Here is a 71686-nt window from a genome sequence, read left to right on the forward strand (position 1 = left end):
GGCACTTTAAACAGCTGTTGTGAATCTTAAGTATAAACTTCCACCCTTTGGCACTGCACCAGGAAATTATGCATAGGAATATACCTGCTTTCCCGTGCAGCAGACAAAAATCACGATGTTTAATATCTTGAGAGTGGACGGGAGAGAAAAGCTTTTTTCCTGGGGGACACCCACGCTTTGCCTGGCCCTTTCTGCTACGTTGGACGAGCGGGAGCGAGCGGGGCTCTGGGCTGCGCCGAGACAGGCAAAGGGCTTTGCAGGGGGTATTTACAGCTACACCGACATACACGCGCCTCCCCCTCCTCCACCGGCAGATACCTGCGTTGTAGAGTAATTCAGTGCCCTAAAAAAGAACAACCCCCACTCCACACACACACTTTTTCACATATTACAACCTGATTTTTCAAAGGTAGGTACGGTAACATAGCATGCTCTTAGAGCCAAAGTCACTTCTGTTTTCTGTTACCCAACCTATCCCACCTAGCGCCGACTCCGTTTGCTCAGAGTCAGATCTCCCTTGGTGGACAAACTCTCCTAGACAAGACAAACTGCTAGACCGTCTTCTCCAGCTGGAGGCTGAGGTCCTGGCTGAAATCTCATTCCACGGCTTTTGTGACAGTACGGAGACACCAAAACGATCAGTGAATCCGGGAAAGCTGATGGGACATCCACGGGGCAAAACGCTGCCCGTAGCACAACACGTGCCTGTCAAGCCTTGCTCCGAGGGCTGGTGTAGGCTGGGCGTTTGCTTAAACCAGACCTAACTTCCGTGTTTCCGCGCGCCAAGGTAAATAAGCTATTGCAAAGACCAAGACGATTCGAGGCGGTGCAGCCGGCAGGGGAGAGCCGAGCTCAGGCCCCGCGGTGCTTTCCAGGATCCTCCCCAAGCTCTGCTCCGCTCCCACGTGCGTCTCCCTCCAGACACACCGGGTTCACAGGCACTGGAACATCCAGCTCATTTAGGCTATGGCCTGAACTCCAGAAGTCATGGACACAAAAACTTGGTCTTATCTTCTCATCACTGAGCATTAGGGCAGCATCCCTTCCCCAGAGTTCATTATTTTTGTCCCGATTGCTTCTTTCTCACCTTGCCTCACCTTGTGACATTTATTGGAGGGATGTATCAGCTATGCTCCCAAAAGCTAATATTAATTGTGCAGATATGATACACGCTGGCGTGTAAGAGGTGATGTAGCTGAAGGGATCGATCTCTCTGCAGAGGTAGGCTGCACCTTTGGCAGGTGCAATAATCCCTCACTTGCAGAAGGGCACAGCTAAAACCGTGAGCGTGCTCCTGGAAGAGGATTCCCCAGTGCTTCACATCTGCAAAAAGCTCATCTCTAACTGTGAGCCTGTGAAGCAGCGCTACGGAGATGATCCTGAGCTAAACAAGACTGCAAGGACAGCCCAAGAACATGAGCACCAAGTTTCACATGCTCGTGCTCCTGAAAGACGTTGCCAAAAGCCGGCTGTTGGCAAGAGGGGCAGATCAGGCTCAATCGGGGCAGACCAGGTGAGCAACCGCCCGTCTTTGCGGTGCGGAGCCTGCGATGGCACCTGCATTTGCATCAACAAGGCAGAGGCAGAACAAAACTACCGGCTGTTGAGTAGGAAAGACCACCCCAGCTTCGGGGCTCCAGCTGCAGGGATGTCAACTTGGTCAACCGCTCCCACTCGCTGACAGCTCCGTGGTCCAGGAAAGGTCCCTGGTGAGCTGGAAGACACCTTGCACAGGGAGCAGGACACTCTTTGTCTTCTCAGCCAGCGGTGAGCCCCACGCAGGTCATGACAACGCCATGATGAAAGGTCTATCCTACCTGGACCAGACGCAGAGCCCAGCTGAACCTTGACTGCCAACCTTTCACCATCACAGGAACAGCACGGGAGACCCAAAGGTCTCACCAAACGGCAGTCTGGTTTGTGCAACACACTCAAAAGTATTGACAAGAAACATCCCTGGACCTACAAAGCTTCCCTCCTGGGATGGACTCACATTTCGGCGTGCCCGGCAGCACCTGCGCCCCAGCTTCATGACAAAGCCAACCACAGCGTTATCAGAGCATGCCACTATCTGATCGCAGCTATGAAAACATTGCTACAAATCTAGCAGTATTTCTGAAACAGTACCTCCAATATGCTTTTATTAAATCCAATTAAGCACCGTATTTGTTTAAAGTGTGCCCACCCAGAGCTCCACACACATTAATGCCATCCGTTGCTTCAAGCAATTGCCTAGTGCTACGCCCCTCGCTGTTGAGGTTATTTCCACAATAGTAATTAAATCCTCATTAACAATTTTCAATTATAAAGTAAATCAAATGTAATAGCCTACACGGGGAATCTCAGCTCATATTCAGGGAGCCTGAAGACTTTCTGAAAGGAAATGTTAAACACCGCAGAGAAGCTTCTTCTTTAGTCTGGAGGTCAGCAGAGGAACTTGTCCAACAGGGATGTTGACAACCACTTGCAACCTCTGGCCTAACCGCCAAGCACAACCTAGGTGCAGAAACACCACATGCCTGGTGGCCACAAGCGCAAGGCTGTCCATCACTGGGCACGTGATGGATTTCCCCCATTTCTCTTCATTTCTTGAACGTCTCCTCCCCAGAGCACCCTTTTGACCAACGTGAAGGTGCTTTGAACGGAACCTGGTGTGAATTCTTCTCGTCTTTGCCCCTGCTTTTGTTGTTGTTAATAAAGCCTAAAGAGCAGATGTTCAAACACAAATACTCAACGCACATTCTCAGCCAACAAACCTCTCCGATGGCACCTAACCCAGCTGAGCACTGTATCTCCTCACCACACTGACTTTTCACAGTCCAAGGAACCCGTCTCGCTGCTGTCCAGTAAATATTCTTGTAAACCAATGACACAAGTGCCAGAGGCTTCTACTGACAATTGCATGGCCCCTAGTTCCCACGTGCCAGTCTCCAAACCCAGCGGGCATTGCAGGATCCTCCCTGGTTGCTCTCGGTCTCACAGGAGATCCCTTCTGCCCAGCCTTCTCCAGCATTTACCATCTCCACCTCTTTGAATTTCCCCGATGGCAAACCAACCCTGTCATTCTGACAGTGAAACCATCAGTGCCATGGGCCATGGTGATATTTCAAGGAGAAAAAAGGCACCCATAAATCCTTTCTCACTCTGGAAATCAACTGGGTTTCTCCTCTTGGAGGCACTAACACAGCAAATCTCCAGCCGCTCCCAAACCCCCACCCCCAGCGTTCCTCTGAACTTTCCCCAAATCTCTCCCACATGAATCAATCTGAAGGCAAAGCTGGCAAAGCCTTCCAGCCCCCACCAACCAATTCCACCACCGTGCCATCAGGTCCCGCTTCCGTGCTGGTCTCCAGGTGCACCAGGAGGGCAGCTCCCAGTATATCCACTGGGAGAGGGGCTGCTCGAGTGACCGCCCGTGCTTAGCTGGGGCGAAGGCATCACCTGTCAGGCTGCCCAGCTTTTTGTGGAGCAGCACGAAGTGACCCTGTTTAGCACTGTTCTTTTTTCTCTAGGCTTGCGAGGTTTGGAGATTGGTTCAGATAAGCATCCTCAAGCTTGCATGCTTATCTGCACCATCTCCCAAACGGCTTTGATCTGCAGGATTTGGCTGCAGCTCTCAAAGTTATCTTGAGAAAGCTTGTTCTGGGGAGAGTCGTTCTTCTGATTAACAAGAAAAAGCTTTCTTAGTGACTTTGAGCATTTTCATCCCTGGCTGGAATCAGGGAGTGTAGCAATGTCTGCACACAGCGAGAAGGAAAAAGTCAAGCGAGCTTCTCCCTAAAGGTTCATTTGGGCTCAGTTGTCATTTCAGCTAAAATTTGAGATGGGTTATTTCATCATCCTTCTTTTTTCCCCACTCTCTGTTTAATGCTGCCTCACCCAACCCACCGCGCGGGTCAGTCTGTACATACAGATTCACACCTTGTGGCTTTACATCGTCCAAGTCCTATGCAGAACGTCTGGGAGGAAAGCCGGCTGGACTGACAAGGAGAGCCAGTCACCGACGGGCTGGGAGAGCTACGCGGGGCGAGGGAGAGAGATTTGGTCGGTCTAGGGCAAGCTTTACAAGATACAATATTGAATTAAATAGCTGAAACAAACAGCCCCTCTCAAAACCTCCAGTGAAGGAAACACAAGCCACACGTCAGTACGTGTTAATTGAGTTAGATGCTAATTTTCCAGTTTACCTTCTGCTTGGCAAAAGCTTTAGGAAATACTCGTTGGACTGAAAAGTATCACATTTAACTCCTGCTCTTGAAAAACGCCAGCGTGGATTCCCCCACTCTCAGCCCATCATCACCCCACGCAAGATCTCTTCCTTGTGGGAACAACGAGGGAGGAGGAAGACGACGGTATTAAGGAAAAGGAGGAATTACAGAATTAGCAGTGAAGCTTATAGTGGGGAAACTACCCCGAACATACCCTGCTGCCCTCACATAAAAGATAAATATGCATTAAAAAAACCACTACTCAGGGAGGGGAAAGAAGTGTGAACAGCAAAAATATGTACATGTGTTTTAAATAATTTTTTTAATTGTTGAGGCAGTAATACTTGGTTCATGGAACTGCAATATACAGAGAGGTGAAATAAATAGCTTATATATATATAATATATATAATATAGCTGGTTTTAAAATATTCCCTTATCATTGGTGTACTAGGTCATCTTGTAGTCACTTGAATGTATTTAGCAGCATTCTCCAGAACTGAGCATAATGCAGGATCACGGAGCCGTGACACCTTATGTCGTCAGAAAGGTTACAGAAGATCGATGCGTCGAGAACTCCACGGAAACTCAATCACTGCGGCACACACCATCTTGTCTTGGGCCGGCGTGCAGCAGACAATAAATAGATTACTGCAAAACCGGCACTTTTCGGGGCAGGGTCTCAGTAACTTTGGGAAAGAACTTTGGTTTTCTTTGGTTTTATTTATTTATTTTTAATAATTACTTTTTTTTTTCCTCTGGGGATATGCTTGAAAAGTTGTCCTTTCCAAAAAAGCGAAATAAGCACCTGTGTGTCATCAACAACAAGAAGTCAATTTAAATAGAGCAGTTCATTTTGTTTTTCAAGTCACAATAAATCCCTAACAGCTTTTCCCCAGCGTTTGCCATCTAGTCTTTTATTAATTTTTTTTATTTTTATTTTTTTTTTAAACACAATGTACAAAAATAGAGCTTCTTCCTTATTTTTAATGTAAAAATATTCCTCTGGTGCAGTTTTTTTTTTTTGTGGTTTATTATTGTGACACTGTTTTTGTCTATTTTTAACTGGGGTTGGTGGGTCGTATTCTCTTAGTCCTCTTGGTGACTGTTGTGTACTTGAAAGGTTTCTGTATCTCCACTTGCCCCTTTGGGTACCTCTTCATAAAATGTACATCTTGCTGGTTTTCCCGGGTCTTGGGCCCTTTCCGTGGCCTCCCTTTTTTGGTGAATCCAACATACCAGCCCGAATATTTTGCTGACATCAGTGCCGTATAGTTGTTTTCTAGGACTTTTTCAATGAAGACACACTCCTTGCTGGTGCCATCAGGCTGAAAAAGGAAAAAAAAAAAAGAAAAAATTCATTATCCAAATGCAAGCTCAGTGACCAAAACCCAATTTGGCATAAATAAAATCATCACATCTGGACCTTGTTTTTGGTTCAAACATTGTTAATAGGAGCCGTAACAAACATCAGCTGAAATAGAAATGAATTAAAAAAAAAACCACGAAAGCATGAGGTCATCATTTCATTTTTTTTAAACACTCCTATCCAGGGAGAGAAACATTTTTCAAAGACAACAGTTAAGTTTATCCCGTCCAGCTCCTTCAGTTGCAAGCAAAGCAAGACATTTAGCTTTGCTTTTTCCATTAGGAAAGGAGGAGGAATTGAACTCATGCCAGGGAAACATCATACTTTTAATCAGAAAAAATAAAAAAATCAGAATCTCATATGGGCCAAACAACAGCGTTGCCACTTCTACCGCTCACTTTCAATATGTTTTCCAAAATACCTTATGGGCTTGCATCCATAACTACCCAAATCCCACTAAAATCATTACAAGCCTTAGTCTAAGCCTTCCCAGTGCTTTGAAAACTCTCCCCTGCAGCATCCCGGGCGCGACACCTGGCAAATAAACCGCGCCGGGAGCTGCGGGGATGAGCCGGAGGGGTCCCCTGAATCCAACCGGTTATTTCGGAGCCGCATTGCACACCCCAGGCTTGGCTCCAACTCGCATCCCTGAGCAACACCAGCAGCAGAAAGGGCCGATCCCAGCCGGGGCAGCTCCCCGGACGGCCGGCATCCCACCGGCATCCCGCTGCGACTGCAGCTGGAGGAGGATGAGGCAGCAGCGTCCTCAGCCGTCAGACCCGGCTCCTCTGCCAGAGGGGGTGACGCAGGTGCCCGATTTTACACCTCTGCTCCCTCGGGGTTGGTTTTTGTTTGGAAGAGGGTTTTGTTTCTGGTGGCAGAGGGGACGTGGTCCTTTCCCACCTTTCAATCTCAGCCTAAAAGCAGCCACCCAGAGCTCAAGTACCCGGCTTAGGAAACCGTGTCCCTAAACGACATTCCTCGCAGAGAGAACCAGGATTAGATGCAGAACTGGAGGTCAGAAGCTCCTGAGCATGAGTGCTGCTCCCCAACCGCCCTGCAGCAAAACGCCCGCCCTGCTGGGACTCCCCCGCCGATGCAGCCTAATGCAAACCCACTGCCCCGTCACTGCCACGGGCTGCCCGTGCCCCACCGCTCGCTGGTTCGAGAGTTTGGCAAACGGCGTGTGTTGGGTTTGCGTGGCAAGGGTTTGGTAGCAGGGGGGCTACAGGGGCTTCTGTGAGAAGCTGTTAAAGCTTCCCCCATGTCCGATAGAGCCAATGCCACCTGGCTCCAAGACGGACCCGCCACTGGTCACAGCCGAGCCCATCAGCGACGGTGGTGGTGCCTCTGGGATAACCTAGTTAAGAAGGGGGGAAAAACCTGCACAACAGCAGTCAGAAGAGAGGAGTGAGACTATGTGAGAGAAAGAACCCTGCAGACACCCAGGGTGGGGAAGCAGGAGGGGGAGGAGGTGCTCCAGGCGCCGGAGCAGAGATTCCCCTGCAGCCCGTGGTGAAGACCATGGTGAGGCAGGCTGTGCCCCTGCAGCCCAGGGAGGTCCACGGCAGAGCAGATATCCACCTGCAGCCCAGGGAGGTCCACGCTAGAGCACATATCCACCTGCAGCCCATGGAGGTCCACAATGGAGCAGATATCCACCTGCAGCCCAGGGAGGTCCATGGTGGAGCAGATATCCATCTGCAGCCCAGGGAGGTCCACGGTGGAGCAGATATCCACCTGGAGCCTGTGCAGGACCCGGAGCAAGGGGATGCCCGAAGGAGGCTGTGACCCCGTGGGAAGCCCGTGCTGGAGCCAGCTCCTGGCAGGACCTGTGGCCCTGTGGAGAGAGGGGCCCAGGCTGGAGCAGGTTTGCTGGCAGGACTTGTGACCCCGTGGGGGACCCCCGCTGGAGCAGTCTGTTCCTGAAGGACTGCACCCCGTGGAAGGGACCCAGGCTGAAGCAGTTCGTGAAGAACTGCAGCTGTGGGAAGGACTCAGGTTGGAGAAGTTCGTGGAGGACTGTCCCCCGTGGGAGGGACCCCATGCTGGAGCAGGGGAGGAGTGTGAGGAGTCCTCCCCGTGAGGAGGAAGGAGCGGCAGAGATGACGTGCGATGAACTGACTGCAACCCCCGTTCCCCTGTGCCAGTCAGGGGGAAGAGGTAGAGAATTCGGGAGTGAAGTTGAGCCCGGGAAGAAGGGAGGGGTGGGGGGAAGGTGTTTTAAGATTCAGTTTTTATTTCTCATTATCCTACTCTGATTTGATTGGTAATGAATTAAACCAATTTCCCCAAGCCGAGGCTGTTTTGCCCGTGATGGTAATTGGTGAGTGATCTCCCTGTCCTCACCTCGACCCACGAGCCTTTCGTTATATTTTCCCTCCCTGCCCAGCCAAGGAGGGCAGTGATGGAGCGGCGTGGTGGGCACCGGGCGCCCAGCCAGGGACAACCCACCACACAGGGTTCGGCTCAGCCTGGAGATCTAGACTAAGGGACCCAGAGCTGGACTTCGAACGCGGCAGCATGTGGATCTCGGGCTGGATTCGGGACTCTAATTTACACAGCACACGCAGCACCGGAGGGAGCTGCAGCATGACACAATAGCATCTTTAAGGGGTTCGGCACAGAGGAAATTCTTCTCGCTTATAATCTTCTGCCAGAAAATATGTTTTGTCTAACTGCTGAGTTACTAGTGCTGTACCTAGAACGTCATGCATCGTTGTGTGCACCGGCACTTGTTTTATGCGTCAAAAGATACTGGTGAGTAGGTACAGGCTCGCTTCAGCCCTGGATGTTGTCTCAGCGCTGGGTGTTTTATGGATTCCGGACAGGGACAAGCGCAGTATGGAGCATCATACGGGACTTAATCTCAGCACAGCCAAAGGAAGCACCTGCAGTGACGGTCGGTCCCAGGCTGCAGCCGCTCTGCTCAGGGGCTCTGCTGGGCACGACGGCTGGGGCGCGGAGCATCCCTTCCCCAAGGCCAGGTCAGCCTGCTCTTTCCTATAAACCTTCCTAAAAAGTCCTGCACAATCACAGCGGAGTTTGGTGCAGTTTGTGGGAAGGGCAGGGATCGCGGGACAGGAGGGAAGCCCCCCGGGCCGAGCTGGCTCAGGCTTCCCTGCCCCTCTGATCCCCAAATAACCACGTACGAGCTAGAAACGGAGCTGCGAGATGGGAACCATCAGGCACGACAACCCAAGCTGGAGTCACGCAGGCAACAGCAGGGGAAAAGCTTCATCATCACCAGCCTCCAGGACCAGCCATCCCTCCCTGGCTTAATACCTTTAGCAGAGCTTCAATTCAATCGGTGCAACAATATGGGATGTTTACCCTAAAATCATGGTTGCACCATCCTGCCTAAAGGGTTTCCTTCCCACAGGTAGGTCTCATTAAGAGGGCAGGGAGATCAGGGCAACTTCTGCATCAAACATGCTAATCCAGGGTCTGCGTTCCCTATACGTGCCCCCTGTATTGCCATAGGACCGGCAATCTCCACGCCGGGCTAGGCACAAAGGTCCTAATTTTATCATCTACGGTTGGAAGCTCGCAAACGCTTTAATGAACGACAGAACTGGGCAAAGCTCAGTGGTTCCAGTTCCTGGGGGGGTCATTCTCCAAGCCCTGGGTTTGATCAAAGCCACATGAGTGGGGAAGGGGGAAAGCAGTCGACACCACGGGGTTCCACCAGGTTTCAATGGGAAGCCATAAAACCAGCCCCAGGTTTCTCAGGGCTCAGCCCACTACAAACCCTTCCCCAATGAATGGAGAATTTTTAAACAATACCATGGCTGAGTTTCAAATCCACCCAAACCCAGGTGCTGATGAACCGACCGGATCCGTACCGCAGGGGGAGCAGGTAATTGGAAGGGCCGTTTCCCCCACGCTCGTGGAAAGGTCCTGGATTTGAGCCCTGACCTTGTTGCTAGGAGAATTAAGGCATTTTCATGCAATTTGGGAGGTTTCCGCTTGCACTGCAATGTCAGTTTCTCATGGAAAACGAAGACTGGAATGAAAAGAAATCATGTGTGTAGGAGGGGGAAGTTATTCTATTAATAACAAAAAAGTATTTACTTATACCTTCAAATTTGCCGACAGAGCCTAAGACGGAGACAGGAGGTGGAGGAATAACAAGGTGCAACTTCAGGCCAACCTCAGGGCTAATTTGAAGTAAACAAGGTGCATGAGATAAAATAACTTCGTTCTGGAAGAGGAAGAGCTAAATGATTTGATAACATGAAATTACAGCAACATTTACAAGTACCTCGAGATAAATCAGGATAAGAACCTCACTTCCCCAAACAGAGCATTCCTGTACGTGCTAAGACACGTCAGAGACAGACAAATGATTTTCAAATACTTACAAGATGATTTTACAGCATCTGTTATAATCTCCAATAGAATAAATCACTTGCACACGTTACCTACACCATGGAAAGCCGGACCCGTGGTAATTTATTAGAGCAAAAAGCAATTTATAAGAGTTTTCAATAATTGTTAAGTGTCACCCTGTTTTCACCAGGTGCCCATCACTTAGGGTCTAATCATGTCTCTATTTAAAGGACTGCAAACCACTCAGTGGGTCTGTCACCCATCCCCTCGCTCCTCCAAAGGGAGGAGGATGGAAGGAAAAGCGAGACGGCTTTGGCCGAGCATCACTCCCTGCTCCGGCCGCCTGCGTGCCCTTCCCCAGGAGCTCCTACTGCAAAGGCTTGCTGCCGATACGGGGCTGCACCCTCTGCCGCCAACGTCAGCCGGGAGATGCTGCCAAGCTGCATTTCATACATACTTAGCTGTCAGGATGCACCTTGCAGAGCGCTCGCCCTTCGAAACGTGGAGGTTTATGTTTTGAACTGATTCTTTAAAATAAAGAAGAGTCCTTGAAAGCCTCGGAGCTGTGCAGGAACCGCCTGGCCCGGTGCGATGGCACTGCCACATGATGGGGGAGGACCCGCGCCCAGCCCCGCATCCCCACCAGCCCCGCAGAGCAGGGACAGACCCAGGGTGTCCCACACGCGCTCGGGGGACGAGCTGCTCCCACGTCCCACAGGCAACATCTCCAGCCAAGCCCCCTGCCCAGAGCGGGGCGAGAGCCGCTGCAGAGGCACAACTCTGCTCCTGCAAAAAGCACGGGCTCTCTTCAAGTCGGCACCTCCTTGTACCTGTGACAAGCCACCCCCAGATCACCGATTTTGCTCCCAGGAGCTGCTGCCTGGCCGTGCGACGAGGCCGTGCCACCGCAGAGGCAACAACTTGCAGCTCAGTTCTTTGCATAGAAATAATTCAGAGCATTTTTTGTTTAAAAAACACACCCCTAATAGCCGTGGGAAGATGCAGTAGCTGTTAGCCAGACTTCTGATAAACATCTTATAAAATGCCCGATCTAAGCGCCACCTTCCACAGAAACCCCTCGGGCATCACCCAGGTCTGTGCAGAGGCGAGGGAAAGCACAGCCGCGCCGGTAAAGCCGGGCAGCACGAAGCACTGGCTCCGGCGGGGCGTCCCCGGTAGCTGATAGCTGGGGCCAGCCCCGAGGCAGCGAGCCGCTGCCCGGTGACAAGGTGGTGGACCCGAGCGGTCCCAGTCCCTTTACCGAGCAGGGTCAGAGAGGCAGCAGCCGCCCAAGGCTCCCGCTCTGGAAAGGGATATCTCGAGCGTGGGACCGTTCACACACCGCGGGCCAGTTCCACCCCGTGCGGAGCGGAAGGAGCCGCGCTGGAGCCAGGGGCTCTCCGCGTGCCCTGAGCTTACCAAGGAGCAGCACGGGATTGTTTGCGCAGAGCATTTGGCGACGGGCTCTCCAGTACTAAACGTGAAACACGTTGAACTGACACTAAAGCAGAATTAAGTGCCAAAGCATTTGCTGCTTCTACAATTACACTCCGGAGCGCTTTGGTGCTCCTGCTCTCCTTTTTATGACCCAACTTGGTCTTATTGTAGTTTGGCTTTCTCGTTTTAAGTTCTCCAAATGGAAAGGATCAAAGGGCTCTTTGTTGTCCTAGCGGGAGCGCTCCTCCGAGCGAGGCATTACTGCCACGAACAGCTTGCTGCTCAGGGGGAATTCGCGGCAGCCTCTGTGCCACCAGCCCCAGCCAAAGCATTAGCAGGTGCAGCCGCCGCCGCCGCCTCCTCCCCATTAGCCTGCCACACTAAGCCACCTGAGCAGCTTTTTATGGGAAAGGGAGGCCGGGGCAGGTTTTCTCATTTATGCTTCACAAATCTGGCTCAGTGGGCACCGGCAAATCCAAACTTCACTCGGCTTTTACGGCAACAATAAGCTCGCGCAAGCGGCTCGGGTAACACCACGGTGCGGGGAGAGATGCCTCCAAGACTGAAAGGTTTCTCTGTTTGCAAAGATCGGGGCACAAATTAAGCCCTACGAGTGACGCTGTGTTAAGCTGTTGTTAGCTAAGCTCATGTTAAAACACTTCCCCCCGCCTCAAACGCCGCCGCAATTAGAAGCCCTCTGGGTAAGGCGACTGAAGGCGCTGGTGATGTGCTGCAAACAACAACAAACAGCAAAGAGAGGAAACACCTCTGTGAGGACCCAGGAACGCCGGCTTGGCACAGGGCGCAGCGAGACTCAACCTTTCAGGTGAGGCGGGGGTGACTCTCCTGTCCAATTGCCACCTCTCCGCGAGTTCAGCCCCCCAGGCTCAAAGTCACGTTGTGAAGATACAAGCCCTCCACACAAGCAGGATCGCTTCCCTCTGCGCAAGCCCCTTCATCCCAAAAATCCTGGAGCAGGGAAAGCTACCACTCAAACAAAAGGTTTCTAAGAGGTGTACGCACCTAGGGTTTTTGCAAGGAAAAACTCTGAAATGGACCCTTTCTGCATCCCCGCCTCCACAGACAGACAGACAGACAGACAGAGGGGGTTCCCGAGCAGTGGTACCCCCCGTGCTGGATCTCACGCCACCCCCCGCTGCGAGGTGCCCCCACTGAGCTCAGCAATTATTGCAAAGGCTGGCCGAGAATCTCCCCCTCGAACGCTGGCACTGTTAGATTCACACACTGCATTACATAGAAGAAATCCTGCCCTGTATTTCCTAAATTTTGGAGCGGTGACAGTGGGGAAGGCGTGGGTCTTCAGGAGATGTGTGGCTCAGCAGTGCCGGGAAGCCGCTCCTGAAGCATGCCCAGCTGAGGACCGAGGGCTGGTGCACCCAGCGTCACCGATACCCCCTGTAAAGCCCCAGAGCTCTTTACGCAGCACGCACCTAGGGACACGACCTTCAGGAAGCATGTCACTTCTCTGTGGTTTTGCACAAGCTCAGCTCAAAGTCAGAGCTCAGACTCGCTCTGCAGGGCTTGGAAAATCCCGAGTGGAAGAAGGTAAGGCAGGAGCTATGTTAACGTCGCAGCTTTTAGCACTGCCCTGCACCTCTCCCCCTTCACACGTCCACCCTTTAAAGGTAGGTCAGAAAGCGTGACACGAGGTGGGACCCAGCAATGCTGTGGGAAAGGTCACCCCCTCGCAGCACGGCAAATCTGAGCGCTCCGGCTGCTGGTGAGCCGGGCCCAGCCATCCTCGTGCGCTTTATAGGCATTATCAGGACAGATCCATCATAAGCATCCTGATTTTCAGCATCCTGGATTTATGGCAAGGCATCCTCACCACAGAGACACCTCTTGACCCAAATGCACATTCTTGCTCCTAGACCGGGCTGTAAATCAGGGAAGCTGCATCTATAACTGCCAAGAGTTACTCAGCTTCATGCGTGTTTCCTCCAGCTCTCTGGCCTCTGAACCTGCACAATCCTCCGAGGAAAATACTTAGGAGTCGTGATGGGCAGTTCAATAAAAGTGTCTGCCAGTGCAGCGGAGAGGTTAATTACGTATACAGGACATCTAAGTGCAGTCATGAAGCAGGGGAAGTAATACAACACCCACGCGGAGGAGGTTCTCCGAAGAGAGGGCACATCTCCATCCAGAAGCCCAGTTTCAAAGCAGCGCTGCCCACTTCTGCACCCGCCTGCCCGTCCGCGCTGGGGGTATCTCCTGTCTCCTGAGAGCACACAAAAACGGGCACGGTCTGGCACGCGTGGGATGGGACCTACGGGCTTCGCAGAGCCCTGTCCCTGTTTCTGCCCGCCACAGCACAAGCTACAAGAACCAAGGAAGGAAGAGAAGGGTTTAAAATTTTTCTTTCCTTCTACCTTTCATTCAAAAATTCCACTTTTCTAACTAATATCTGTTCAGTAACCCTCACACTGGCCTGCAGGAGCATTTTGTCACAGGGTGAACAGGAGGATACAGAGATGAAAGGAGTGTTTGTAGGGATGAACCAAGGAAGGCTGCGGCTGCGCCAGGACGTGCCTCCCAACCCGCTCCTTCCGCCGCAGGCACATTTATTGCCAACAGTAGGGCAGGAGGGCACATACCCGTAATCAGAGCAAACTAGGTTGGCTTCATCTGGAAAGATGCACATTTGGTTAACAGAAATTCCTAACTGCATCTCAGAGAACTATGAGTGCTTACTATTAATGATGAGAAACGTCAATCACTTTTTAAATGAAATTTGTGAAACCAATAGAAAATTAAGAGTTTAAGTCAAAACCGCGGGTTTCCTGCAATAGGAAGCCACTGCTTCAGGAGATCTGAAACCACAGGCAGGTTTCAGACGTGACCTCTGAGCAGATCTATGACATCTACCATTACCTGCACCTCCCTGGTCCAGTTGCATGTATGCTTCTAGGTGCTAACTGCGGTAAGAGCTGTGAAGGCATTTCTACCCACCCGTACAGAGCACAACCTGTTTGGTTAAATGCACTGCCGGGGTTTGCCGTGTTTCCTTCCAGAGCAATCATTTTCAGCCTCCACCGAGACTCACAGACTAGTCCTGAACTGTCTATAAAAGCCAACTAAGAGGAACAGCATTTCGTGTAGGCTTAAATTCATTATATAGGGACCTATGCCACTATACGAAAATAAAAAAACCCATTTGTTTAAAACATCAGGTCTAGACAATGAGTGCAGCAAGAACACAGGACTATAACAGTTGCTGACCCCATGGCAAGTCTGGTAAACCCCAGGTTTATACACATTAAACAAACATATGCACTGACTTTTTAAGTTATCGTTTCAAACGAGTGCATTCTCATTCAGCTGACATTCTGGTAGTGACACCAGTTTCCCTGGGGCAAGTTTAAATCAGTGGAATCTAGGACCAAGAAAGGTCAAGGATTGTCTGCAGGATGGCATTAGTTCTCTTCATGTCAAATTATATTATTGAGAAAAAAAGAGAAATCCCTGATCAAATCAGTGCCATCCATAAAAATGATCATCAAGAATTGTTCCAGCCTGTGAACAACAAACTTCCAGCTGTCTACAACAAATGCAAGGCTTTTGAGACTTGTCCTCCTTTAGTAAAACTTAATATCTTTAAGTACCCAAAAGACAATGTAAGAAAATGTCAAGAACAAAAATATATTTAAGCAAGATCTGCTTTTCTTTGACCTTAAATGTATTGTAATGGCCATATCAAATGGCCTATCTTTTGGTGCTGTTGAACATAGGTTTTATTCTCCATTTCAGAATTAGCCTCCATTCTCACTTCATGTCCAAAAACCATTTGAGAGTCAAGTAGAAACAGTCCGTGAAGAGCAGGATCCACCTGAATGCGCATCTCAACTGCATCCAGTTGAGGAAGACAAGGCTGCAAGGCTTTGGTGCTTGCTGCAAGTTAAATACATTGGTGTATTTGCAAAGTAACATTTAGAAGGAACATCACCCTCATCTTAGAGAGGCTTAAGACCCACAAAAATTGCATTTGGGAGGTAAGATGCTCTGAGGAAAGCAATTAAATTCAACTTGATACAAGCACAAGTTGCGTACAGCACACCCTCTCCACCCAAACAGGGTGAGGCATGACCAGGGCTCAGGGATCCCCTCTCAATAATTTTAATTAACATTTAACCTTAGGGAATTGAAATATTCCAACATGACACACAGCTGCAGCCACCAAGGAACACAGGGGATGTTAGCAGCTTTATGGTGACACTCGCTCCTTCAACACAGAAAGGATTAAATTAAATTGTCATGTAGCTTTCAAGACGGTGGTATGTTTTCCCTGGAAGGGGATATACAGCTTCCAGCCATGGGATAAGAAAAAGATTTAGAGGTCAAGCTTATGAGCTTGGTCTGCAATGTGAACTTTGACTGTGCAAAACTCCAATCTGAGAGAGGATTGGTGCTTCTTAGGAATACCTAAAGGAAAACATGAAGTTTGCTAAAGAAGAATCACAAAAAATCCGTAAACCTCTCACACAGCTCTCTGGTGACCAGACACAGGCTGGAGATAAAGACCAACGCTCACATCCTCAGGGGAACAACTGCGACTCCCTAGCATAAAACCAATATCATGAAGAAATTTTTTTTTTTAAGTAAAAGGATAAGGGATCTTTTGCTTTATTTTAGAGCAAAGACTTAAAGCATTGTGGCTGTGCTGAGAAGCTTAAGTTAACTGGAGATGGTCATATATGGCTAAAACGTGACTACAAGGACCTCTTGACCACCTGGCCTGGTCTGTGAAATGATGTATTAAGCACCGGTCCCACCTCAGATATTCCCGCTACCACCCGAGGAAGCCCTGCTCGCAGGATTCACAGCTCATGTCACGCTCATGTGACACCCAACCAAACCCACAGTTCGGTTAAAGCAAAACCTCCTGTCCTTGCTCAGCCTGAGAGGCTCGGCATCCATCCAGGGGGCTTAGAAGACTGCAAGAACTGGAGGTAGCACAGAAGGACTTAGCGCAGACCTTAAATATTCACATTATTCTTACAAGATGTTAGGTGATGTCCAACCAACACCGTGAACGTTCTGTCTGGCAAAGCAGCTACATACAAATCCAACCCCACCAGCACTGTGTGGGCTTACATGTGCTCAGTAATGTGCTCCATTTGTGAAACCCGTGACCGAAATCCATCAGAGTGTGCAGGTAAGATGTACACACAGCACTGACAACTGATCGGCAAAGGGAAGACGTTGGTAAATGCCTACGTGGTGGCATAAGCCTCTCTCTCCATTCAGTGCCACGAATACCACAGTCGTCTGGCTCAGACAGCCTTCAGGGCTTTGGCATCCAGGCTTACATGCACACACAGACTCTGTTAAGAATCGACGCAGTTTTTAACCATTTGTGAAATAAAGGGGTCTTCTCCATGTAAGCACGTTTCTTCCATCTCCTCCACCTCTTGTGCAATGCCTGAGCTCAAGCACCGCCAGCGTTCCCCAGCATTTCCCATTCTCTCTGCAAACTCTCCCATCTCTCCTTCCCAAGTGTTTAGCAGTAGCCACCAAACTGCTCTCCCTCTTGAGCACACGGAGCTTCAAAACGACCGCCGCTCTCCCTGCAACGCCAAGACCAGCCGCCTGCTACCCCACACCTCCGCAAAACACCTAAACTTCTTCCACAAAACTCATTGCCCGCATCATTTTCCCCTCTCCTTCCCACCTCCAGAGAAACTTCTGTGCAAAACACGGCTGTGAACAAGCCATCACAAGTACAGAACCAGGACAAGCCCATTGCTCACAGCAAATATTAACGCTGCAAAGGTCCAGCGAGCTCGCACAAACTCCTACCACTTTGAAGGAACCACTGCAGCATCGGAGCCTTTGTGCCAAGGCAGCCTCACTGCAATAAACCCCGGAAAGCAGTTTCACTGGGCTCAACCATCAGTGGCTGCTTGGGAATCATTACACGGTTGTGCCATCCAGAGCGAGGATTCCTGGAAAAGCCGGGAAGCGCTCGGTGTCTGACGGCTGCCTCTGCTCAAGGACGGGAGCGGTTCCTGCAGGGTTCCTGCTCGCCGGGCGTGCAAACCCAGCACGACCGTTCCCACCGCAGGCTGGGACATCTCATCCCTGTGCCGCCTGCAGCTTCACAACAGAGGGCAGAGCTCCGCAGCCCCAGGGAAGGCGCACGATGGGTCCTGGGCACCTACCCAGGAGTAACGTGACAAATTACTGTGTCCGCATACCCTGGGACTGTGTGATAACAACATCCCTACCGCGACATCTAGCAATCCCTCCTCAGGGAATTTTTCTGACACATTTCCAGCACTGTAACGATTTGAAACAGCAACAAATTCCACCAGCATCCACAAAAGTTTGAACACAATGCTTCAAGTCGCCCTGCAATGGGAAAGGAGCAGCTGTGGAAGGTTGCAGTGTTACCAAAAGCCTCATGATATTTGGGGGCTGAGAATGGAGAAGGGGGATTGCTGATTTTAGGTTCCACTTCTGCTTTTAATTTCATAAGAATCTCAGCTTCTAAGTTTTCAGAACAATAATTCAAATTTTTTTCCACTGGTTGCAGGAAAAAGCCTGATTAGGTGAATGCAGAAGATCCTAATGGCTCTACCAAAAGAAATTTGTCATCTCATTGCTTTTAAGACCTTTGCAATCCCGCAGGCCCTGATTCAAGATTTTTGGACACTTGAGGCTGGTTTCGGATCAGGTCCCTGTTCAAAGTATGACAGGGTCCAAGGTTGCTTGGCTCCAGGTTCCATTGAAGGTGTTTATTTAGATGGCTTAAACTAAAACAAACTCACAGGGGAGCGAAAGCCTGGGAACAGTTCCCTTTAAAAAAGGATCAATCCCATCCTGTGTGAAGAACCAGACTGCAGTTCAACATGAGATCTGAGCAAGATCCAGCAAAAGCCATGTCAAGTTTTGCTTTCACATGAGATGCCAAGTCAGAATAGTTTATGGCTGAACATGTCACAGAGAGATCTGCAAAACGCACGCTATTAAACCCGACACCCCGCTAATTCTGATCGTGATTTTGTTGCAAATTCAGCATTCAGCCCCAGAAATTGTTAGGTTTTACAAGCCCCTTTCAAGAAACCCGAATACTGTACAACTGCGGGAAAAATTCTGGATATGCATCAAAACCTTGAGAAACTCAGAGTTCTGCCCCAAATCCAATATGCAGTTAGGCGTGGTTTTAAACATCCAAGCTGAGGAGTGCAAACACCTCATCTACTGCATCGAAGTTCCAAACTGCAGACCTCTGAGTGCCCCTCTGCCCTTGCCACCCCCCGACATCTTTGCAGCGCATTTGGCTGTCGGGACAGACCCTGGCGCAGGCAGGCACCGAGGAATACTCAACGGCCAAATGCCACGCAGGACTTGGGCAGGCGAAGGGCATCAGGCTCGGAGCTCATCCCTGACTCTCCTTGTCTCAGGCTAACACAGACCCCTGGCTTTACAGCAAGGCGCCGGTTTCCCACCATTGGCGTTTCAAAGGTAGCTTTTCAAGAAAGCTCAACCTCGGCCTTGACGAAAGTCAACTGATGACAAAGCTGGTCCAGATACACTGATAAGGCTTTGGAGAACCCACCTGGTGTCTCCTACCCAGGTCAGTCCCTTTGTCCTACAAAGGGTGGCTCCCACTGAACCACCTGGAGCTCCTGTCACACAACACGCTCCTTCTCCTGCAAGGCCAGAGGTATTATAAAGGGCCAAGACCGCATGCATGGGCTGCAGCGAGTGCCCTCACTCTTTGATGCTGTCAGAGTTTTTTTAGCCAACTTCCCTGACTAAACACACACACGCTTCAAGAAAACCCCTATTTTAAAGCTGTAATGTAAACAACCCCAAATTATTACTATCCCCTAAAGGCTACTGCTGGCAGGCATCAGTGATAAAGCTCTGCCAGAGCAGTCTGGCATCTAGCAACAATTTGTTTGTTGTCCTGCAAAAAATACAGAGAGCCTTGCCATATGGTATTAGCAACTTTCTGGTAACATTAAGAAATATATTGGCTTGGAAAGCAGTTATCACACCAGAAAAAATCTTACGTCTCAGAGGCAGATCTATGCTGTAAGCGGTATCAGCACAGCGGTGTGATGGTCAGGGGTGGGGGAGAGGTGACGGTGGCCAGCAGAGCCGTGCCACCTCCAGCCCCCGGCGCAGACGACGTGCCCCTGGCACAGCCACGCTTCGGCTGGCAGAGCTTTTCTTCAGGAGCTGGCCCGTGCTCGAGGGCACAAGCTCAGCACTGCTCGTCTGTGCTTTGTGAGCGCCGGGAGGGCTTCAGCGCTACAGGCACGGCCTCAGCAAAGCTGTCCCCAGAAAGCACCCCAGTTACCTGTCATCGAGCTGAAGCAGTGCTTCAGCCATCCCGACCGGCCGGGGGGTCCTACCTTTCAACCAACAGCTCTTTCCCACTGTTCACATTAAGCATAGGGAAAGGAGAAATAAAACTAAACTCATTAAAATGCTTTTTCAAAAATAATGCATATATACCATAATGATTTTCTAAGAGTGCGTGTATACCAGGTCACTGAGGGTTTCTTTCAAAAACCCAAGGAGAGATGGTGCAAGTCAGCATGTGGATTTAGTGGGAAAACACCTATTTTATAGTATCGCACGCTCTCAGGCTTGAATTCTTAGAAGGAGCTGAACCGATGTAATAAGCAGGGACTTCCTGGGATACAACCTTACCGCTCTCACTTTCTGTAGAGCTGGTAGGGATGATACCTGTGATAGACCCTCGGTTCTGTCTATCGCTTTTCTAACTCGGCCCCTATTTCTGGAGTTTTCTCCGTATCCGCATCCTTTCTCGGAAGGACTCGCCCCCATTCACAGTGGTGCAGGAGTTTCCTGCAGACTCGCAGTGTCAAGATTACAGCCACGTTATGCGGAGCAGCATCGCACGGGAGCACGGCACACAACCGACAGTCACCGCCTGCTCCCGGAGTCCCATCCCACCCTGAGGAGATGGCTCCAGCACCCATCACCTGCTTCTCCTTCCTGGAAGAGCTCAAGGGGTGACTTAATGCACTGAGAGATGGAGCTGTTCTCACAATGAAACCAACGAACAATAGAGAGAACCAACAGGGAACAATACTGCTGCTGGATCTGGAAAAGATGTAATCCACCTAATGCCATGGAAGAACATTAGTGGGATTGCTTGGAGCATCTTCTGAAGAAATTTCTGGATCAAATCAAAGATGTGCTTAGCTCTTTGCCCATTCTTCTAAAATCTTCTGGATTCTTTCCAGTCATGACTTACCTTCCCTGCATCTATATCTTGCTCTGAAAACTGATGTCTCCCTTGCCACGGTCTGCAATAAGCAGCTTCTCCTCCCACTCGGCAGCTTTGCAGGAAACCGAGGTCCATTCTCCTCTGCCCTTGGCCAGTTCAGAAAAACAGGCCTATGGTCTCCTCTCCCTTTATAGCTGGGAGTGCAAAACACTCCCGTTACGGATACCGGCTCCAACCTGAGCACTAGTCAGTGCCGACCAGACTGCGTGGTCCCACGGGTGGCTCCTGGAGAACCATGGGAAATTCCCTGGCAACAGTGCCCGGGGATTAGGAGATGCTCTGATCACCACGTACCAGCCATGGGCCTTAGCAGTGCCAAGGGGAGGGACAGGGCTTTGGTCATCTTGTAACGGTGTCCACAGACCCAGTTTAAGCTTCACAGAGGTCTCTGACCCCTTGCAAATGCTCTCCTGACAAGGGGACTGGGACGGGGCAGGGGAAGGAAATCTCCGCAGCCTCCCGCAAGTCTAGATAGCACAAATTTGCTGTAAGGACAGGCGCAGCAAGAACAGTTAGAGGTGGCCAAGCTAATTAACAGCCACCTGCTCACACCCCGGGTTGCTATTCCTTGCTCCAGAGACTTGAAAGACTTATCTTTGACAACGTTTTACAAACATGAAGTCCCCACTTTATTGACATCCTTATCTCAATGCACGAGATAAGAGAAGCTGGGGCAGAGAGAAAAACCACAGAAGGACTCCCCGGGAGAACCACCTTACAAACTCAGAGCTCCTCCAAAGAGACCATTAGCTCCTCTTCTCCCTAACACTGAATTATTGCAAATATTCAGAGTTCTTGTGTTCTAGGTGACCAGTCATGTTGTGCCTTGTCACAAGTGGAGAAGTCACATTGCACCTCTCCTTGGAAGGAGAGCTGAACCTTTCAGAGTCCCCTTCTCCCCCGTATTTGTAAGAAGCTTGAGATAAATAAACAGTAATAATAATAAAAAAGACAAAAAAGTTTTTAAGAAAAGCACCTAGTATTCCTGTTCTGAGTTTTCACATTTTAATCCCTCTCCTTGTAATATAACTCCACCATAAAGTTCAGTGGTCCATAGAAAACTCCAGCAAAATCAGAAAACTCAAGACCTACAATTTCTACATGTGTATACATAGAGGCACCAAAAACCCACAGGCAAAAACCGATATGGTCAGAAGGAAAAACATCAAATGAAATCTTTCTCGGGCCTTCTTCAACATAACACCAAGAATCAACGATGAAACACAATCCAATTTGTTTTCCCCCGGTGCTGGTTGCCTCTAACAGAAAAGTCACTCCCTGTACAACACCTGCCCTGTCTCCAGTTTTCATAAGCAGCACGTAGAGCGTCGGTGACCTCAGCAGTTGCATGCTGTGACAATAAATAAAGTTAGAAGCCTGCCCAAAACACCTCCGAGCCCTTTGGCCAACGTTGGCCGTGAACACACATGGGGTGACAACCAAGCAAGGAGGAAAACACAAGGTTTGGGGCTCCTGAGAAAGCTCCATCAGGCGGCCTCCGCTCAGAAAAGCTGGCGTAGGTGCAATTTCTGATAAATAAATACAAAGACGCAAAGGCTGCTCTTCTCAGCCCTGTGGGTTAGTCTGTTGGCCTGCGACACAACCGGCTCCGAGGTGGGGAGCCAGCCCCGGCTCTGGGGCTCTTGCATTCGTCACCAGTTCCAGCCGAGAACAACAACCTGCTCCGGTCTGTAATACCCTTTGTAGGTGATTATGGGAAACAAAAAGGACTAAATTCAAAGCAGGTTTTCAACTGGGGGGGATCCAAAACTGCTGACTGAGGAGGAGAACAAAGCCAGATGGCATATGCTGGTATTGTTAGGGATTATGCAGTGTAAGGCAATAGGAAACGAGCAGAGAAAAAGACCCGGGTTGGTCCCATGGCTCCTCTCTTGCCAAATGAACATACCGGGGCGACCGTGAAACAATCAGTTTATGGGTTTCATTCCCCTCCACCCCCAGACTGAACTTAAATATTTGTATAAGCCCAGGCGTAACTTTTATCTAATGTTTTCCTTGGGGTTTACTAGCTGTTTAGAGCATTCGAGCTAAAAAGCATTCCCTCAAACTCTTGCCACAAAAAGAGCTGAAACTATGATACTAATTAAAACCACACTCTTTGGTATCAAGAAGACATGCTATTATTTTCTTTTTTTGCTCATGAGAAGCTGTTAATATGGGCAACGCGTCTGGAACATTTTCCTTCCAAACGCCATGCTCCGTACCCCCTCCTGCTCAGGTCGGCTGGTTTATGAACTTGTCAGCAGTCTGGGGTGGGAAGGCTCATATTTACAAGAATAGATTTTTTTTTTTTTTTTGTAACAAACCATTTGCCATCTTAACATTCTGCAAAGCACATCAAGAAAAAAACCAAAAGCTTTACGCTGCACGAAAGGCGACAAGCTAAAGAACTGTCCTGCCTTGGCGCCCAATGGGCCAAATCAAGGGATGAATCTCGCCAAAATACACTACACGTTTTGAAAAACAGCCTCTGACTTTGCCAGGACGCTCCTGGACACTCAGCGCAGAGCAGGAAGGGATGTGGGTTGCACTGCGTACCACTGCTGATCCACCCTGGGGTAACGTTTATTAAAGAAAAAGGAAAGATTTCATGCTCGTTTTACCCCATCTAATTTGGATGCTTCTAAGGTCTCCATTACTGTGGTATCAGCACCTCATAAACATTAACAAAATTATCCTTATAACGTTTCAGGGAAAAATGCTATTATTGCATTTAAAAGATGGAAAATTAAGGCAGGGAAAGAAAAAAAAAGGCCAGGTTTGTGTTCAGTGCAATATTCAAAAGCATCCGTGCGTACCCTGAGAGGTCTAAGTCCGGTCAAAAAACAAATTTCCTTGTCCCAGACCAAACAACGGTGTCTCATTCAGAGCAGCGATTGCACCGCAGAGGTGCAGGAAGCAGAGAGAACCAGCTGCTTCGGTCCGATCCTCCCGGAGCACCAATTTCCAAGTCCCCACCGATTTCCAGCAGCGTCCTGGATGCCGCCCGCTCCGCCAAGGCAGCTCCGCAGCGGGTCGGGGGGCTGCCACGGCCAGCGGCTGCCTGCGGAGGAGCTGGGCTTAGGCTGGGCTGAAGCATCCGCACTGCTCCCGTGGAAAACAGAAGTGGCAGGAGGGATCCTCCCAGGAAGGCACTTGTCCCACAAGTGTCACTCTCGGGACCACAAAAGTAAATAACGTTTCATCAGAGCAATTTGGTTTCTGGTTTCTGTTTGGGAGCGTGGCTTTTGCTGTGTTGACTCAAAACAAAACTCAGCTTCCCTTTTTCACAGCCACAAAGATGCCAGATTTTAATTCCCGGTGGTGCAAAGGGCGGGCAGTGGAGAAGGGGGCCTTTGAGGGCTGTGGTATTTTATTTTATATTTCTTTTTTGGTGATATTTTAGCTTTGAGCAAGTTCCTGCCTGGTTAGCAAGCTTCTAGGATCGCCAACAATACAGAAGAACTGCCTAAGTTACAAAAACAAGTTAATACATAAAAAATATGACTTCAGCAAAGAAGTTAAGCTAGATGGGTGAACACGCCGTAATTTGTTACATGCTTCCATTGTGCAGGGATCCAAAGTAATAAAATATTCCTGTAACGCTAGAACCGTGAGGCCCAGCCCCAGTACGATGTTCGGATTCCAGCATTAGCTCTGCCACACCATCCCCTGGCTCACCAGGGAGAGGAGCCTTGTGCTGCCCACCTCCCCAGCACAGCGCTGCCCCTGCCCTTTTCTTTGGGATTTCACCCCAAAGATCAGGTAACGAAGTTATTGTGGAGGGGGCCGCGACGCTGGGATGCCGAGATGACATCTCACGTCAGTTTAACGCAACTGTAAAGCGCAAAGCCGTCCTCATCCAAAGCGTCATCAGAAAATCCCAGGGCTGGCTGCGGAGCTTGGTCGTACGGACGCGGGGGAGGGCGCGGGCTGCCTCGCAAACCCCACATCCCCGCTCTCCTGCTTTTCATTTGAGGCTGACAGGCGAAGCTCGAACACATCATTACAGCCTTGAGGAGGCTGCTAAAGGTAACACTCATGTTACAAATGAATTAATAGGAAACACTTACCTTCCCCACTAGCTTGCCTTTCCTGTTCATGCAAAGGTAGAAGTCTGTCTCCTTCCCTTTGATCCGGACTTGACTGCCAAAAGTGTCTGTTTCCACTAGAAGCTGGGCTTGTAAAGGAAGAAGAAAAAAAAGCATTTACCAATGTGGTCCCATTAAGTCAGAGCGTGCAAAGCTCATCAGCGCGTTGTCCCGTTACCTCTCCCTGAGCCACGCCAGGCTGGGATGCTCTGCAAGGGAACAACCCAAGGAACCACCCAGGGCTGAGCTCCAGGCTGGGTCACGGTGCAGATCTGACACGTCTGCACCGGCTCCTGGGTGGATGCTCCAGATTTAATGCCAGTTTAGCACAGAACACGCCTATACGCGTGTGAGCTCCATCAGTCCACACCAACCCCACCACCAATATAAAGCTCCATGCTAATGCTCTCCTTCACACTGCAGGAGGGTTCTTGGAGGGTAAGAACATGGATTTTATTCTCATGAAGATAAAAGATTAGCATGACAAGAACGAAAATCCTTTCCCCGCAGCCAGCAGCCCTCAAAACACTCGACAGACGTGGTCCAGCCACACGCTCGTGGTGCAAAACATGGCAGCGATCTCCCGAAGATCACCGCAACAGCTAGCAGGGGAGAAATTCGGCACTGCTTGTTTGCCTGATGAACACCCACCCTGCAGACGTCCTCTGTGTGTCTAGCTACGTTCCCAGGAGGTCACTAATTGCTTTTGGCAGTCCAGGTCCATGACTCCTGCTCTAGCTGGGAGAAATATGCCAATCTCGTAGTGCCTCGCATGTTTATTGAGGCCAGAGCTGGTTTGCAGCATTGCCAGGAGCCCTGGTAGAGGACAGATTCCTGCTGCGCCTTCATAAACCACCTGCCCCGACACAATTGTATTTGCAGCGGTGGCCGAGCTGTCACCCAGATGTGTAGCGTGCCATCAGCATCTCGAAAACCTAGACAAGTCCAAATTCAGCGTTTTATTCCGTCTCTGATCTAAACATGAATTCCAGTCATGCTCGAGGTTCGGATTCCAGGAATTTCCCTGGAGAGGCAGGAACACGCAGACTGGACATTTTGGTTCAGATCCATCTCCGATATGCAGGGGGAAAAAGGAGACATGGTCGAAACACAATGCAAGAATGTGTAAGTGTCAGCAAGCGCAAATCCACGGTCCTGCTCTGGAAATACTCACGCTTGTAAGACCCGAGCCTTACCGTAGAAACACGGCTTTTGCCAAACTCTGGAGAATGTTTGATCTGTGCTGCAAAAAGTCACATTCTTTTTGGCATTCATATTTCAAACTTTAAAACCCTCTAAGAGCAAATATGTTCACTGTAAGGATTTACCATGGGGATAGAAATAGGAGTTTGTTTCATTTAAACACATTAATATTTTTCCCACTTGTAAAGTCAGCTTTTGGCTTCTGCAGCAGTGCAAATATCACAAACCTTTAACTCACAAGGGCCCTAAACGGAGTTTTCCCTTTGCAGCTCAGTCACATATGCAAGTTCAGGGTTTTCCAGTTACTAGCTGCTTACATTTATTTAGATCTATTTGTTAAACGTTTACCACAGGGGATATTTAAAGAATCATTTCTTTCTGACAGCAAGTGGGATAATGCCTGTATTATAGCAGAATATTACTTGCAGTCATCCATAAATGTGAATATTTATCTAAAAGTCCTTCAGAAATGCACCACATTTTTGGGTACCTGTGATGGAGAGCAGCTTGCCAGCGACAGCTGGGTGCTGCAGGCTTTCTCTCCACACCTGCCAAGGTGGTATCGACGCAGTGACCACTTAAGTGAGGAAGGGCCACATGAACCAGAAACATCCCATCATAGTAAGGATATAAAGATGAGCAAAGCCAGGATGGGGGAGGATGGCACAGGGTCAAAGATGGGTCTTCAGGGGGAAGATGAGCAACATGGTATATGACTTGGTGAATGCCCACTGCTTTAAGAGGTTCAGGGAGGCTGCTCTGATGCAACGCAGCATTAATAGACACGGGGATAGCCAAAGGTATAACTACCTTTCACGAGGTGACTGTGAAAGGTCTTCCCCTCAAATGAGCAAGGGCATTAGAGAGGACTAATGGTCAACCTCAGATGGGGAGAGCAGCAGCCCGCATTCAAGGGAAGGTTATGGAGCCAGCACAAGAGGTCCCAAAGATTGTCCCAAGGCCCACGGCCAACACCCAGAGCACCAAGGAGTCGCCCACAGTTCTACAGTGTCGAACCCACCCAGGCACGCAAACGGACCGGGGGCCACCCACCGAAGGGGTCAAGCGAGGTCTCCACAGCTTGCACACAGGCAAGAACAGGACACGGTAAGTTCCCATCTAAGCTACAAGGCACTCCCCGTCCATTCCAGCCTCAGCGCTGCAACTAAGGCTGCTAAGAATAACGCTGAATAGCAGATATGGGTTTTGGCCAGCCAAAGTAGCAGCTAACGTTGATAAAGCACTCCAATGCGAGAGCCTTCATCCACGGTCCCACTGGACAGTCGGCAACCCTCACCTCTCCAACGCAGGTCCCCCCGGCAGCCCACGCTCAGATGGACAAACACGGGGCACGCTGGCTCGCGTTCCCCCCCGCCTTGCTCTGCAGCCAGTATGAGTAATATCCAAGCTGATTTTAATTTGAAAAATATCACCTTAAAAAGATGCCGGTTCCCTGCTGTGAAAATTAAAACCATCTGGATGGAGTGATTTCAAATAATTAATCTAGGTCTCCTTTGACACCGCTACTAATTAAAATATGATACCTTCCTCCCCCTTTTTAAATAAAGAATTTAAATAAAGTTTAAAGATCTAATAAAATAATGTCATAATTTAGAACCAAATGGAAGTCACCTTTCCTGCGGGCTGCAAAGGTTACGCCGGCGCTGAGATCCCTCCCGGCTAGTGCCACAGCACGGACTGGGCAGCAGCGGATGGGCAAGCACCCAGTGCGACACCCACACCGGTAAATACACCGGCGTACATACCCCAGCGCCCCGAGGAGGCTCGCGAGCCCCGGAGATCATCCTGCACGCAACGTCTAGGAGCGGGGAGCAGAGGGAAGGAGGCTCAGCAGATGCTGCCTGCTCCCCGCTGGGACCCTAGCTGCCCAGGTGCAGCCTCAGGCCACCCATAGGCACCCGCTTCTGAAAAATCTGAGCCTTAAGATGCTGGAAACGTGTTCGTATTTCTAGGGATCCTCGACCTCCTTTCCCACGAGAGATCAGTGCGGCTTTAGGGCTGGGTTCATAACCCAGTTGGCTTCAGCCTAAGGCACCCCTTTCGGGTGACTCTCCTTTTTACAACAGGCATCTAAATGGGGGAGGATTTGCCCCTCTTTCCCTAAATTCTCTCAGGAGCCCAGACAGGGACCTTGGACAACACATCTAGTCAGCTAAAATCAGCTGGGATGAATCCCAGCCCCGAACGCTGCAACAAGAGTTTCTGGGGGATGGAGGCTGGCCCAGCAGAAGGGGCTGCTGAGGTCTCCCACCCCTCTCACACGAGGCAGGAGAAGAGCTCAGTCACCACCAAGAAGATTTAAATTAATGTAAACTGGACTTGGCTTGCTGTCTTGTTTCTATGATAAAGACGCTATGGCCACAACGAAAGTGCCAGGGAAAATCCAAGAGAATTTCTGTTGAGAGCTCAGGTAAAGCAAGTCCCACCAAGCTGGAGCAGTGTCCCCACGGCAGGCTGCTGCTCAGGACACCTGCCTTCCCGCTCCATCAGTCCCTGGACACACCGTAGAGAGATTACAATCTTTATTTTCAAAAGCCCTGCACTCTAGCCTTCAGATCAGGTATTATTGTTTAAATTCTTTGACAGCTAGATATTCTGATATATTTTCCAGAGGGAAAAAAAAAAGAGCTAAAGAGAAGAGATGTCTTTAGAGGGTGAGATCTTCTGCTACATGCTTTTGCCTTATTGGCCCATTTAACCTAAACCTTCCTGAAAACTCCCACTGGAAGAGATTGGAATTCCTCACATGTCTAGGTGAAAAGGATTACATATATATGTTGAAAAGCTATCTTCCAGCTAAGAAAACATGAAGTCAGGGAGATATGTGAAGGTGGCAGAAAATATGCCAAATTATCTTTCAAATATTTCCTGGGAGTGGGAGGACGGGAGCCAGAAAAGCACGGGGAAAGAAAGGAGAAAGAGGGCACCTGAGAAGTGTGAGGTTTACATGTACCTATCACAAAAGCCGAAGCGCCAGCCAGTTTCAGATAAATAAAGAGATAGAGGGGAAAACACAACGAAGGAGCAGAAGGGCTGGATACTTCAAGTCTATCCTCCATTGTTCTGGTTTTTTTCAGGTATAAATTCTGCAAAAGGAACCGCAGAGAAAAAGAAGCCACAGCGGCTTAGACTGCCCACAGGCATCTTGAAGCGGGCCAGCTAAAACCGATTTCCTGGGGTAAAGGCCCTCAGAGGGGACCAAGGTTTTGTTGCTTTTGCTGCACTTTTTCTCCTCATGCAATTACAAGGTCGGGGAAACTATCCTCGGCACTTGAAACCATTCCCAGTTAATGAAGAAGGACGTACTGATACGCCGAGGCTGGGACCACAGCTTCTGTGATGGAGAGCGGCTTCCCAGTTTAGTAACTGGTGCTATGAACCGAGACAAAGTGCATTGCCACCATTCACAGCATATATCGCATCCGATGGGAGAGTAAAATTTACTCTGGTAAGACTGAATCTTCCAGCGAGAACCCCGGCATGGCCAAGGGTGCTTAAAATAGTTGAAACCCATTCAAACACGGCTACCCCCTACCAAAACCACGTGAATCCCTTACATGACCACAACATAGGAGAGAATGACCCTGGCTCCACTTCACATTCATGATGTAATGACGAGGGAATAATGCCAGAATTAGGTAAAGTCTGGAGGGTCTAATAAAGCCCGCAGGCTATGAACAAGTGAGGGAACCTAGGCTGCATCCTCAAGTTTTGTTTGCACACTTGTATATTCCTCCAAACTCTATCATTTTAAATAGATACAACCCAACTCCCTTCTCAATTACTCAGGTCCAAATCAGGAGTAACCACCAAAATCAGCAAGGCTGGTGCTCAGGAGGGCAGAGCTCTGACCCACATACCACTGCAATTAGCTCATCGAGTCTGTCTTGAGCGAGCATAGGATATGTATGTCAAATTATTAAAAGGGATGGTCGTGGGGGGGAGGAGTAAGAGCAGCTCCAAGATGCAGGCACCAGGTATTTTCTTTTTTAAGCCATCACTTTGCACAAGCGAGGGAATTACCCGCTGTTGGAGCCGGGGGACTGCACAGGGAGCAGCGCACCCAGGCTTTTAAAAACGCCATCTCGCTAAATGAGGTTTTCTTTTGAACCTCATTTAACCATCACATCTTTTACTCGGTCAGCTGATGCAGGTAGGGAAAAAGACACGATTTGGAGCACGTAAGCCCCTCAGAGCATCAACACACCAATATACGGCAAGCACCAAGTCCCCCGCGGCACTTCTCCACGGCCGATTTTGGGGAGGGAAGGGGAGCAGGACAGAGGGCTCTGTCTGAACAAAGGAAAGACTGCAGAGACAACCTGCCACCCACCTAAGAGCCTCAGTAGCTCTCAGGAACCAGACAGGTTAAATATTTGTATGGGAGACATCGGAAGAAAATCTATAACGCAGCAGAGACCTCAAAGACACTTACACTGCAGCAACCTGATCCTGCAAATACTTTCACACAAAGGACTTCACACCCATCGGAAGTCCCTCGAGCGCTGATAAAGACCCCTGCGTGGCTTCAGGGTCGCGCCTCTGCCACCGGCCGCATGGTTGGACGTGCCGGGAGCGGGGCTTTGGACACGGAGGTGCGAGCTTCCCCCCGCCGCAGCCCTCTGCAGGGTGTCTCCTCGCCCTGCCTACCTGCAGCCGCCCCAAGGGCTCGATGTGATGGAGCGAAGGGCAGGATCACAGCCCCGCTAACAGAGAAACAAGGGCTAGAGTTCCCCTTTCTGGTGCGCTCTGGGACACCCTCCTCTGGGCTTCACCTCTGCACCAGCTGATCGGGGCTTCAGTCTCCGGGAGATGCTTTCAGGCACTCTCATCTGCAAACAACAACCAAGAAGGCGTCCTGTCCCATTTCCAGGATGCTGAGCTACCCCCTCAGCGCTCACCGGGCACGTCTGCACGACACGAGGCCGAGACATGCGGAAATATCCACGCTGGTGCCAGCCACGCCAGGCTGCGTACCCAGCCCAGGACAGACGGGCGAGCGTGACACGCTGCCGCGGGCACTTAACCCCGCGGGGCGCACAGACCGAGATACTCGGGTACTAAAATGTCACTGGCACAGTAGTGAAACCTCCACTATTTAACCTGTCACGCTGTTACAGTGGTCTCACCTGTAGGGACGCCCACCCAAAAAATCCCACCACCAGTTCAGCGGTGGCTAACAAAACATGCCCAGGGAACGATGCCGAGCTGCTGGTGTTCCCCGAGCACCTCAGGGACCATCTCGGGGAGAGTCTGCCCCCCCACCCCGTAGGAGATGTGTTGCTTATGCCAGAACAGCAATATCAAGGAAAAAAGAATATTCTGATACAAAGTACTCTTTTCAGGATTGCCCACTCTGGCTCCTGAAGGATGACAAAGCTTCCAGGCGTGGTCCCTATAAAATAACTCCATTCACCACACCTTGGGAGAAGCTTAAATGAAAATTTGCTAATTTGAGGTCTTTAATCAGTCCACACACACAAAATTTGTTTGATAATTTAGTGTCAGACCAGAATAAATATGAAGGTAGATCTTACAGATTTTGCCCAACTTAAATAAAAAGTTTATAAATCACAGAACCTGTGATTCTGTCAAAAACAAAAAATAAAATATACCTGAAGACAATATTAAAATCGTAAGTACCATGTTACCGGCCCAAGCCTGCACTACCCAGAGTCTGGTGTTCGTTTACCCACGTGAAAAATGAATGTAAAATACTGTCATTCTGACACAGAGCCATTCGCACCCATTTGGACATCTAAGAAAACAGGATTAAGCAGTAGGGAATCAGACTTGGCCTCTTGCAGATGTTTTATACATAATTCACCATAAGTGACACTAAAAATATTTTGGCAGTTGCTTCAATGATGGTGAATAAGCTTATTTAGACAAGACTCAGTAAAACTGGAGGCGATAGGTTGTGTGCTTTAAAAACGCCGGGGCGGGGAGCGGCAGCGAACAAATTCTGCGCTGAACTTTGCCACCTGCACGCTCGCAATGACTAAGAAGTAGGCCTGGAAAGAGAAACGTTAAAAATGTTAGCACAGAAATTCCTCTATCTCACCAGGGTGTCTTGCTGCCTCCAAACACAGCTCAAGTGGACACTATTGCTACAGAGGCAGGAAAACTGCTTGACAAGCTGCCAGGCTCCGAGTCTGGAATTAGTGAAGGATGAGCCTCAAAAAAGTTCAGAAGCTCTGTAATGCTTGAAAAAGCACCTAAAATGAAAAATAAAGGGCCAAACCCTGATGTCTTTGATCATTCTCATTTGAATAAACTCCTACTGACACAGTCAAGCCCAACAGACGAGGACCTCAGAGCCTGGCCCGGAGCGCCTAGCTGAAACGCATCCAAAGCACTGGAGTCTCTTGGGTCTGGAAATAGCGTGAACCTTTCCCGTCCCGCAGAGGGTTAGAATTGCCGCAGGAACAAACCCTGCCGAAGTTATTTTGACTCGCTTGTTCCCAGTCTCAGCTGAACCCCCCAAAAATACTGATGTACACAAAAATAACAATAAGCGGAGAATGACAACCATGGGAACCCCAGGTACTCTTGCTTCTCCAACGCTGCTTTATTTCTGGCCAGAAGCGTAGGAGAGACCACGTTTACTCCGAAGCACTCACCCACCTCTCTTGGGCAACCTGGTGGTTGGCCGCTCATCCTCGGCGCTGAAGTGGGTGTGATGTTAGCACCACCATACCCTCTTACCGAGGAGTCCCAAACACATAAATCTCTCCCGTATGCCAACACCGTGATGGTTTCACGTACTCCAGAACTTCACAGTCCGTCCAGGCCCCACTGCTGTGTTTGTGAGTGCTCCAAAATGGGGCTCATCAGGAGAAACATGTAGAGTATTTGCAGTGTTAGTTGAATTAAGATTATCAGCAGTGCCTGATATAAAAAGATGCTATGTTCTACCACATAGGTGTCTTTACTCTGTGCCCTCCAGTAAAAGTTGAAATTACGACAATTAATTTTATTGATAGGAATATAAGCCCGCTCGTGCATTTTCTCAAAGGGGCTCATTGTAACTTTCCCTTCTTCTAGTAAGTAAAAAATATGCTGAAAATAAAAGTTGCAGGATTCTTGTGGCTCTGGAACCCAGAGGAGCGGAGGCAGCAGCACAACCTACCAGAAAAAATGTTCTGGCCCATGGGGAAAATTCCTCTATGTTTTAAGATTTTAAACAGGGTTTGCTCTTACAAATGGATGCAAACGCAATTTCAAAGGTATCTGACTTTTTAATGCTTGTGCTCCTGATGCTCACTTTCGCCATATAGAAGATAACATACTACGAAATGAAGTATACACAATCGTCACTCTTCGATAAGAGTACGAGAGTGTGACTATTCTTGGGCAAGGGTTGAAAGAGGTGGACAAGAACTGATCTTCTACAGCACCTGGGGACACATCCTCTGGAGCCGACTGCAGCCGAAGCGAGTCCCTCGGGTGAGCACCTTGGAGGAGGGTGCTCCGCATCAGTCCCTTTGAAAAGGTCTCTCCTTACAGACACAGCACAATTGTTTCAACTATTCTCAGAGCAGCAGCAACAGAAATAACAACAAAATTCAGATATCACATTAACTCTGCCTTTAGCACCTTTGGTTTCATATATTTATTTTTGGAAACACATTCATCACGGGGCTTTTCTTAAACTATTACCCCCAGTGCACAGCGTAGGTAAGACTATTTACTTGCCTTTTACTGCATTTTAATTGCAGGAGAAGTTTTAAAAGTTTTTCACTCATTTCTAGAGTCATTTGGGACAAAAGGCATCTGGCGCTGGGTATTTAAATAAGACCTGTCAGAACTGTAAAATTAGTTTTACGTTTTAATAAAGGTACTGTAAAAATCTCAAATATAATTCTGCATTCAAACCATAAGTGTTTGGATTAAGAAAAGGAGATCCCATGTTAAATCTTAATATAAAAAGTAAATCAAGTACAGAACTAAGCCAGTCCTCATCTGTGGCGTTAAAAACAAAAGCAGCAAAGAAAAGAGACAGTATCTCTAATAGCTTAATTTGGGGTATTCTGGGCTTAAAGAATCAGCGTTGACATTGTAAAAACCATATATATTATTTGTTACTTATCCCAGTTTCAGTTTATCTCGAGACCAACGTCACCTATAAAGCTCAGACTCGGTCCCATGTTTCCATCCAAAATTTTCTCAGCCCCTTTCTCTCCTCCCTGCACTAGAGCATCCTTCCCTCCTCTCCCCACCCTGGAGGGGTGACCCCATGGATCCGCGCAGGGGACGGTCCCTCGAGGCACTGGGTGCCATGCTGGTAGGTGACGCCGCTGCTGTAGGTGTCCAGACTGTACCCATCCTACCACGGACAGACAGAGCCCGTTTACCTTGGAGGGCTCTTCAGCCAGCTCTTTAATCAGCACATAATTCACTTCGAAAATCTTCAGCCATACAGACAAAGGACAAAACCCCGTGCCAGCAAGCACGACCCTCCTCCCCGCCGGGACACCTCGCTGCTCTCCTATTTTATCTCCTTCTACAATCTTCGGAGCAGACAGGAGAAGGAAATTCCCCACCGCTATTTATACATAGCAGACGAAATATTTCAAGGCAGCCCTGACGGCCACATCTCTGTGCCAAGCCCGAGGAGCAGGGCTGCCCCTCACTTTTGCCATGGGAGGATGAAGCCACCTTAGCAACCAGCCGAGGTGGCCAAGTCACCCCACGCTTGCTGCCACCACCCGAGCTCAGCCCAGCACTGTTGCTGCAAGAGGAGCTGCCGGTGCCCACAACATCCCTCACCGCCAGAACCACCAGCACGAAGGAGCCCGGGGACACGCCACACAACCCGTGGGGCAAGAGTCAGCCCTTGGCAAACAACACCTTATCTGCAAGGGCTTTATAGCCCAGCGCAGAGTTGCAGCCACCCTGGGAATGACCCATGGCAGACGAGAGTCATTTCTCCATCCGGGACCCCGAAGGAGCAAAGGAACCGGCTAACTTGAGCTAAGGAGCTTCTGTGCAAGCTCCTGGTGGGGAAAGCAGATGGCTTTCCCTAAATCCAGGTGCCCACCAGGCCTGGCCCTCCATCGAGGTCATGAAGTGAGCAGAGACCCTTTGTAGACCAGGGGAGTGGGCAGGGAAGAGCCGCAGGTGCAAGCAGCCTCCAGCCTCTCCCCGCCGCCCTCCTCCCTGCCTCCAGCTGCCCCGACCTGGTGTTTCACCGCAGGTCCACCTCCGGTGTGAAGAGTTAAAGCTCATCCCCCAACGGACCCGAAAGAAAAGGAGACAAAAAAGCAGGATGCTGGTGAATGACGGCAGTGGGTGGCCGGCGGCCCCTGCCTGGCGCGCTCCGCATACAACAGGCACAGCCAAGTGTGTCTGGCACCAGACAATTATTTCGCTGGAGGTGTGTGAGGCGGGAGCGCCGAGAGCCATTCTCACGGCGAAGCAACCAGCCATGTCGGCTAACAAAGCCGCTCGCCGGGAAGCGTCCCTCTCCTTGCTCCCGTCTCCTCACTGGGGTTTGGGTTTGTTTTTTTTTTTTCCCCGTGTTGTCCTTCCTGCTGGGGCATTTGCAGCTCTGAAAAACAAGCAGGTCAAACATCCTCAAATGGTGTATTTAGTGCTTCCCCTCGGGTTTCCGCGGCTTCCCTGCCATTTTCCTACTGGACTTGGGAGCGCAGCAGTATTTATGGGGTAGCGAGCTGACCCCTCGGCTGCGGTGGGCGAGTGCCTGACGTTAAGTGCTGCTAATGCGTTTTGCATTTGTGCTCGGGGGCAGGAAATCTCAACTTCCAGTGCCAAGGGGTTAATTATAATTTATATAGCAAGATCTCAGGCTGTGGGGTTTTTTTTCCTTCAGCTAATTAAGAGGTACAATTACCTTTAGGAATCAAAGGGATATTTTGGTACCAAGCTCTTAGAAACAGATTACAGGCACTTAAAACACAAGGACATCTTTGCTTTTCTACGCGTGCTTAGTTTTTGATTTAGATCATTAACAAGAAACTGTCGTATTCCTGATCCACCATCACAAGGTACTGGAGACCACCTACGGAAGCCATTGCAATAGGGTAACATATAGCATTGCTGCTTTCCCAGTGATTACCTACATTTCCAACAACATGTTTTACTGATACATCACCTGCCGCTCAGGACTCTGGCAAAACTTTCTGCTTATTAATTAACAAAGCTTCACGATAACCTCGAGGTGGGTAATACCTAAACAGACCAGTCTGTGCTCAGACTGCAAGCCCAGGACTACTTACTCCCAAGACAAGTAGCAGGTTGATGAATATTATTGCTGTATTAGTAATAATTATTACTAAATCACCCCAGACAGCACAGCAGCCCCTCCGCGTTGCCCTCTTCTGCCCAATGGCCCAATGCAAACAGGGGGGAGCACTCGCCATGCAGATCTTGGGAACTGGAGCCGAGGGGTAATTGCAGCCCCGGTGCCCAGGGTAGGCACGAGCACCCCGGTGGGTGGGCTGCCGGGGAGGCCGGCGGGCAGCACCCGTGGGACCGACCTCTAGCAGCTCCAGCGGTGGGGACGCGCAGGGCGAACAGTGCTGGGCAGCGCTGGGCAGGGGCTGGGGGATCGCTGGGAGCGAGTCCATCACCTCCCGCAATCTCCCTCCGTCGGCTCCCTGCCTTCATGTTTGTGCAGAGGTTTAACGGTTACAGGTCTCTCTTTCTCACCACTCTCGGAGGTGTTTGCTGAGCCATTTGCAAAGGGATAATGTAATTGAATATTCAGATGTATGGAGAGGGGGGTTTGGGCTAAAGACAGCAAGAAAAGGATCTGGGGAACCCTTAAAGTCCTGCTCCGGGGAGTCACTAGAGTTACACATGCAACGCAGGCTGCAACCTCAGCTTGACTTGGCACAGGCTGCGCAAATACATCTTCCACCAGCCATTATTTTTTAGGGATGCAGTGGGCTATTACTCTCGGGGAAATTAAGCGCTTAAGTTAGAAACTGATGCTGTATAATTGTCAGCAGACCACACATGCCGCAGGCTCTCACGCATCTGTACCAGCAGCCTCCGCCCTGACCCAAAACCCAGCTAGAAGCAGACGTGAGGCTGGCAGGGGCAATGAAGACCAACCCTTTCTCTAAAGAGGGGTCAGCATCAGGACCAGGAGGAACGTCCGTCCCTGTGGGTTAGAAACGAAGCTCATGCTGCCAAAGCCAACAGGGGAGCTCAGCACCTGGTGTCCAACATCAGCGACCCTCTGCCCGCAGCTCGATTACATTGCGGCGGGTTTCTGGGGCTGCCCTTTGATGTGCCGACAGCAGCAAACTTGCCGCAAAGCGGGCAGAAGCATCCAAACCAAAAACACGCCGTGTGAAGCATTATTGTTAAATTAGGAGGAGATAACGCAGCTGACACCTCGGCATGGAGAGATGCCGACTGGTACTGCTCATCTCAAAGGAGCTCCGAGAAGTTCATTTAGAAACCTGACAATCAACACATCCTCCAGGTATTTCCATCCCTTGAAGCCACTCTTTGACAGGCGATTGCCAGACAAAGGGCACATCAGTTGTCACAAGCCATTTTACAAGACCATCTACAAAACTATGCAAACCTGTCCCGAGCAGAGCGTTTCCAGTACTTTGGGAGTCACCAAACAGAATATTCTGTTTCACTGCAGGAGACGAAGCGCAAATCAGGAAGGCTTTCCCATGTAAAGGTTAAGAATAATCAGGGATGGTATTTTCTAGCGGGTTTATTACTGTGTGCAGGAAGGCACCTCCCTCCTCGCGCCAGGTACGGCAACGGGTGCTGGTGCAGGCAAGAGACTGGGAAAAGACCTGGCTCAGCACTGGAAAAACCAAGACAGGGATTACAAAACTGTCGCTTGTAGTCCCAGCTTAAGCCACTAACCTGCACGACGTTCAGTGAAAAGGACCCATAAACGCTTAATCAGCAACACGACCGAGTCATATAGGAAAGAAAAAGAAAGGAAGGGCAGATCCAGAGGGAAATACATGTATACCAGCATTACCTTTCCCTACAGCTTGCTATTTATTGAAGAAGCAGCAAAAGCTCCAGTGCGCTTCAGAATACAAACGCTGACACGGAAATTCAGAGCCCTGAACCGCTTCCAACAGGGAAAATGTACTGACCGCAGCCTGTTTGGAGGTCAAACAAAATCAATAGCCTTTCTCTCCAGTCTGTCTCTAAACTAAGCTTCTTTCAAAGACATCCAGAGAAAATGGATCATCTTTTGTTGGTGTGTGTGGGTTTTGGGTTGGGCTTTTTTTGTTTTGCTTTTAAGTGGTCAAACGTTCATACGAGTATAAGAAACTCCTTCCTCCCTCAACATACTGAAAGGATTGTATAGAGGTCAAAACTGCCCATCAGTTTTACTACACAATAGATGAGTTATCCAGTTCTTGGGGAGGAAACCAAGCTGGAGGCCGCTTAACACTCGGTAAGAGAGGAAAAAATAAATCAATGTATTTGCTTGATCGGGGTACGTTTAAAGCTGGTTGTCAATTAGTTCAACACAGTTTGCTGTTACAGAGCACAACAATTTAGCCCCGGGAGCTGAAGTTTGCTGCGTTTCCTCAGATTCCTCCTGCTGAGAGACAGATATTGGCCGCAGCAGGTCAGGCACCGAGGAGGAGGAGTGAGGCTGGAAGTCACAGCCGCAGAGCGGGGGCCGGTGAAAGGGAGCCTGACATCGGGTACAGCAGGACTGGGGACTCCTTCCCTCCCTTCAAAGTACACAGTAAACCGGATTCGTGTCCAGAAAGGAGTAGAGATGATAACTGGTTATTGCACTGGTACAAAGCGTGCCTCTCCACGCTGCAGCACACACCTTTTAAGATAAACTATAGTTTATATACCCTTGTGCAGATGGTATCAGCTTTACAGATATAAGTGGGTCACCCCAAGCTGAGGGAAAGGGCAGAAACGGTAGAATGGAAAACTTTGCCTACATCCAATTTTTTAAATAATATAAATCCTTAAAAATCTCAATACCAAAATCACAAGGAGGAATGGGAGGGACGAAGGATGAAAAGACGCTTCCTAAGGGTCCCTCTGAATGCATCCGAAGGAGAACCGCTGCTTTCAAAGCAACGGATCATTGACGACTTTATCTGCCAGTTCTGTTCTGACAATCAGTGTTGAAAGACACTCACCAAATCACAAATAATTCAGGCTGGGAAGGCTCTCCAGAGGTCATCCAGCTCAACCCTCTGCTCAGAGCAGGACCATCAGGGCTAGAGACCATCGCTCCTTAGTCGTGCTCCAGCTCCCCTGCCACAGCTTGCTCTTCCCGAGAAAGCAGATATCCTTGTCTTGATTTAAGCATACCGAAGGGTGCGTAGATGTGGCTGGAGAGGGAGGGACACATCTGCAGCTGACTTGGGCCCCAGCACAGCAAAACTGAGAACGGAGCTCAGCAGGAGTGAGCTGCCCATGCCATCACCATGGGCCTCTGCCTTCCCCGCAGCCGCGGTCCACGGAGCCACACCGATTCATATTTACCTAGCGGGCATCTCACACCACTGATGTTTGCTGCTGTCGGTACCTATACGAGCTATATTAAAGCTACTATATGTCTCTAACTCCCCTTCTGAGTGCCAGGACCGGCAGCGACGCGCATCCTGACTCATCCGCCGCCCTGCACTCACATATGCCGCAGGAAGAAGGGTTTGTTCCACCAGCCGCCGTAAAGGGCGCCTCATTTCTGAGCGAACATATTTAGCATCTTCTAATTAGGATCTTGGCTTCTTCTCGTGCCCACACAGGTCTAATAGTTCCAGCGCTAGAAAATCCTGCCGAAGCTCAAAACAGGTTACAGCAACGGTGACCGTCAAATGTTCACCCAAACTCATTACGGTGGCAAGAACAACCAAGGCTAGCAGCTAGAAACAAAAGTGCAGTTTCTTTGCAATGCTTTTTATCTCCCCTCCTCCACTCCTCCCAGGTGGAACAATCTACCCGGTGACCATACAGCTCTTACAGTTGCTTGTTAGCACCCCCAAATTAGGAGGTGTAAAGTCAATATCCTTTTGCCTATTTACTCCTAATGAGTCACCACTCAGAAACTTCACGTGAAAAAAACGGTTACAAATGCAGATGCAGAAGCAAATGAAATAAAGGCACGAATCACCGCTGAGCAAACGTCGCACAAAGGCAAGGGGCTGGGCGCACCACGCAGCACCCTACCATTGTCACCGGCTAAAACCTAACAGCTTTGATTTGCCTCCCGCCGGCTAAAATGGTTTGAAATGCAAGGTCTTAACAAAGGTGCAAGACAGAGGAGGAATGGGAGGCACTGCTGGGCACTTAATCTCCTTTCAGTCTCACACAGGAGCTCCAGGAACGGCTCTGCGGAAGTCGGTGGAGTTTCATGAGTGTAGGAAAGAGGATAATCAGGCCTCAGTTGTAACAGAGATCCAGCCCTGTGATCCCTCCATGCAACCAGATAAACGTTATTTGGGATTTATACTGCAGTTACCTTTAGGCAAGCTCCTCCGCTGCTGGAACCTGGGACAACATCACTGATCCCAACAGGACAAGAGCAGCTTTCAGCAGCTGTGGAGTTCACCCTCTGCCTCGACACAACGTGTGATTTGAAACTAGGAACCCAAAGCACCCCTCAGTCTGCTTCAGCACTTACCCCTGCAAAAATCTGCCAGAGCAGTAGCAGGGGTTTTGTGGTGAGGATACCCCTCGCACCCATACCACACGGGGGGCATGGACACCCTGTGAGCCTCATGACTGTCCCTGGCCAAGCGTTGAGGCCATTTGGACACCATTTTTTTAGCTTGATCTGGTGTTTACATGCCATCCTATTCTTAGCCCTTCCCTGCTGCTTCTCCACACCGAGGTCTTCACCGCCTCCAGCGGCTGTGGGTGATGTCCCCCACTGCTAGAGCTCCCTCTCACATCTGACCACCCGTTTCCTCTCCTGCTTGTCCTTCCAAAAGCACTTGAGAACATCGGGTATAAACCAAGCCATACCAGCCATGCCAACTGCAAGCCAGGATCCCAAGCATATGTCATCTACCATATGCTCGAACGCCAATGGCTTGCGCCACCACCGCGCCGCTCAGGCGCAACATCCGTTCCTCCTCCGTCCCACCAGCCCAGCTCTGGGATGAGGAACAGAAGCAGCCGAGCGGCGTCAGAGAACAAGGACTCCTCTCCACAGGGCTACCTGGGGCCGGATCCTTCCAGCCAGCACAGCTGCCATCCAGTTGTGATCGCTGGGAAACTGCTTGTTGGAGAAGACCCAAAACTCGTCACAGCTAGAAGGCGGCAGGGTCACAGCAGATGGCAAGATCTTTTCCTTACTGCCTTGGGAAGAAAGGCACCCTTTTTGGCAGCTGCGAACGCAGAGGAGGAGAAGGCCTTTTAGGCACTCATTCCAGCTTTCAGAGAGGAGGGCAAAATAAATCTGAGCGCTACCCAGTGATTCTTCAAGCTCAACCACTCCAGGTAGCATCAGCAAAGGACAGGCACATCCCCAGAGCGACTACAGCAGAAGTCAGGGAGATGTTTAGAAGGTCTCAGCTCCTACGTCACCGTAAAAGCACGAGTTGTCTGTTACGGGCATTCAGAAAATACTTAAAATTCACCAGGGACCAAAGCGTGCGCTATTTATTGCTGGCACAGCTCATTAAAAGGGATGCTCACAAAGTGCGGCCACGCGACCATCTCCCTCCAACCCCAATACCCCTCTCCTCCTCACACTAAGAAAAAATAGGGTTTTTTTACTGGGCCTTCTCACTCCCTTTACTTCCAGCTCGCCTTCCCCTTCTTGCGAGCGCTGAGACCGCAGACGCTCTACACGTGTTCTCCTCTGCATCCGACTGGCAGGCAGTCTGGAAAATGCCAGTATTGGAACGGCCTGAATTCAGCGGTTTCTGAATGCTGATCGGACACTATTTCGTTCAAGCCACAGATAGTCATTTTTGGGGGGTATTTTCAGCTCCCTTTTTGGACTCTTCCAGATTTCCAAGCGTCATGCATCAGCAATTTCTCCTCTTCGGAGCTTCATTATTTTTCACCTTTCCGCCGAGCCTGAGGCTCGGTGCAGTTTTGTAGGGGACCAGGCTCTTCCCTCCTCTTCCAGACGGCCACGCAATGCTACTGGCGTTGTTAATGTTTGCTGTGCTCCGCCTCGCAGCTGCGGAAATTCCTGACTATCTGGTTTTTGAAAGAGCTGAGGTGAAATATGAGCGATTAAAGTGCCTTATTTTTTTATAAAGCCTAACACTTTTCTTGAGGAAACCCCAACCTGGAAACAGGAAAGCTCTCACAGCATCTAAAAACACCAAATAATTACTTCTAACCAGGCTACCGATGTGGTCTCCATTACCATTATCTCTTCAGCATCTCTCCGTTTGCAATGCTTTTATCCTGACGGCACACCTACGGGGTGAGGGAACGGTGCAGCCCGTGTTTTGGAGGGGAGGGAGGGACACACGAGTTGATTGAGAGGATGAAATTCAGGCCACTTCGTTATACGTGAGGAGCAAAGGTTCTTCCCTCTCCACTGTCTAGAGGGTCCAGCCTCAGTGTCCCACCACCTAACCTGGGCAAAGTGGAGTGCGGGAGATGTTGCAGCTGAGCGACTTGGCTACCATCACCAACAGTAAGTCTCCAGGAACAAAAGCTACTGACTTTAGGTCTCTCGAATGGCAATGTAGCGAGATCCCATGTTATCTTCAAGCAGAAGCGTGCTCTTTACACACCAAGTTTTGAATTTCCCATCCTGTCTTTAATTAGGCATGTTCTTAATGGGGTTATTGACATTTTCTATTTCCTCCAAATGTTTCTTATGAAGGATAATTCTTGACAACATGCATGGCAAGGTACACCAAAGCCAAAATTTACAAGACAATTTGTTGACGTTGTTTTCCTTCCCCTTTCTCCAAAGTCAAAGCAATTAAAAAACCCTTTCAGAAATGTAGACTAGCCTATTTGCAGGGTACTTTTAATTGCATCCCAAGAACCGACTTGAATTCATGACTGGCCAAATGCTTCGGTATGGGAAAACCTCAGATACCACAACACAAGGCTTGATAACAGACACTACCATAAAACAACTGCAATAAACCCAAAGGAGCTCTCTCAGCATTAGTGCACAGAATCACTCATGGCCTAGAAATATGTCTAAAATTATGCAAACTCCTTCCAGAACTTCATCATAGAATCATAGAACGGGTTGGGTTGGAAGGGACCTTAAAGATCATCTCCCAGTATCCACCCAGTCCCCAGCTACAAATTTCAGATAAAAGTCATCTTTGTACTCAAATGCACAGTGCATTTTTGGAGTCATGGAGGAGAAAGGGAAGCCCTAACTTTGTTTCTGCGTTATTTCATCACAGCCAGGGAAAGAACATTTAGCAAAGCAGCTGCTTGAGCTTCATGGGAAAAAACTGTAATCACAGCAAGGCAGGAACAGATAATATCATATTGACCTGTCTTCAGGGTCTGGCATTCACATTTTCATAAAGTGTCTCGGAAGATAAATCACTATACTAATAATATTTGTATTGATTATCTAAACTGAAGCAGCAATCGACTCCATTGTCTCACTTCCTCTTAAATTGCTCACAGATGGGATCCTATTTCCTATTCTGCATTTCTAATGGGAACACTTAAATCACAGCACAGAATTATATACACACACAAACTGTTAACAAAAACCCTTTTATGACTCACATGAAAATAAAGATTTTTCACTTTGTAGCTCACTTTCCACTCCATGCAGAAATTAAAAATGACAAATTATCAGCAGACCTCTGAATTACTTCTCCTCGTTATTTCTGGGTCCCTAATATTTACTGACAGACAGGCCTATGTTTTCCGGACCCTGCTCAGCGATTATGGAGACTTGAAGTTTGGACACAGAGCTAAAAGGTGATTTTTTATTTTCTGTAAAAGTCAAGGCTCTTTAAGCTATCTCAAGGTCCAGAAGGAGCGAAGTCAAAAATCACTGCAGTGTCAGAGGAAAAACAAAAAACAGCTTCTGCTGTTGCTACAGGCACAAAACGGAGCGCTGCAGAAAGAGCTGAACCTCAGGTGTGAAGATGGCCGCAGCGAGGGTTTGGGCTAGCAGCTATCAAAACCAAAAGTAAAGGAAATTGGCAACAACTACATCGTTTGAAATAGGTTTGTCATGAATCAAAAAGCAAAAGGCTTGGATTTTTCTTCCTCAATTTCCCATCCCACCTATGCAGAGCTTTCCCCTACCCTGGCCCAGGCACAGAATATGGCAGAATAAAAAATAAAAAAGTCTTAAATGTGCAGATGGTTCGTACAAGATGCTTACAGCGCCTTTCAAATGGCTGCCGAACCTTTCAGAGTTGCCTGGAAGGTGCGGGCGGCCGAGGCTCCTCGCTGCCCGGCGCAGCCCGGAGCTCCAGCTCCCGCTCCCGCTCCAGCCGCCCCGCACGCGCTTCAGCAAAGCATCCCCGCGCCTGCTTCCAAAGGAAAACTTCGCCACTGCCCCACTGCGGATGAGAAGGGGAGACATTTTAAGGCAAAAATAATAATAAAGCAATCAGGGGACGTTGGGCAAGAAGGGGAAAAAACCACCAGAGCCACAACACAGCAGCTGGACGGCGAAGGCTGCTCTGGCTCAGGCCAGTCCCCAGGACCCATATGACTGTACAGCTGCCATGGTGAATGATCATCCCTTCCGCTGGGGTCAGCTCTGCCCCCGGGCTAAGTAAGTGAAAATAAATGGTTCAGAAGATAAAAGGTCTTTTCAAAAAATTATTTGTCTTGTTGTCATGTCAAAACTGTAATGGGAAGAGACTGGAGGCAGCGATACGTCGTTTAAATAGGAAACAGCCATCCTGATGGTTCAGCGGAATAAATTACAAAGCAGATCGCAGCTCCTGCGGGTATCGGGCTGAGCTGCAGCGGGACGGGCAGCCCCTTCGCGCCTACCTGGTTCCTGGGGAGAAAAGCGGGTTTCTGAACGTCCAGCCTGTGGAAATACAGCTATATTTAACTAACCCCAATTGCTACTTGGGCTGCATCTCCCGTCCTTCTTGCAGGCTAATTCTGTGCCTTCCAGCCACAATGAGTTTAGTTTTTTTCTTCCTGGTCTTCCCAGGAGGGGGATCAAAATTGATTTTAACTATTCTAGGAAGGGAAAGGGTTAATCAGGTTTCCCAAGGCAGCTTGCTGTTAAGGTGCCAGAAATACTGAGGGGAAGGAATGACTTGCTAAAGATGGGACAATGGCACTGGTATTTTGCATTTGTTTCCAGGCTTTGAGATAGAACAAATGGGAGTCATTAGTGAAATGAGTTTAGGGAGTTCTAAATTAGCTGTCAGGCAGCCAAACCCGAAGAAGTGCTATGTCAGCTCATTAATTCTGGAGAGCACAGGATTACCCAAACCTAGGAAGGAATCCTGCAAAATTTAGAGTCAATTAAAGGAGGCTATTTTGCTATAATAATATTTTCCACACATATTACACCTCCTCATGGAACAGAGCCCACTTCTACCACAAATGAAATCTCTGGCGGGATGGAGTGTGGCTGATGTCTAGACAGCTGTAATGTGCTCTCCATGGGCTTGTCCACTGGCATCTCTGGGAAGCTCCAGCTAGAAGAGAAGGCGGGGACTGCAAGCTGCAAGCACATCACCCAGCTGGGGTGGCCCCAGGAAGGAGGCACCCATCTCCCCGGGCTCCGCGCTTTCCCCGTACCACCCGAAAAAGCACATCTGTACGGGGCGTGATGTTCCGTACCAGGAACGCCCATGACACGTGGAGGTAATGCCTGGCATCGTGCATGCACATCACCTCTTGAATTTGCTTGCCTCCTTGGTCTGCCTGACCCCAGATTTGTCGACACCCTGCTAGCAAACCCTCGCTTTGTTAACCCCCCCAAACCTCCTGTCCCAGGAGCATCTCCTGAGTCCTGAGCTGAAACCCACTGAACTCAGGGGGAGTCTTCGCGAGGACTGCCCTGGCTGAGGGTCCATCCCCCCGGGTGGCTGACGAGGCTGGCAGCGATGGGGTGCCGAGAAGGAGAGATGTCATACCTGCGCGCTGCCCCTTGCCCGGCGTGTCCTCGAACAAAGCCTCCCATGCTGTAGACTAGAAGCTTTATAAACCAGAAGGTTTATAAAATAGATGGTTTATAACCTTCTAGGACACCCAAGAGTTTTTTTAAACTGTGATAGACGAGGTCAATGGACAAAATACCACTGGATAGCAACCTGGAACACACTGACTAATAACCCACCTACATATACCGCGTCCCAGCCTTCAGGACACCCAGGCACTCGCCGCAAATAAAAGTTACCTCCAGAGAGAGGGCAAGCCCGAAGACCTCTCACGCCCCCTCGCCTCTCTCCCGATGGCTATCACTTCTCATCGCCCCGCAGGACAGCAGTAGCCGGGGACAAATTAAAACAAAAATCACATGGCTGTGAAATACAAATGAGGCAAAAAATGCCTTCACCCAACCAAGAGAGCTCTGTCTCCCCAACTGCGCCGGATATAAAGATCGTGAACAAACAGGATAGAATGTCTTCTGCCTTTTGTGAGATGAAAATAAATGAAAGGATCTAAGGTTTCAGGTCACTGATCCCTCTCTTCCCTATCTGTACCATTTATCGGAGGTAGAATATAAAGGTTCCAGGTCCTTTTCTTTTTTTTGTCAGCACTTTAATGGTTGTTTTTTCCCCTTCCCCCTTTCATTTTCTGAATGAAAGGACCACTTAGGAACCTGTAAAGTAATAATAAGCTTATAACAGGAATATTGTTTTTCTGGGCCAGTGCAAACTCCTTCTGAATAGGTTGAAGAGATTAAAGTAAAAATGCAATCTGTAAATAGATCAGTCTTTTAATTAGTTTATAGTCTGTTAAGAGATAATATTTTGCTCACATAGATCGTCTGTTATCTAAAGATCTCAGAGCACTTTAGGAACATCAATTAAGCCTTAAAAAAAAAAACAACCTTGGGAGATAGGTAAGTGTATTTAGATTAATTAGTGTTGCTGTGAGCAGCAGGCATTATTATTAGATTTAATTTAGTCCAATAATTGACTTATCTGTTAATGGATTCTAATTCATCTGAGAAGGGATCAAATCCATCTGATTAAAAGGATTACATCGACTCAATTAATTCTATTAACTGACTTAATTTGCCATTTAATAATTCGACACATGGGGCCAGATCTTGGCCCCGAAGAACGCAGAAACCAAAAATTACATACCAGAATTATTATGCCAGCAAAACTATGCACTGCAGAGCATGCATTTTTCCTTGCACATGGCATTTGCAGACCCGGATTCCCCCAGCCCTGCGGTATCTTCTCTCCCCGAACCAGGACTGGTCATTTTGCTGTACTCGTGGTGGCTGCCTGGAAACGAGCAATTCACTGCCTGAGATCTGCCACCTCCCCTCTTGTCTGGGCATTCTCTTCAACCAAGAGGTGAGAAGTTTTACAGAAGTCAATAAAACCTGGCAATAAAACTAACCTCCCTTCAAAGGCAGGACAACCCTCCAACGCCAGCCATTTGGAAGCTGTATATGTGCAAAAAAAAAGAGGGGAAAAAAAGAAAAAAGCATCTCTTCGCTTGGACACTGTTCTTTAACCAGTTGTGAATGCACGGGAGGGGAGGGGAAAGAGGTGCTAAAATGTTATTAGCTCCCCCATCCTTAAAACTGGCTAGTGCTAATTGCTGGTGATGAGCACTACGGACCTTAGCCACAGCCACGCCGCTCCACAGAGCTTCCCACATTAAGGCTGCGTCTGCGTTGCCCTTGCCTAATGTTACCTTCTCTTAATGGGACTGAGTTGTTGGGAGAATTCGGGGCTGGAGCCAGCTGACGGGCACCTTTTCCCACGTCTCTTGCCTTTTCTCAGACATTGGCCTGGCTCATCCTCCCAAAGCCTTCCCCGGGCTGTAATCCTTAGGACATCGACCCACATCACCTCCACCATCACCTCCCCCGTCAGCGGGGACAGGGTTAAGAGAGTGGAGAAGCTGTGGGAGACTGCAGCGTCTGCAAGGGCGCCGTAGCCAAGAATGAGCTGGGCACTCCCCAGCGCTAAGCCTGGCTCTGACTCACCGTGCCAGCGCAGAGGAGTGGAAGAGGGAAGAAGAGAAAAAGGGCAGGAGGAAACACGGCCATCTGCTGCCCGAGAGGAAAGGTGTCCTCCTTCAGAGGAAGATCCCGCCAGCAAGACGGAGATGTGGATCAAAAGTTTGCAACTGTTGAGATCCCCAGACCTGGTTTAAGCCTCTCTCTGGTCTTGATCAAAGGTTACTCCGTAATAATGCCTCGGGGGGAGGGGTTCCCAGCACATAATGAATCCTGTGTCATCGCCTTTGTATCCAGTTTTGGCTGTAACACAGATGGTTCTCACTTCAGTAACTCTGACATCTCTCCCCCCTTCATTATCACAGCCAGGAGCTCTGCGTGGTCACATCCTGGACCTCCATGTCCCACCTCGCTGTCTCCCCGATTATCATGCTCTAAGTGCTCCCGTGCCAAGCAGGATGATGAACAGATTTCCATAACCTTTCAGCACGGCTAGGGATGGGAAGGCTTTGCAGCTTGACGTGTCAAGGAGTTTTATTAGGAGGGGGAGGGAGCAGGCGGGGGTGTCAGCAAATGGCCTCCGCGGCCGGAGCACTCCGGGTTGTTAGCAGGACGCCAGCAGCCAGGAGCGGAGAGGATTTGGCGGCGAGCAGCGACGCAGGCACCAGGGAGCTCCCCAGAGGGGAAATCTCAGGCTCTGCAATTGTGCAGCATCGCCACCCGTCACGAGCACGCTCCTGCGCGAGGATTTGTTGTTCAGGCACGATTGCATATGTATGAAGGGGACAAGATGGGCTTTGACACATAAATTAGCACTTGTCAGCTGCTCACGGGCACACTTCCCTGCTGCACCCCACGGTAAATGCTGCCTTCTTTCATGGAGAGGAAAACTACATCACGCTACCTGACAGTCGCTGTGGGCAAGAGCGTTTGCTGGGAAGGCAGCAGCGAGCACGCAGCGGCTAGTTTACATATCAAACCTGAAGAGGATGAATGCAATAAAATGACACAATAATTAGCAGCCAAGTGGCACTCTGCTCTCCTGTTTTATCTGGAAATTTGGGAATGACAAAGGACAAGGTTGATGAGACCTCGGGGCAGGGCTTTCTCTGAGAGATTGGGTGACTCTACAGAGCAGCCGTGGGGGCTCGTCTCACACCAGCCGGGTGCTTTCTAGCTGTCACCTCCCGTGGCACGGCTCGCCCTGCTCCTCCGCCCACGTTGGCAGCGGCAGTAGCTGCCCTCCGTGCTAGGCACGGCGTGTCCCCCATCCCGCCCAAACCTCCCCGAGGGAACCACCGTTCCCAGATTTCGACCTGCCGTCATCGTAGCCCACCTCCTCCTCCTCACCAGTGCTGCACGTGAAGTCAACCTCACGCGAACATGCGTGCCAGCCAATGCACACACACACCTCTGCAGCAACCCATGAATGCACAGGGCTGTACATCCATGAGAGAAACAGGACCAGTTCTCTGAACAGCCCTAAAATCCTTCCAGCAACCAACTTGAGCAAAAGTATCTCTGCCACAACCATCTCAAAAGGTACCAGAATTGCAGAGTTTTTCCGTAATTCAGCCTGCTAGCAGCATTTCTAGCATGTCGCTTCTGTGCAAATCACAATGAGAATAGCTGAACGCGCTGCTAGCCCAGGAGAAGTTCAATTATTTGCGTTCCTGCAGGATCCACACACCTGAAATTCAACTTAAGCTCTGGGGTACTCTCAAAGCTCCAAAGTCTGCTTAATTTCAGCTCAAACCAAACATCCCCCCCGCCTAGAAAGATGAGAGCGCTTCATTGAAGCACTGGATTCACCCAAACTCGAGCCCAGAGTTCATGGGGAAAGAACAATCACCAACCTGGGTATCGTTTATGACTTACGGCAGACTCGCTGTGAGCTCATCCGTTGGGCAGAAAGATTTTCCTCTTCAAGCACCATCATACACTAATAAATTGGGGCATGACACTACTGTGGGAACTGCCTGCAGCTGGGAGCCGAGCTGACAGCCTGCTCCAACACAACAAATCCTATATTCTTAACCTGGAAAGGTTTTTTTCCCTTTTATCCTGTTTTTTATTGCTCCTCTTCTTTTTTTCCGGAGAGGTTCTCAGCCCAACATACAGGATTAAAGCCTTTGACCTGGCGTCTGGGGGATCCCAGTAAATATTCTTACCATATTTATCTCCATCTTCTCCTTTGGCACTGATCCTCCTGCCGAGCACTTGGATGTGTTTCCCACTTGTCCTGCTGTAGAGCTGATAGAGCCGAAGCTGCTTCCTGCTCACGTCGTCCCTCGCTCGCGTCTGGTTCTCCACGTGTATCCGAAAATCTACATTCTCCTCGGCAGCAAACATCTGAGATGGGGAGGGGGGAGAGAGAAGAGAACAGACCGTGAAACAAAACAAGCCTCTTGGACAGAAGGGCTGCACCCCAACCTGCCAAGGGCACGTGGCGCAAGAGGACTCGGATTTGGCTGCCCTTCCCTTGACAGCTGCGGCCGCGGTATCAGGCACTCCACACGTAATTCCAGCCAGAGCTGGCTCCCGACACTAAACCAAACCTGGGTTTTTACAATCAAACTGTGGGGGTTTTCTGAGTAAAAACTTCTGCTCGGTCCTGCTTTGATTTAATCCTGGTCAGCCCCGCTGGCCATAAATTAGGCTCTCCTTTGCATATGCATAGCCTCTACCAGGATACACGGACACGTATGGGAGAAAGGGGACAACTGCATTTCAGAGGATTTGTGCTTCACCTTCAGCAGCTGCACTGATTCCCCGGATTAACTGCAGGGAAGAAGTCAGGGGAAAACTATTTATGCTGACATTAGCAGACTGGACTCCAGCTTCGCACAGGCATAAAATCTCCTACGATAAAAGTGTCATTTGTACGCGGGCACTCTTCAGCCTAACTTTTTTGCCAGCTCTGCTTTTCAGTGAAGCCAGCTCGTTGGTGACCGTCTATGGATGCATCTCTGCCCGCCTCAACAGGGCCACGGCGTGGGGAGAGATCACGAGGACCAGCGGGAGCCAAACCAGCACGTCCAGCCGCGAGGCCGATATCAGCGGGGGTCGGACCGCTTGAGCCACTTCGTCTGTTTTTTCTGGCCAATGGATTAAATTCACCTTAGCTCACTACAGCCTTAAAATATTACCAGAAACTTTCTCGGACACATCTGCCCTTCTCTGGAGGTCTTGTTTCCTATCTTAACTGTTCCCAAGAAACACCGAAACAGGATTCCTGCTTTTGCTTCCAGGGAGTCGTCCCGCCTTGCCCAAGGTCAGAGGACCAGGCAGCCCGGACGTTCTCAAGATGCCCTCCCAAAGGGGAGGCTGGGCAGCACGCACCCAAAAGCACTTCACACCCAAACAATACGAAAGCCCAGAAATCGCTCCACGATCTGTCCCCGAGAGCGTTTGCACAACATCCACGCTGCCCACTCCAAACTCACAGATGGACAACATTTTGGTGGCAGACTCCCTTCACAGGACAATAAATCATACGGAAACCAAAAGCAAAAGATTATCGAGTGGCACACACACGAAACCACCGCACAATAGGCAATTTTTAATTTGACCAAGACAAAGACCATTCAGAGTCTACTCGTTGTTGGTGAGCTCTAATGCTGTGTACCACTTGTGTGTAAGAGACAAAATCCACCACAAAAGAAGAATCACGTGGGAATTTAATGATGCCTGGGTTTGGGCAGAGGCAGAGGAACGACATTTACTCCTAGCAGGGTTACTACTTCTCCTCCTAACACATTTCTTCTACGGCACGCTTGTCCTCCTAGCCTGCAAGTAACGGTGTTCTGATATATTGGTGTGGGGACGGAGCTGGCAATGCAAATGAAAAAGGGTCAATAAATCCTCGTTTAGGTCCGTTCCAGGCTAAAACACAGAAGAGCAAGCGGCCACAACACACAAAACAGCCCCGCTTTAGCCTCCTGCATATGTCATCTCATAACAGCAAATATTTCGAAGCCAAATACTCCCTGAAAGTCAAAACCTCAAAAGAACTTTTTAGCGTTTCCAATTATCGAGTAGACACACAGATCAGCAGCAGGAGGAAAACTTCAGGCAGGCAGCGCTGCTTAGCACCAGACCTTCACTAAGCAACCCAAACAAAAACATTATATTCAACACAGTGGCAACAGCAATGAGGTTCACAGGGATGTTGCAGGGTCGCCTTCGCTGCCCTTATTAAATGCCGGGATTATGCTATTTGAATCCCAAGTCCTAGGAGAGAAAGTGATTTAACTCTCTTATTTTACTGTCAGAAGTCAGGAGGAGACTGCAGGAGCTCAACGCGCAGGCTGAGCAAAGGGAAATTCAGGGCGACGCTGGGTCTAAAGAGCCATTCAAGGTGACGACCGAGGTGGCAGACAAGAATTGCACAATTAATCATAGCAGTATTTCCCACTCTCAGCAAGCCGCGCGGCAAGAAGCCGTGACCCAAAGCCGTGACGTGAGAGGAGAAGCAGCCGTGGCACCTGCCAGGAGGGCACCGCGGATGCTGACGGAGCTCATGGCCGTCACCGCGCCAGGCTCTGCTCGCTCTCTTCTCCCCAGCTACCTCTGAGCACAGCAAAGCAGGACTTGGCTTTTGATATGAATAATAGTAGTTTCTTTTTTTCTTCCTACATCTTTTCTTGCTTTCTTTTCAAATGATATTGTTGCAAAGGACACTAAGCTACCAAAACCAGAGATGTTCGAGTAATGTTGACAGTCTGCCTCGTACCCACAAAAGCAAGGCTATTTGCAGTTAAGATTCTGGCTCCATCATTTTAAGATTTAAAACAGATTTTAAATCAAGATGACGTCGTTACATTGCTTTCACCACATGTTAATGAATTTCACATTTTTCTAGGAAAAAAAACAAAACAGGTGGGATCTGAAGTGGGGGGAAGGGCAGGTTGCTTTGCTTTCTTGGAAACTTCAAACAGAAGAGGCAATCTGTTTTCCCAAACACGTTTTAATTCTCTCTTTTAATTGTCTCTCAAGCGCTCACACCGCAGAGCCCCAGCCCGTGCCCGAGTGGACTCTGGAGCACCCACGGAGCCATCCCGCACTGTGGTCAGCTCCGAACCCGCCACGAACCCGCCTGCGCATGTTTGTCACCATTCTCCTGCCCAAGATCAGCTCATGAAGTGCCTCCTCCCTTCGCAAGGAGGGCACGCGGCAGCCCAGAGCGATGACGTCTCCTCCTCCCCCCGCCGAGAGCCTGGCTGGCATCACCCACAACAACACCTTGTCCAAGCCCAGCGGTACCCTGACACGGGGATCAGCAGGGGACACCGACCCCTGAAATAAAGTCAGCCCAAGCGTGTATCACTCCATCAGTTCTCCACTAACAGCCCCGGCTCCAACCCAGGGGAAGAAATCTTGGAGGAGGAACGTGCTTCAGGTTCTCCTTGCAGCTGACCTGTCCCCTGGTCAAGAAGCCGTGGTCCAGAGCAGCAGCGAAACCTCCAGGATTTAGCTGCCTGCTTAAAGATAAGCACGGGCTTAGCCACTCTGTTGAAACAGGATGCTCTGCTGGAGTGTGGCCAAGGTGAATTAGCCGTGCCAGCCTGGGCTGCATCTGGCCCGCAGCAGAGAGTATCAATACTCTAAAATAAAATTTCATGCAGTGTCGATTTCATGAGATAAAACCTATTTGATCATAGCTGAAATCCATTCTCACAGTATCCCTGCCCTAAAGAGCACACTCCCTCAAGCAGCTAACTTTACTGAGATAAGAAAGTCCATTTATATATACCGTAAGAGAGACTCTCTTTCATAAATCTCAAAAAAATTAGTAACATATGCCTCCTTTGGTAACTGATTGCCGACACTCTCTCAAGAAGGTCACCTAAAACCAAGTCTATCCACCCCCAAATACATTTCCATAACAATCACAACCACACAAAAACGAATGCAGAAATGTCTTTAAGTCCCAGCCCCACTTGAAAAGTTAAGGTGAACACTTCCGTTCATCAAAGCAAAAGGAAATCCTTCTTTTCTCTTTTTTTTTTTTTTTTTTTTTTACTATTAATATGTTATTACTGCATATAAAAACATCATACACAAAATGACCACCTCCTTTTTTTGGCCTTTCAATCTGATCATCCACGCATCCATACTGTAGCTAACAAAACCTACAGTCTCTGGATCCAGAGTTCAGCACAACAGGTCCCTGAAATGAATGGCTGCTTGCACCTCCTAGCTCCCGACCAGCAACGTGCCCTGTGGGACACTCTTGAGGGACAGGAAAAGAATTTCCCGCGTTACTTCAGTTCCTCCAGCATTTTGGTGGGATTTGGGGTTATGTTGTGGTCTATTTTGCAAATCTATCCAATTGGTATGGGCCGCTGCCTATGCAGGACAACTTCAGCATCTCAGGATAGTGGGTTTCATATAACTCCATCTCATTCTTTGCCAACGGTTTATAGTCTGCAAAACCCCAGTCGTTAAAACAGAGCATCAAATTTGGTTTCATTTTTATTCTTCCTCTCTTTTTCTTTTCGATCAGTTCCTCATCCATTTATTTATCACTACGTCTTTCAGTGATAATACACAGCTACAAAGACATCCTAAAAATACAGCTGGCAATACAGAGCTTATACAAGGGAATAAACAGCATTCCTTTTAAAAACAACCATCACCTCAGGCAACTGATGCATCAGAAATGCCTCGCTCCTGAAAAGGAGCAGCTCTCCCTCCTCTCCGTTGTACTTGCCCAGTCGTTCAAGGTAGGTGCATTTGGTCCCACCTCCTTTCCAAACAGCCACAGAAACATCATCTGTCTTCAGACAGCCCACATTGGGAGATTTTCAGGTGCTTTTTTGACGAATGATTCTCAAACAATGAGCGGATTTCATTTTAAATGGCTTTACAACGATCCTTCAGCTTAAAGAATGACTCTCCTATTTGTTAAATCCCAGATGGAGGGTGAGGGAAAGACCATTTTGCTGATGCAGCCTAAGGTTTCACCATTGAGTAATCCAAGAAACGCTCAAGAATGGCAAAAGCCTCTGACAGCAGCGCCGCAGTGTTAGTCCCACACAAGCTTGTGCCACATCCCTGCAAACACCGATGCCTTGTTGGGAACGGAGAGCAATCACAGCCCCGCCAAGGTCAATGAAAGCCTGGCGGTGCCAAGCCATGTTTACGGGATTTGGCTTTCCATCCAACCAAGCTCTATGCACTTTGAATTTTCTATTTTGAGCTTTCCAGTAAAAGGGGATGTTAATCTGTTATTGTTCATGTCATAAAGCGTTACAGCATGAGATGTCCAAGGCCCACAGCGTGGCCAAGTTAGCTGGGAGCTGGACTTCAGAATTTCCTGATTTTTTGCTTTTTATCCTACGGAGCCTCCAAGCCTCATCAGAGAGCAAACCATATGTCATTCCCCAAACTGAACTAGGAATACAAAACCTCTCTTGCTAAGGGCCGTACCGATTGCAAAAGATAAACAAATCAAGCTATTCAAAGTCCTTTCAAACCCCATCTGATAAGAAGGAAATACTTATTACCTTTCAGCCATCAAATCAACCTAATATTAATGATTTTCTCCATGACCTTCTAAACACATGAAAGTTAACTCGGTAAGGTCAACAAGAGGATATCCAAGACAGATCTCTCTCAAGTCTGCAAAGGCAAGTAACAAACCCCTTTGCTTCCATGACTTTGGCAAAATTCCTCTATGCCAATTACAGCAGGATTTGCTAGCTCACCATGACAGCCATCCTTGACATACGCTGAAACACAATGCACTCCTCATTTGCTGCTTTTTCCTCCTCTTAACTGCAAAGTCAATCCGTCGCCAGGATATTGTTACCTTCAGGTTACAGAGCCTAGTTCGAAGCCAGGCGGTGGATGTGCGCTGCTCTGACGTATTCACTTCTTTGGGCTTAGAAGCACGTTTGGAAATTCATCTAACACAAAGCGGCTCCGTATTCAGATGCGCAGCAGGAACCCGGAGCGAAGGGAGAGGACGCTCCAGAGTGCATCCGACGGGAGAGAGGCTATGGCGTGACAGTGCCAAATTGCACAAATGTAACTAAGCCTTTCAAAATAACAGAACTTAGACCTTTGTTTTGGTGTTTGTTTCTTCCTGCTATTCACAGAAAAAAAAAGTATTTTTTCTTGAGAAATAAATATCCAAAAAGCTAAGTTGCGCTCTCAAACTTGGGAGATGTCACCTTGGACGATGACTGTGTACCCTCCGGGATGCACTGTGAGAAAGGGCAACACGGTGCACCATGGAGGTGGTTGTCCAAAACGATGCAGACATGAGACTCCACAAAAGACCCCACCAATGGCGTTTACAAAGTATTTCACTTGAAACACTTCTTGATTTTTTTTTTTGGTGGGGAAAAAATATTTCATCGGACAAGCATGAACGTCCTATTTAAAAAGATCTTGCTCCACAAGAGCTGTACCACTCTATAGCCCGTTCATAAATGGAGTCATGAACTGCCTTTTGTCTTTGCATCCTTAGAAGGCTGTTTCAGAAACACTTCCCTAATATTCTCTGCCTTAATTTTCTACCTTGTATATTTACATCCAGCCAACATGTGTTTGTTCTTGTACCAACAGTGTCCTTCAGCTTGAATAATACTTTTCCCCCTTGTGCTTCTCCTTGCGAAGCGTTCAGGCTATTCCCTTTCTCCGCGCTCTTCCCAACCTCCATTTCACCATGCTGGGAAAGGAAGAAAGCCAAGCACCGTTCCACCTCCACCTCCACCTGCCCTCCTGCGCCTGCCCTCGCCGCAGAGGAGCTCCTGCCCGCACCGAGGACGGGTGCCGAGCTCCCCCTCGGCATGGCCCCATGCAGAAGACATCGGCCCATCATGGGGAGAAACCCAGCTCTCCCCGCTCCTGCACCGATGTGCTCTGAAATTCAGCCCCTCCTTTCTTCGACTCGAGCGCTTTCAAGTTGCTGCAGTACGTGAAATTCAATGATGTTTGCTCTTTGTTTAATGCACTCTCGGTGAAGTGCACGTAGGGATGGAGCTGGAAAGGAGAAGGAAGCGGGGTGATGAGGGGGTCAGGTCTGCCCGTCCCTTTGGATTTCAGAAATGTTAAACAAGACCCAAAGAGAAGACATTTCCAGGGCTTGGAAGAGGGGACATACAGCTCCGCGAGGTGACACATACTTGGATCCAAAAGCTGCTCTGCAAGTGGAGCCTCCTCTTCTCCAGAGAGCTGCCTGCCGCATTCAGAGGGGCCATACATTAAATCTCCTCGGGCAGCGTCCGACCTTCGTTCTCTCCGAAACACACAGCCCCAGAGAAAATCGACTGTCGCTCAGCCAAACTCCCCAGCATCTCCCCGAGACCCCGCCAGCTTTCCAAGCCACTGCTATCCAGCTCCCCTACAGCAACGTGTCCATCGACCCTCGACGGCCGACAACAGTGTTACTGAGCCTGGCGTGACACCACGAGGGAGGCGGGAGGCCAAAAAAATGCAACCTGAGAGAGTCTGAGGAAACGAATGTTTTATGGCCCATCAGTCAGTATTTGGCCATTTTCTAGAGAAAGATGATGCCACCTTCGAGAAAACCAAATTTCTCCTTTTGATGATGGAGTGAGCCTTAACCAGAACTGTGAAAACGCACCATTTGTGAGATGGTGACATTTTAAACTTGTTCCACCCTGGGAAATGGTTCGGTCTGGGGAAGAGCAGGATTTCAGCCTTGATTAATGACTTTTAAAGCCCCAGCCGTACTCACGTGCAACCAGAGGAAGGGAAGGTGCCTCCAGCCCGCACTGCCGGCCAGTGCAAAGCCCAGCACGGGAGTGTTGCCGAAGTGCTGCAATGCTGCTCTCTTAAACGGGCTCCAACAGCCCCGTCCTCCACGCCTCCACCTGCATCTGCCCGTTCTCACCCATTCAGAACCAGGTCACTGGCTGCAGCCCCCAAGTCACATCGTTAATATAATTACCATGAGCAACAGCAGCTCAGCAGCCTGCAAGCGGGAGCCCACCCCTCCAGCATCCACCTTCCCCCCGCGGGAAGCTGCGTCATGCCGTGGTGCAGCAGCGCCGAAGGGGCCAAGACCGAGCCACCTCCCAGCTCCAAAAGGCACCTCTTTCCCAGTGGGACCAGTTCCTGCTACCTGTGCTAACCAAAGCAAACCAACCCCGCGCATCTCAGCTGCAGGGGTATCTGCAGGACGCCGTCTCTCGCCACGAGCTCGTGACAGTTTTGATTCTCTGGAAATACAATTCAGACCTTAATTCTTTTTCTTATTTTCCTCCAGTTGTGATATATCTTTTTTTTAAATTCAGGGCTGGTATTATTTTACCACAGCTATCAATCAGGCAACGAGCAAGCAGGGCTTTTTCTTTCTTCCTTTCTTTCTTTCTTTGTCTTTCTTTTTAATGCTTGTTATATCTCTGCTATATACTTCCTCTCCACACAGAAATATCCCTTCAAAGCTTGATATTATTGAGCAGCTTTCAACCATGCCCAGCAGAGCCATGTATTCTCTGCATTTGTCTGGCCTTTGTTTCTAGGAATGAAATACCAATGGCTGAACAGTGTGACTTCATTTCACTCCTTCATTCCAATACTTGTTCTATTTCTATCCCACTGGGTCAAACTCACCTATTGTGAGACCTCACCGATTTCAATTACATCAGGGATTAATTTGTTCCATTGCGTTGAAGCTGTTAATACAATCCTTGCTGGCTCTAGATTAGAAAAGGCACGGTGGAGACCTCCCTCGCAGGCAGTGTGTTTAACAGCGGTCTTGAGCTTCATTTTTGTTCAGCGGTGGGGTGGTTTTTTTCTTCCCTTTGTGCACCTTTGCCCCTCTTTTCACAATCTTCCCCTTCCTTTCTAAATTGCCCTTATCAGAACTGGGTGGTCCTTCTGACTTCCACTGCGACTGGCAAAACGTTGCCTTCCAAAGCCGCTGCCCAGGGCTTGCGAGGGAGGCCGGCGCTGGAAGGAGGGTCCAACCCGAAGCCACCCGATGCCAGACGTGACCCTCCAGCTTTGGCACCTCATCTCCCCCAGGATGATTTCCAAGGGTCGCTGCAGGTCCCCGCATACCCAAAGGATCTGCAAGTGCTCGGTTCTGCAGCTCCGACCGTTGGCCGACCGTCGGTCAACCAAGGTCTCAAGGGAAGAACTGAGATCCTCCGTGTAGCAGATGGACACCCCGAAATGCACGTTGTCAAGTAACTCTGGTTGTCCTTTCTGGGGTTCCCAAACTGGGACACAAGATCACAACAGAGCTTCAAAATGTCCAGCCCTGTGGTCTCATAGGACATCTGTGATACCAGTTCAGGGCGATCTCAGCAATCCCGACTCAAAGTTGTCATTTATCCCCGTGATTTTGTCTCCGGAAGGGATACTGATGCAGGGAGACTTAGGGCCCACGCGGGTGCAAAGCAATTTAGCTTTGCTCGAGTGCTACAACCTGTCCCACAAGATCCACTGCTTTTCCTTTTTAAAAAATCCAACTACATCTTAGTGAAACTATATTTTTAGGAAATAGTGATTCCAGAATAATAAGAACGGGAGTTTCAAAAATTTAAGTAGGGGAAAAAATGAAGGATATTAAAATAAAACCAAACAAACACCTCAACAAACAGATTCCTCCCTTGCTTACTGAAATACATTAAATTTCCATGGTGGTTTCATGAGGTCACCTCAGGCTTCCATGGGGCATCTCTGTGCAGCCTGGGCTGCAGGAGGTCGCGAGGGTTAACACCGAAGTTGTCAAACTCGCCAGACAGAGGTTGCATAGGCTGGGTTTCAGGGCTCCCAATTTGTTCCCATGTCCAGCACCCCATTTTCCAAAATGTACAATGTTCCCATTCACTACTGCACTAATTTTTTTTTTTTTTACCGGAAGAAATATAGGAATAAGCTGGATAGTATCACCCAACTGTTTATTTAGCTCTGCCACTCACCTTAGACCTCGGCGGAGCCATCCAGGGACAGGGTGAAGCCCCCACGTCCCCTCCAGGCACTGCCCCACCTGCCATCTCCCACTCCACCCGCTCAGGTCTCATCCCCTTGGGTGCCAGATATTGAACAGCACTGAACAGCACTGCCTTGTGACTACACGGCCTGGACCTGGCCGGTGTATGATCACGGCAACCCAAACCTTGGTGCCAGCAGAAACCCCGGTACCTCCCCAGATGGAGACCTCACTGCACGTACATTGCTCTGGAGACGTTGATCTGGAGATCTACCATGCAGATCAAACCCACCCTGAGACACACAGCCCACGGAGAGAAGGCAGGATCGGTTCTGGGGATGTGTTACAGTACAACAGCCTTCACAACAGTCCTGATCTGCAAAAAGCACTGCTTCCACAAGCCTAAGCTTTCCAAAATATTCCTCTTTACGGTCGAAATCTCCTACTGTGGTTTCTCCCCAGATGGTTTTGCTGGGGAAGAGCTAAGCTCCCATCGTTGCCACTTCACCACAGTTATTTCTGACACCGTCAAGTTCAATGAGGGCAAAACAAAACCCAAAACAATTCCCCCCCTTCCCAAGGGGTGCACTCTCTGCTCGGGGGGGAAGTTTCAATATTCATTAATTCCCCACGCGCTCTGCTGACCGGTGGCAACGTCCTTCAGGCTTCGCACGGGCCATGCATGACCCAGGATCCCTGCATGGCTCTGTGCTACTGCCACTGCTGCATTCAAGAAACAAAACCTCCAGAGGAAACCATAAAGTCTCTCCAGCCCAAAACACAGTAAGAGCAAACTCGGTCCCCGACAAGGCAGCAGCGCAACCCACGTCTGAGCACGCACCACCGGCACGGCGTGCGGCGGAGGAGGTCCCTTTCGAAGCAGACCCAGCAGCAGCAGCCAACTTGCTCCCAAACAACTTAAAGACCTTTGCACAAAGCACAGGGAGCTCTGCAAAGGTGAGAAACAAGGGCTGCCCCCTCCCTACCCCCGCTCGTCCCCGAGGTGCTGCTGGCCGAGCACACGGTTTGTCCCCGTCGCCCCCCGCTCCTCACCCCGATTCACACGCAGCGGTGGAGGAGCCCAGCTTGGCCACGCCGGTTGGGTTGCAGCGGAGAGCAGGGCAGTCCTCCCAGCGGGGTGCTCCTGGCGCAAAAGCTGCAGGCACCCCACTAAAAATACTTACCGGCAATTTGTTCGTCTCTTCAAACGAGACCTGAGCCCAATTACTAAAAAACCTGCCAGGTTCAAAGCAGTCCTGACCTTTTCTCTCCTTCCCGCCATCAGCAGCAACTTCCTCCCGGGGCAGATGCTCCAGCTGCAGACCCGTTTGGCCACGGCAGTAGGGCAGAGCGGAAACCCCAAGCCCACTCCCCTCGAACCGGTCAGGGGTCTTCCAAACCCTGGAAAAAGGCAGAGTCGTTCACCCCTAGGACTTACAACACCGGTTTAAAGCACGGGCCCATCAGGTCCAAGGGGACATCTCCGGCTCTTCTGCTCGATATCAGCCCAGACGGGACCTCCACGAAAACAGGAGCAAAAGCACAAGTCATGGGAAACCCAAGCGATGCTCGGGAAAACACCGCTGTCAGAAGGAGACAGAAGATCGCCAGAGACCGATCTCCCCATAAAAGAAATAAACATTTGCAGTGGCAGCACCGCAGCAGTGATCCGATGTTTACCCTGGTAGCTCCTTTCATCCCGGTCCCCTGACATCGTCCAAGGAACACACAGATCCCTGCTCCCACTGCAGAAAAGCAACTCCCTCTAGGGTAAAACATGGCAACTGCCGAGCAGCGCACACGACTTCAGGGCAGGATTTCCAAAACACCTTTTTCCCTTGCATTTACAATGAAAATAGAGATGTGGCTAACAACTATCTCTCTGGACAGTAGCTCCTGATCTCACGGGAAAGGTGGCTTCTCCAAAAGCACAGCTGATTCAGCAGAGGTGCCTGGAGACCCTATCGAATTATCCCATGCCACTTTTCCTCTATCGAGTTTCCTTTCTGGAAACCTTTTACTAAGTTCCAACCGATTCTGCTCCTGCTTATTCTGGCAAGATAACACCCAGCGACCCTACAGCGGAATGGTGCCAAGGGGAAAGGGACCTCCTCAGGTGTCACTGCTCACTCATCCCAGGATTTGGCACCCTCTACACAGTGCTGGGATGTAAGAAAATGGTTGTGACCAAGGACAGGGAGGTTAATCCATCTCACAGGAACTGGAGGCCAGTCGAGGGATTTACTGAAATTGCAGGAGTCATTCCGCTGGGAATGTCTGTGCTGCTGATACCTCACTTCTGCCTTGCGTTCATTCCCACCAGCCTGCCTCCAGTTTTTTCATGCCTGCTTTTAGGACTGGCTGACATTAGCTGTTTGAGACCCAAAATCCCTCCCATAGCTTGCACCCTCCCCTCCTACATTTAAAGTTTGACTTCTCCGTCATTCAACTGAGCATCTTCTTTACTCCCACCGTCTCCAACAGCACCGCTCTGAAGGGAGACGTTTGCAGGTTCAGGGCAAGCACCAAATCCATGTTACGGAAACTACCAAAACATCACTGGAAACTGGTAAATAGACAGCAGCCTCAACGCTTACACGTCTCCTGAATACCAGCCTGCTGCTGTTAGTTATTGAGGGGGAAAAGTCCTGTCCCTCTGGGCTGATCTCTCTTTCAGAGCCTAATTACAACACCCGACGGGGATGCCCAGCTTGGGGGACAGCCTCTGCAGGCTCTTCATCCTCACCCTGTGAAATAAAGCCTGTGACAGCAGGGCTGGTGTTGCTGAACGTGCCTGACGCACGGCAGTATTACGGGTCACTGTGGACCTGCCCTTCCCCAACTGCCTGATCCGAAGCTTTCAGTGTCAAAACAGGAAAAGGAGTGGTATGTGAAGAAGATCTCTGCAAACTTCAAGCTAGGATTCACTGAGCCTTCTCCTGAGGTCTAAAAACCCAATAAAATACCAACCACCACGGGGCATTTCCTTTTCTCCTTCCAGTTCCCACTGAGCGGGGATTGCCAGTGATGCTGGCAATATGTAATGACATATTCTCTGTCCTTGGACTTCACCCACCATATCCAAACGGTCTGTCAGACGAGCCCTGACTTGGGATACTGTTGGAAGAGCCAGGGGCACAACCCTTGCTTTTTAAAAAGCAAAGTACACAGCTGTATCAAAACCCAAAACTCACAGAAAGGGGACAGACGGGACGCAAGATTCATCTGCCCTCCTCATGCAGGGGCCCAGAGATGCCCGGCGCTGCTGTGCCACAAGGAAGGATTCGGTTTGGGAATGATGTTGGAGGCTCCTGAATGGGAGGGAGCAGGGAACCGGGACAACAGCACAGCACAGTCCAGCAGGAGACCAGCTCCCAGGAACAAACCACTGGAGGTCTCTGAACCCACTGGGACTTGTTAAAGGCAAGGGTAACAGTGTTGAGGAAGAGCAGTCAGGGTGAAAAGTGGAGTAGGCCAGCAAATTACCTAAAAATAAATGGCAATTTGTGAAATCACAGCCATGGAGATGAGCACCCCTTGTCCTTCAAACAGCTCTTCCCCATTCCAGTTGCAGACTCTGCCAACCCCTTGCTGACGAGCTTCCTTTTCCTCTCCCCAAGTTACCATGACCAAGCACCTGCAATATTAGAGTTGTTCCTGCATAGCTCTCTTCCCATGCACATGAGAAACATCTTCCTTTACAAAAGTCTTGCAAGCTATTGCTGGAACAGGGCTTTCCAGAGATGATTTTGATCAGTAATTTACTTATTTGAAACATAAGATGCAAAATTTCCTTCGTCTCTGCAAAGGAGATATTTTCTTTTGATCTTGTTTTGTGCTTTGCTTGCCTTGCAAAACCTCCTTCATGAACTGTAAGGCAGGACGGAGCTCTCTAGATGTCCTCTGAACCCCAAGTACATCACCATGGGAGCCCTACTGACGTAGGAGGTGGACAAGACCAACTTCCATTTGAAAATGCGCTACTTACTTCAAATAAATCTCTTCAAATCAACTTACCTGGGAAGATCCACTTTTATTTAGCAAAACTCAATTAAAGTCATCGTTAACAACAACCTTTTCTGTTTCCTATCGTTTCTCCAGGGTGGTCCTACCTGAACCACGGTCTGAGATGCCGCACAGTAGCACGCTGCAGAGCTTCCAGGAGCGATCAGCAAAGCACGATTTCACACCGAAAACATCCCCAACGTAAGACCAAGATGTTAGAAAATGGCTTAGAAATTCACCTTCAGTGAACAAAATGTATGGCCAGCTCCAAAAGCTTCAAGGGAAAACAGATGAGACGGGAACCACCTCCGCTTCAGTGTCAGCACCCAAGATGCTCCTCATCAAGCCCGGCGTCTCGCAAGCCCGCGGAGAAGCTGCCGACCCTTTCCCCCCACGCCCTGCCAAAGGTGGTCAGAAACCGAGGCCTGAGAGGGAGGTGAGTGCCGCAGCTGGGCATCCCCCGGACCCAGCCCCAAGGCGTGGTTGAGGAGGTGCATTCCTGCACCCCCCAATTCACTAATGCCCTCCCCAAAACGATGCTCCTGTACCATCCCTGCTGCTTTCAGCCTGCTGCACGCTGCCGTGCGCGGTGGCAAAGTCCCCTCGGCTACACGTGGTGATGTGCTGCAAGACCTGCCGGCACCATCCCGGAGATGAGAAAAATGGCTTTGGAGCAGTAACTTAGGGCTGCCAGTCACGCCAGCTCCGTACCTGCTAACAAAAGGGTTGAGCACCTATTTGGTGCTCCCAGTTTCCCTTTATAAAAACCCTGCTGCACAGTGTCCCCTTTCCGAGGAAGCCAGAGGGCACTGCAGTCATCACCGCCTGCTCCTGCTTGCCGACACAAGCAGTTGATCAATTCTGCTTAAACAAGTTACCCCGAAGCAAACCCCGGCCTGATGTCTCGGGCTAATGGGCTCCGCGAGCATTTTCACCCGGATTTATCAATTCTGCTCCAGGCTGCTCCACGGAGCGCCCACAAAATCCATCAGCCATTAAGAGGGAGCAATAAAAAAATATCCCGGCTGGGCTGGTCTGTAAAGGCTCTTCCTCCACCGCAGCCAGCCATCACCCCATACCTGCCAACAGCCACGAAACTTTTCCTTCCCCAAAAGTTCTTTGAAACACATTCTCAAGCCCTATTATCTCTCCTGTTTATAGCACACTCCCTCTACTATCGAGAAATCTCCAAGTAATTTATAAGCCCGCAAGCTCCTGCGCTAACGGGGCAATAAATCACATTTATATACCCCGTCGCCTACTGTTCGGAGGGCCGCGGTGCCGAGCCCACCGGCCGGGCGGCCGCGGGGCCGGGCCAAGCGAGGCGGCCGGGAGCAGCCACCGCCGCCCCCAGGCCCTCCGCCCTCCGCCGCGCAGGACTGCTCAGAGAAGGCAGTGCTGTTCCGCACCGGCCGGATGTTTATTTTTTAAGTATCCGGAGAGGATTCCAGCCTGTGTCCTACCTCGCTGTGTTTTCCCCATCCGACACCAATACAAGCACACAAAAGAGGGTTTTCTTTTTACAAAATCAAACCGAAGGAGGAGGGTGGTTTTGGCCATTTTCCTGGAGGAAAGAGGTTGCCCATCTAATAATCCCTAAACGGGCAGTGGGTTGTTGGGCTTTCGTGTGTGCCTCTGAGCCTCCCCTCGCCGTGCCAGCTCGCTGGTTTTCTTTTCCACGGAGTTGCAAAACCCCTGAATAACAAGGTTTGTGCATGGAAGTGCTGACACAAACCTTAACTGCAGCATCCTGAACATGATACCAGAATAAGGACGCTCCCTGTGTGGCCCAGCGTATGGATAAATAAAGCATTTCAGCAGCCAGCGCCGACAGATCATAAACCTCCACGAGCATAAATACCAACAACAACCCAAAAAGATTAGCGGGCTTACGGGCGAGGCTGGGATGATTTAGGGTTGGGGTGGAAGGGTCATTATTGCTGAATAGGTGGGGGCGAGCGGGCCAAAGAAATCAATAAACCATTCTGCTCCCAGGGAAGGAAGGGGCCACGCTAATTGTGCAAACACGCATTTTCCGTTTGAGGCTGGAGATCTCCGGCTCACCCAACACGGATGGATACAGGGAACTCGCACCGTCTTGCTGAGAAACAAGGACTTCACCCCGAGCCACGTGCCCCAGGAGCTCCACGCTTGGAGCTGAGCTCACCCAAGCACCTCGCTGGGTGCAACTCGCTGCCAGAGGCAGCTTCAAATGAATGCAGACCCAGGCGATGTCCACCTCCAGCTCCATTAATTTCATTTTTATGAAGTTAATATAGAGTTGGGATAAGGATCTCAGTTGCTTTCAGCATCACCATCAAGTCAGAGCTTTTCCAGTGCCCGGTTCTCGCACCGTACAACCAACCGACAGGTCCTGCCAGCACCCGTTATCTTCAAGCACCAAAGACGAGCTTTGGGACCGACTTCACCCCTGATAAAATCACCACATTTGCAAGTTGCCATGCTTGCATCGGAGGTGGAGGTGACCCCAAAATTAGCCACAACAGATCGCTGCATCCTACAGCGAGGACGGGCACAAAGCTTTGCAGACGGGTTTCCAGGCACACGACTGCTGAGCCACAGAGTTCAAAGGGGACAAGCAATTCCTCCTTTGCCTCTTCTCTCTTCTCCTTCGGACCTTTTTTCCCCATTTTCTTTCTAGGGAACAGAGCAATGACAAAAGACACCAGCTTCAGAGAGTGAAGCCCATTTATAAACAGAATAAATATATAGAAATAAATAACTATTTGTACTTAATGGGCCAATGTACCTACAAGCCCATCTTTGGGACACCCCGCAGGAGGTCGTTCAGGGAACCAGCGGACGGTGGCAATGCCCGTTATTCCCATGAAGAAACCCGAGCTCACAAGCACGTACAGGTGCAGTGACGATCTTCATTCCCGGCTAACCAGAACCGTGAGCTGATGCTGGTGCTAAAAGTACAGGAACCTGCTCCGGTCCCTCTGCGGGAGCCAGTCTCCTCCTCTGCTGCCTTTCCAAAGATATTTAAAGAAAACGCTCTTTATATCAGTTCATAAAATAGCTCCAAACCTGCCCAGGTCACGTCAAGCTTACTGCCTGCAGTTAATGGATTTCAACTTTACTTGGGATCTTGCGAGTTTTTAAAATCAGTAATTTCATCTTCCCTCCAGAAATAAATTCCTCAACGGTTTCACTGCGAAAATATTCCTAGGAACGGACAATTCTGCTGCTCATCTACTAAAGACTGCACGAGAAAAAAAATCAGATTAATATTGAGCCTTATCAGAAGTGTGGCATAAACCAAGTGTTGAACTTAATCCAAACCAAACTGTCAATCTGCCTTCAGGATCAGATATAACAAACATGTGAGCCTAGGGCCTGAAATGAAAAGCACGGTTTGTTTTCCAATAGAAGATTTGTACTGATCTCCGTTAGCTGCGCTCCTGCGTGGAGATCTTTACACTACAAATGCCGGGCAAATAGGATTTCTTATCTTTCTGCTTTGTTGAGTTACGGAAAAGTTTCATTTGGTTTTAATTAATTTAGATTGCAGGTTTCCCATTTTGGAAAATAAATCCTTTCTGAAACATTTTAAGTCGGGGAAAAGAGAAAAAGAGGCGTTACAATCACTAAGGCACCTTCCGAGGTTTGGGCTGCTGCGTCCCCGCGCAGCTGGTGGGTACCAGGGAGAGCCCGACATGCCTCGCTGAATCCATCACCAGTCACCAGCAGCGGGAAAAAATGCTGCTGGGGGGAAATTCAGGGCAGCCGTGGGCAAACACGGAAAGGAGACCTTATGACATGAAGCTGGAGATTCCCCAACGGCCCTTTCTTTGAACCACCGGTGTTCGTGCCTACAGCACCAGGATGCTGTAAAGCACCGTGCCTCAGTCCAGACGTCCCCGTCCCTCCGCTCGCCGAGCATCCTCCTGCCAGGGGACCTGCAGGAGCGGGCCAGAGCCCCGCCGCGCCCCGCACGCAAACGGTGCCAATGAAACGGGACGAACAGTTCCCCGTTTCCCTTTCCCATGGTCTGGGAATGCCTATAGCTCCCGTTTGGTCTGGGAATGCCTATAGCTCCCCGCCTGCCCGGGCCCGCCACCCAGCTAACGGAGCAGCTTGGCGAGCTCAGCCTTGCTGGCCCCGTGTCAGAGTCAGCACAGATTTTCTTTCAAAGTGAAACCCCACGACTTAACCTGGTGGTGTTCAGCTTCTCGGCACGCACAGTGATGGTGCACGCTGGGGAAATCACGCTCCCAGAAAGAAATGAAAACTGCGCAAATTCCATTTTCTTGTTTGCTAAATTCAAACGGCAATTAAATTCACATTACCTACTCTTTCAACAGCACAAAAGCAAGCCCTCTGCCTCCCTGGCAGACTCTTCCCATTTATTTGCTCCCTCTCCAAACCAGCGAACGCAGCCCGGCTGACCCAGGAGCTGGAGGCACCGCCGGGACGCTCACGCTAGCGGGGTCAGGAGCGAGGACGATGCTCTCGGGGTGCCTCGGGGCAGCCCCGTCCCATCCCCCACCTCACCAGTGCTTGGGGGCTCAGCTGCACCTCCGCAGGTTAGGGGGGCAAGCCCAGCAAAGCACCGGAGCAGGCACCTCCTTCACCGCACCCACGTCTGCGGGCATCTAAAAGTTCAGCCCTGCAACGTAGCTACCAAGTTTGCCACAAATCGGTCGGCTTGGCTTGCAGGTCGGAAGAGTTCTCTCCAGGGGCTGAGATAACGCTATTTCGAACTCGCAAAATAAATACCCAGTATAAGCAGGGCGGACCCTCCGCGCCCCGCAGACCGCAGCTGGGGCAGAGCTGCCCTCGCTCCTCCCTTCCACCCGCGCCGTGCCAGCCCTGCTGACCACCGACAACCCCGACGACGGAAGGCGCGCGCTCCCTTCCGCGCTGCAGAGTTCTCCGGCCCCGACGGCCCCGCGGTTAGGCTGGCTTGTCGCACAGCAGAACACCCGACGCCGAGTTTCACACCTAATTTTAGGTGAAGTCTGTAGAAGAACCGCCTGTTCCCCGGGATAAAAATGCCATGTGTACGCGGCATCAAACATTATTCCTGTAAAAAGCCCCAACAATCAGACCTGCTGGTTTTTCTATTGATTGCTGGGGGGCTGTTTGCTATTCTGATCTCAGCTGGTGGGAAGTCTCCCCAATCACCGCAAGGTCGCGACCACGGGGTCAGAAACCTGCACTACATACATCATAATTTATTTTACAGATAATCAATACCGCGCTGCGCCATGCAATCTTACAGTACAGCCTCCCATCGAGGGACTGACGCTACTCACACAGGATTGTAACCTTAAGGCCTGGCAGCTTAAGGGGGTCAAAATCAGCTTTCGTTTTATAGCTGGAAATCACGGCTGGAAGTAGAGTACGCACCCCACTCGCTGGTAGTTTGTACGTTGGTATAGCTGGGTCAAATTCTCAGTTTTGAATCCAGCTTGGGAAAATAAATTCAATCCTACGGTTTGAATCCAGCTTGGGAAAATAAACATCAGTCTCTGTTCAGGTCCGCATCCATCCGAGGAGCAGCACGGTGAGCGGGTTGCCCGGGGTTTGCAGGGACGGAGGTGACCCCAGTCCCACCTGCGGGTGGGGGGACCCAGCGCCAGCTCTCCAGACCACCCCCCTCTTCAAATGGATTAACAGCAACAGAGGAGCAGCAAACTGCCCTTCCATCAATATCGTCCTTCCTCCCGTTTTCGAATTCATATTCCCAGGGCGTCACAGCCCGCCGGCCATGCCCGTGGTCCCCCAGCGCGCGCTGCAAGCCCAGTTATTGACCCGGCTCGCCACCGCTCCCTGCGTTTTTCTGTTAATGCTGGATTTCTGCAGAAGAGTAGCTCGGGGTATTCCAAAAGATACAACAGCTTTTTAACAAGCTGTCCTTAAAAATGATGCCAAAGATAGTATTTTAGCAGGAAAGGAAGGGATTTGAAAGCTGCAGCAGGAGAAATAGGAACTGGGAGGAATAAGGAAGAGCAATCCGCTATTAATTGATTGCTGCGTTTTGGTATTTGTAGCCATGCGATATGCCGTTCCCCGGGTCCTTCACCGAGCTTTAGCATTCATCAATCTCAACGCGATTTGGATTCTAAAACATTACCAGAGGAATCACGAGGCACACCCGGCCCCTCGCCGCTCCGCTTCCCCTCAGTGCCGTCCCCCCCCTGGTTTGCAGGATCCGGCCCCTCCGCCCGGGACAAGCCCCAGCTCCCCAGCCCGCCCCAGGGACCCCGGAAAGCCCTGCCTCCCCCTCCATCTCGGCGTGGGGCGAGCCCGAGGGCCGCGCTCTGCCTCATCTCCCGGCATTACCGGCCACGTCGGGGTGAGCAGGACCTGCCGGGCTGCTCCCCACTGCCCGCTTTTTATCCCGTTTCAACTGCCCCCCGAGGCAGGGGCTGTGATGACCCAACAGCCTCAGATCTTCCCCCTCTCCTCCCCTTGCCTCCAAAGTTCACCTCAGCCGGCATCGCCAGCGGGCTCCACGGGCGCGCGCTCAGCTACAGCCACGCAGCAGGAGCAGCACCGCGCCGCGACAGGGGCTGTACGCAGGAGGATGCTCCTAGACGCGGTTATTGCCCTCTAAGATCAGCACGTTAAAGGCATTTTGGATTTCCCGGCAGCATGACCCCTTTGCCGCTGGCTGCAGCAGAATAAAGCAGATAACCTCACGAAAAAGCAAATGCGTGCAGCGAGCAGGGTGCGAGAGGCGTTTGGGAAAGGGCACGGTGCTGCGCCGGGGGAGGACGTGCTGTCGCTACGCGGAAAACACTGCGCTGTGGTTTAGCTTGAAATCCAGCTGTTTGCGTGGGCAAAACAAGCAGGGAGGTGTCGAAGCGCTGCCCGGGGAGCCCAGCCCCGCGTCGAAGCGAGCTGGGAGCCCGGGGGCACGAACCCCGCAGCCTGCCCCCGGCCGAGCGGGGAAGATTGGCACGTCGGCTCCCACCCACCGCAGCCCCCGCCGCGGCAAGGAGCTCGCACAAAGGGAAACATGCAGACCATGACAGGCTAAGCCTCCTCCTTCCTCTCTCTGTGCCCCTTTCTTTCTCTTCATGCTACGGCGAGGCTGCTGAATGCCAATAGGAAAATACTTTGGCAGAGCCAGACAGTCTTTTTTCTATTTTGGGGTTTTTTTTTCTGACTTTCCCTCCAGCTGCTTCGCTGGATGCCTAATCCTGCGTGGACATCTGGAGAGGTACCAGGACACAGAAGCGACATACCAGGTAGGCAGCGGAATGCACAGCTCTGCAGAATTTCTGGTTGTACTTGCTGTTATGGCACAGCAGGTGATCAAAACGCAAAACCCCAGGGAAGGAAAGAAAAAAAAATAAGGTTTGGACCTGTCGGGGCTGCAGATTCCCACGTGGAAGCCCCCCTGGTCTCAGCAGCAGAGCAGGGGAAGGTCACGCTTTGCAGCAGTGCATCTCTCTCCGAAGCATCTTGGGAGCTGCTGCCACTCCTGGTTTTTTTTTGCTTTTTAAATCACACTGTTCTCTGAACACATTTTTCACCTGCTTTTATCACAACTGATACCTAAAGCCTCCATATCTGGGGAAAATCAAAGTGAAAGCAGCTATTGCTTGGTGAGGGTGGAGGGAGGAGAGGAGAGAGCGCGACAGGGGTTTTCCCAGCTCCTAAGGAAAGGAAGAAACCCTTAAAAACACTCCCAAGGATCCGGGAAGTAGCTTTATAGATCCAAAAAAATGATTTTCAGCCTCAGGGGAGTCTTCCTCTTGCGCTCAGACTCCCGCAGCGGAGGGAGATTTCCACTCGCCCATCTGACCAGCTTGCCGCTAT

General features: G+C 49.9%; 1 protein-coding gene across 1 annotated transcript; it reads right to left on the reverse strand.

The window, feature by feature from the left end:
- Nucleotides 1–4594: 4594 nt before the first annotated feature.
- On the reverse strand, nucleotides 4595–50319 carry FGF18 (fibroblast growth factor 18). Its single transcript, XM_075164082.1, has 3 exons — nucleotides 50139–50319; nucleotides 24708–24814; nucleotides 4595–5535 (listed from the first exon to the last, which is right to left on the reverse strand). Exons 1-3 carry the CDS (start codon nucleotides 50317–50319, stop codon nucleotides 5269–5271), a joined length of 555 nt encoding a protein of 184 aa, XP_075020183.1. The 3' UTR covers nucleotides 4595–5268.
- Nucleotides 50320–71686: the final 21367 nt, after the last annotated feature.

The sequence above is a fragment of the Calonectris borealis genome, chromosome 15, assembly GCF_964195595.1.
Source record: "Calonectris borealis chromosome 15, bCalBor7.hap1.2, whole genome shotgun sequence".
Taxonomy (NCBI): Eukaryota; Metazoa; Chordata; class Aves; order Procellariiformes; family Procellariidae; genus Calonectris; species Calonectris borealis.

Coding starts and splice junctions, on each gene's coding strand:
- FGF18 (XM_075164082.1), bottom strand. CDS start 50,319: ATGTTTGCTGCCGAGGAGAATGTAGATTTTCGGATACACGTGGAGAAC. Junction 24,815..50,138: donor AGAAGATGGAGATAAATATG/GTAAGAATATTT, acceptor TTCCTTTACAAG/CCCAGCTTCTAGTGGAAACA. Junction 5,536..24,707: donor AAGGCAAGCTAGTGGGGAAG/GTAAGTGTTTCC, acceptor TTCCTTTTTCAG/CCTGATGGCACCAGCAAGGA.